Source organism: Lygodium microphyllum, chromosome 14 (assembly GCF_053477565.2).
Source record: "Lygodium microphyllum isolate KBCC chromosome 14, Lygodium_microphyllum_v1.1.10, whole genome shotgun sequence".
NCBI classification, from domain to species: domain Eukaryota; kingdom Viridiplantae; phylum Streptophyta; class Polypodiopsida; order Schizaeales; family Lygodiaceae; genus Lygodium; species Lygodium microphyllum.
This window is the reverse complement of record NC_141148.1, coordinates 22,609,743-22,681,831: the sequence shown is the minus strand read 5'-3', so window position 1 is coordinate 22,681,831 and position 72,089 is coordinate 22,609,743. Positions and strand designations below refer to the sequence as shown.

The window sequence follows — 72,089 nt, the reverse complement described above, 5'->3', positions numbered from 1 at the left end:
ATTACGGATCGGGCGGCAGAGAGTCGTGGGAGGCAGAGTTTATAAGTATATTTTGATTTCTAGTTTTTTTAAATTTATATTTCTTTCAATTCTTTATATATTTTAGTCTAATATATTGTGACTCATAATTTTTTGTATATCTCTAGATGTTTTGCAGACTACCATCGTTGGTAGGACACCTACTCCTAGAGAGGTAGGTTACCATCGAGACCATAACCGCGCAGTGACATGGCTTCACTTTTATGAGGAGGGTCTCATCACTGAGAGGACCAATACAACCGAGCCATGAGGATTCGACAGCCAGAGGAGGTATGTTTTTCTTACTTTTCTATTCAAAGTATAGCTAATTATAACTTTTTCTCCACCTTGTCTATGTAATCAACCCTGATCTTTTGTGTCTGTAGGCGAACCCGGATGTGGAGCATAGCGAGGAGGGGGATAGCGACGCTAGTAGCCATGGTGGTACTAGCGAAGATGTTTCCTCTTCAGATTCGTAGAGGAGCACCATACCTCCCCATGAGGCCTTCTTTTCTTGTATATGTATGATATCTCTTTGAGCCTACTGCTTGCGGCCACGCTTTAGGTCACAAGCACTTAAACTTCCCTTGTAAATGCTTTTGATATATAATGAACACATGGACTTTTATTTTCAATTCTCATGCCCGTAAGATACATTGTCTTTTTCCCAAATACACAATCTGATGTATGGGAGGGGGGAAAAAAAACCAGAGAGCATGTGGTTTTTTTCTCCAGTTCTGTTTTGCGCGTCTATCAGCGCGTCTAAATTGCAGATAATTCGCGTTTATATGCACGTCTATAATGCAGACTACACGCGCTTCATAATTCAAATTTAAAAAAGAAATTAAATATCTTTTTTTTAAATGACATTTTTTGTTTTCCGTTCGCGTCTATCAGTGCTTGTAAAAGCGCGTCTACCAGTGTGTCTATATGCGCGTATATATGTGCGTCTATTTGTGCGTGTAAATTCTTTGATACATGCGATTATAGACGTGAAATGGTAAACGCGCAAATAGACGGGCGAATAGACGCGCCCGTAAGTTTTTCTCTATATTCAAAAATCACGTCTAAATGTGCGTCTATGAGGCCTTTTTGTTGTAGTGCTATACAATGGTCGTGTAAATAAAGGCAAAGTATACTTGAATCATAACACTGATACATGAAATAAATACATGATCTTATAATGAAAGCGATTGGTACAATCATGGCAAGATACTACTACTACATAGAAAATGTCTACACATATCACGTGACCAAAAAAGAAGAGTATGTGAGCTCCAGGGATCCAAGGGCGAGCTATAGATCCTCGCCATCCAAAACCTCGTCCCGCCACAAAGGAGCATCAGACAGACTTTGTAAAAAAAAAGAAACAACTACACATCAATCCATCATACAATATGCATTTTAATTAAACTTAGTAACTACAAACAAGAAAGATGAGTGACTTACAGGGCTGTTGCGTCCATACAATCGGTTGATCAATGCAGTGAGACCGTGCCTCTCTGTTGGTGCACATATTAGATATTGTATGCGCACGTAGTGAGCGCCGGAAGGTCCCTAAGAACAAAAGAACTCTACTTTTGCACAAAAAACAAGAGAGAAGACTTGCACGATATGAAGCAAAATACTAATTGGGTACAATAATCTCCCCCCATGCCTTGTGTGAGCGCTCCACAAAGCATGTATTTGATATATTATTCATCTCCAAGCTCAAAAAATAGCTCAATTTACAATTAGCACGCTTTAGCTTTTGTATTTGCTTTTGTCCCACTAAAGAATTAAAGCTATTGGGCGCCCAAAGAGTCGGGCGATGCCCAAATACAATGTCCAATAACAAATATTTAAATCGTGCGCCCATGCACATACAAAATAATAAATAAATATCATGTGCTTCAATAAATAAGCGCATCAAAATAAATATTAGCACCATGCCTAAGATGTGTGCCCATAAAAAATGATAATTTTTTCTAAATAACTTGAATACACACTATCGCCCAGTGCTTCCCAACACCACCGCTGCCTGCTCTACACATCAACTGAAGCATTCACAATTGTTAGAAAATAATAAGATTAAACCGATAAAAGTGAATACCTAGCAGTCTTCAGTTACAAAATAAATAAATTGGCTAGAACTCAATCCTAACCTTAATTTATTACGAGTGCGCACTCTAAACTCATAAACGTCTATTAATTTAAATATGTATTTTGTGGAATCACCCACTTGCACATTAAATTAACAAGACGCCTGAAAAGGACAGGCGTCCCCATCGACTTTTCACACAAGGAATCCACATTGTGTATGAGCCTCGGTAATAAATAAAATTTTACGGAATCCATCGCAAAACCTCACGGAATCCATCGTGGAATATGCCTCATGGCATCATACCCTCGGGGTGGGATAGCAATTGTCCTCAATTGCTATTAGCTCAATGTGGAGCCAGCAGTGAGGGGTAAGCACTTAGGTCTCGAGCGTGCATCCATTGGGCCTCTTCAACAGGATGATTTTTAAACTTAACCAGATATCTAGAATATCTACGACCAATTCTAGTGGTCAGTATCTAGAATAGTTTTAGGCTCAAGGATTTCAGTTTCTTCTTCTAGTAAAGGAGGGTTTTCATAGACAGGGTGTACAGGTAATTGGCCTCTAAAAGGTTGTAATAAACTGATATGAAAAGTGTTATGGATTTTCTAGTGTTGTGGTAATTCTAGTGTAAATGCATTGTCATTGATTTTGTGAATGATCTTGAAAGGTCCATAAAATCTAGGGGCTAACTTTACAATAGGGTGTTTGTCAACACTTTGTAATCTTCGCTTTTCAATTCGTAACCAAACATAATCATCAACTTTGAAACTCATAGCTTTTCTTTTCTTGTTGGCTTGTTTTGTGTATGATTGCTGGGCTTTGGCAATCATAACTTTAACTTCATAAAAAATAGTAGCATACATGTTAGCAATATCATCAGCAGCTTGAACTTTGTTTGACAATGATGTAATAGGTGCAGGCAATCTATATCCATAAATAATTTCAAATAGTGCTTTCTGTATAGCTGTATGTGGTGTGTTATTGCATGCAAACTGAAGTAAATTAAATGTGTATCCCATGTTTGTGGTTTTGAAATTGTGTATGCATGCAAAAGATCTAAAATGGTACTGCTAGTAGCTTTTGTTTGTCCATTTGTTTCAGGATGAAATGTAGATAAAAAATCAATCTTTGTTCTTAAATTAGCAAATAAATTAATCCAACAATTATTGCAGAATCTAGAATCACGGTCAGAAATAATAACTTTTGGCAAACTATGATTAGTGAAAACAGTTTTCAAGAACAATTGAGCAGCTTGAGATGTAGTTAACGTTTTCTTCCATGGAATGAAATATGCTTGTTTGCTAAATCTATCAATAATAGTCCGAATCATGTCATGATTAGCTTTAGTGTTAGGCAAACAAGTGATAAAATCCATTGAGATCTGTTCCCATGGTTGCTCTGGAATTGGCAAAGGCATTAATAAACCATATTGTTTACCATGGTGTCGTTTAACTCTTTGGCAAATTAAACATTCAGATACAAAGTTAGATACATCAGATTCCATGTGTGGCCAATAAAAATCTTCAATCAGTGTACGCAAAGTAGAAATAATTCCTCTATGGCCTTGGTATGGGAGACAATGAATTTCATGTAAAACAGATAATCGAAATGGAACAGTTACACATAATCTTTTTTCATAAAATATATATCCATCAGTGTAAGACAATGAATCAATGGGAATCTAAGACAATGAATCAATGGGAATCCAATTATTTGCAACTAATTTATTCCAACCAGCTTGAAAACTAGGGTCTTGGTCATAAGTATCTTTCATAGGGAGAAGAGAGTCAAAAGATATCACCAAGATATTATGAATAGTCAGTCTTCTACTTAAAGCATCGGCAACAACATTTTCTTTTTCAGGTTGATATTATATGAGTAGATGAAAACTTTGAATAAAAGCAGCCCATTTAATGTGTCGATTGGATATTTGTGGTTGACTAAGGAGATGTTTAATGCTTTGTTAGTCTGTTTTGATCATGAATTCAAATCCCATTAAATAGTGTTTCCATTGATGTAAAACTTGTACTACAGCTAGCAATTCCTTATCATAGGTAGAATACTTAAGTTCAGAGGGTTTAAGTTTGTAGATAGAGTAGGCTATGGGATGAGAATCTTGCATAAGGACTGCTCCTATTCCAGATCTACTAGCATCAGTGACTACTAGGAAAAATGGTCTATTGAAGTCAGCAGGTAATTGCAATACAAGAGCATGAGTTAAAGCATGTTTCAATTAATCAAAGGACTTTTGTTGATTGTCAGACCAATGATACACAATGCCTTTTTTTAATAATTTTGTCAAAGGTAATGCAAGCATGAAAAATTTCTCACAAATTTTCTATAAAAGGTAGCAAGACCTAAGAAAGAACGTAATTCATGCACATTTTTAGGTATCAGCCAATTTAAAATTGCTTCTATCTTTTTGGGGTCAACTTTAATACCTTCAGATGAAACAATATGTCCTAGGTATTCAATTTGTGTTTGAAAAAATTTACTCTTTTCTGAATTAGCATATTATTGATTCTTTTTCAATAATTTTAAAACCAAAGATAAATGTTCATAATGCTCGTTCTCATTTTTACTAAAAACCAATATGTCATCAAAGAAAATAATGACACAATGCTGATGCTTCAAAAATATGTGATTCATCATACGACTAAATGTAGTTGGTGCATTAGTTAAACCAAAAGGCATAACAAGGAATTCATAGTGTCTAAATTGTGTTCTAAATGCAGTTTTGAATATATCAAATGTGTCCAATCTTACTTGATAGTATCTAGATTTAAGATCTATCTTGCTAAATATTGCAGATCCTTGTAGCTTGTCCATAAGATTATCTATCCTAGGAATCGGATATCTATTCTTAATAGTGATTTTATTTAGGGCATGATAATCAATGCACATGCAATAGGTATTGTTTTTTTTCTTTACTAATAGTATAGGTGCACCAAATGGAGAACTACTAGGTCTAATGAGTCCTCGAGTTAACAATTCTTCAACTTGGGCTTGAATTTCTTTCTGTTCAATTTGGTTATGTCTATATGGTGCTTTACATGGTGGTTGTGATCCAAGAATTAGGTCTATTTTGTGATCTTCGGGATATATAGGTGGTAAGCCAGGTGGTAAGTCAGCAGCAAAACAATCTTGAAATTGTGAAAGAAATTGTGCGTGCCTAGGATGCATTTGATTTTCTTTAGCTTCGATTTCATTCACCCATATTAAATAGGATTTTCTACCTTTTCGTAATACATGTTTAGCCTGTGTATGACTAAGCAATGCAAAATTATCAAAAGTGTGTATACCATGCAATGTGATTTGTTTCCCATTAGAATGAATCTTCATTGAATGCATGGAATAATCTATATCAAGATTGTACGGATGACGCCAAGGCATTCCTAAGATAATGTCACTAGATTGCAAAGATACAACTAAGAAATTTCTACGTTCGACATAATCACCAATTTTAATTTCTAAGTCATGCACTTCTTGTGTTCCATTGTATCTAGTGCCTAAGAATGCAGCCTTGATGCGATAATGTGTAGAAACGGTATGTAAATTCAATTCTTTGACCAATTTTGCAAAAATAAAGTCGTATGTGCTCCCATCATCATGTAAAACAGTCTTTTCTTTACCATGCACAAGACATTTCATTGTTAATAAAGAATGGGGATTTGGCACACCTGGTAAAGTATCTGAAGTAGTATCAATATCGTCATCGTCTTCCGTGAAATCTGGTATTTTTTTCATATTCTTCATCTTTTGTCGCTCCCAAATAATTGATATGTACAATTGGCTTTTTGGTTTGACAATTCGCCGCTAGATGTCTAGGTTGATGACATTTGTAAAACAGACAATGGGTTTGGCTTTAGATACATTATTGGTAATAGCGGGGAGTTTAGGAATGTTGGGATTTGGCTGGAAAGATGGCTTAGGGTTTGGATTTGTGTTTGATGGTAAAGCAGGTAGTCATGTCCAAGATTTATGGAATGAAGATGGAAGGAAACGATTTTGATTGAAACTTCGAAAATTTGAATTAAATTGTTTTGAACCAAAGTTACCATTAGTTTGAAATTGTTGTGGTCGCTTCTCTCGTCCTCGAATTTTGTCTTCAGTGTCATGGGCCAAGGAAATTGCATCTTCGAGAGTCGTTGGCTTGAACATGTTGACCTTCTCATAAAAATGTCCAAGTAAACCAGACATAAACTTGCGTTTATGGGTTGCTTCAAGTACATCTTCGAGCATTCGAAGTTGCAATAAAGCATTCCAAAAACATTCGGTATATTGTGAAATAGGCTCACGATCCCTTTGTTGCAGAAGATCCCATTGTTTGATTGCTTTTTCATGGAATTGGAGTGGAACGAAATTTTGCAAAAATTTATTTTGAAAAGTCTCCCAAGTAGTAGGACAATCAATGCTCTTGCGGACAATAGTCCACCATAGGGATGCTTGGTCCACTAGATGATTAGTGACATACTTAATTTTATCTTTCTCAACATACTGTTCTTCATGGAAATAATAATCAAATTGAGTGATAAAAGCAAGTACAATCTTTCCATCGCGTGACCCATTGAAAGTACGAATTTTGAAATTTCTTTTACTTATCTTTGTTTCTTTCCGAATAGATTGCGCTTCAAGTGTTGCATTGATCGTACGTCGTATAAGATCTTCAAATTGCGGTCCATCTTGATCGATGGTAGATCATTGCAGATTGGCCAATTGAGCTTGCAAAGTTTGACATGCTCTTTGTTCCTCTTGAAGCTGCATCATAATCAAATCCAGTTTTTGCTTCATCGTTGGTTTGCGTAGGTCACCTTTAGCCATAAAATCTTCCATGGTTTGATCGGACATCCTGCAAAATTTCAAAAGACCTCACACACTCGAAATCTTGTTAGCAGGATGAGCATAGCCCAAAGTCAGGTTTACAAGGCTTATTTCTCTCTTTTTTAAAGAAAAAGTGGCTTTTTGTAGTATTTCTTCTTTGCAAATGCGGAATTTGATATCACGGTCATTTTTCAAGAAGATAATTCATGTGTGCAGACTGCGTGTTGCAAACTGTTTGCTGGAATTTGGCTTTGTCAGTCCACAGGTGTGAACAGGGGCTTGCAGAAGGTTGAAGATGAGTTCGTTGTTAATCCAGTGGGAACTGCTGCTATGGAAGAGAGTTGAAATTGAAACTTGTGACTTAGTAGAATTGGAACTTAATAAGCTTAAAGCTTTAAGCTTTAAATTAGTCTTTTTTTTTAAAAATGACATGTAAAGAGGGCCGTTTGTTGACGCCGCCGCCTGACACGACGTCCTCTCGCTATAAAACGTCAAATTTCAAGAGCTTTAAGCTCTTATAAGCTTTTAAATCTTATCTCTAACTTAAATAATGACAACCAACTTCTTCTCTTATCTGTGAATAGGCAAGTTGATGTAGGAGCTTGTCTGCTGGTCCTTCGCCTGTAGAGGTTGGTCCTTCGCGATCCAACAACGTAGCAGGGGGTTCTTCACTGCTAGGAACACACTGGTATTGCCACAAGACTAACTGTAGAGCTCGATTGTTCCAGCAGCTCTACCTTCGTGAGAGATGGTAAGCGATTGAAAGCTCTCGATCTCAGCTTCGCTCTGATACCACTGACGCACAGATCGGATGTTGTATGTGTGGGTAGTGAGCACCGAAAGGTCCCCAAGAATAAAAGAACTCTACTTTTGCACAAAAAAACAAGAGAGAAGACTTGCACAACATGAAGCAAAAGACTAATTCGGTACAATCTCCCCATGCCTTGTGTGAGCGCTCCATAAAGCATGTATTTGATATATTATTCATCTCCAAGCTCAAAAAATAGCCCAATTTACAATTAGCACGCTTTAGCTTTTGTGTTTGCTTTTGTCCCACTAAATAATTAAAGCTATTGGACGCTCAAAGAGTCGGGCAGTGCCCAAATACAATGTCCAATAATAAATATTTAAATTGTGTGCCCATGCGCATATAAAATAATAAATAAATATCAAGCACTTCAATAAATAAGCGCGTCAAAATAATATTGGCGTCATACCTAAGATGTACGCCCATAAAAAATGATAATTTCTTCCAAATAACTTGAATACACGCTATCGCCCAGTGCTTCCCAACACTACTGCTGCTTGCTCTACACATCAACTTTAGCATTCACAATTGCTAGAAAACAATAAAATTAAACCTGAAGAAACATTCAGTCCGGTTGCAAGGATGGCAACCGTAAGAGCAGTCATTGCTATGGATGCATCAAAGGAATGGTCTTTACATCAGATGGACGTAAAGAATGCCTTCTTGCATGGTGATTTGCAAGAAGAGGTCTATATGGAGCAGCCACCAGGTTATGTGCATGCTGTTCATCCTGAGTTTGTTTGCAGGTTGAAGAAAGCCTTGTATGGCTTGAAGCAAGCACCTAGAGCATGGTCTGACAAGATAGGACAATATCTTGTCACTATTGGCTTTCAGATTTCCAAGGCAGATTTCTCACTTTATGTGAGAAAAACAGCGAAATGTATTATGCTACTTGTCATTTATGTTGATGATTTGATTATGACAGGTGACAGTGATGAAGATATCCTTCATGTGAAAATGCTATTGAAGCAGAAGTTTGAGATGAAGGATTTGGAAGAGCTGCGTTATTTCTTGGGCATTGAGGTGATTAGATCACCAAGTGGGATATGGCTCTTGCAGAGGCAGTATGGATTGGACATGCTATCCAAATATGGGATGACAAGCTGTAAGCCTATTTCAGTTCCTTTGGAGCAGAATGTGAAGCTGAGCGCGCAGATGCAGGTGAGCTTCTCGAAGACCCTACTATGTACAGACGCATAGTAGGAAGTTTGATTTATATGACTATTACCAGGCCAGATTTGAGCTATGATGTTGGATTGGTAAGTCAGTTTATGCAGGCTCCAAGGAAACCCCATTTGGATGCGGCTAGACGCATACTCAGATATGTGAAGTCCACATTGCAGTATGGACTATTTTATGAGACTGGGGTTCAGATACAGTTGCATGGATACACTGATATTGACTGGGCTGGTAGTATTTCTGATAGACGATCTACCAGTGGATATGTGTTCTCTTTTGGGAGTGCTGCAGTCACTTGGAGCAACAAGAAACAGCCTACAGTTGCCTTGTCGAGCACAGAGGCTGAGTACAGGGGTGCAGCAATGGCTGCATGTAAGGTAGCTTGGTTGCATAAGCTACTTTATGATATGCATCAGCCTACAGATGGGCCAGTTGTCGTTTATTGTGACAACATGAGTAGTATACACTTGGCAAATAACCCAGTATATCATGCTAGAACAAAGCACATTGAGGTGCATTATCACTATGTGCGGGAGAGGGTTTTACTAGGTCTTATTGATCTAGTTTATGTCAGCACAGAGGATCAGGTAGTTGACATATTCACGAAGGCATTGGGGGTAGAGAAGTTGCGCAAGTTCAGAGACCTGCTTGGTGTGCAGGAATTGGGATTGAGCTCGAGGGGGAGTGTTGAGATATCGAGCTCCACTCGTGATATACCAGGGTGACCGTTGTGCATTTATGTCACCGACTTGTCCGTTGCAGATGCGGTTGGTACACTGCCCATGAATAATAGTTAGATGACAGCTATCCTTATCTACTCTAGTTCGTGGCTTAGTTAGTATGCCACCTTAGTTAGTTAAGTTTGGTTTGAGACCCATATATAGGGTTCTTCTATTTCTATGTACTTGACTTCTTTTTGGCTTACACAACTAAGAAGAGGAAAAGTGTTTTCAGCCTCCACCTTTGTGTGTATTCTCCTATTGTGCAAGCAAGAAAGCTACAAGTGAGACTCCTTCCTTCTCTCCCACAATCTTGACACTTTCTTCCTCTTTCTCTCTTTCTCTCCCTCTTAGCAAGATGCTCGCTCTCCCTCTCGCTCTCCCTTTCGCTCTCTCTTTCGTGAATGCACAAAAAATGACGCGCTCGGGTTTCGGCCTGCGTTTTTTTCGTCTCGGTACCATCGCTATTAGCGACGCCGCTATTTCTCATCGCTAATGGGTGTTGCTATACCCTCATATTCTTGTAGTGTATTAGTGTCGCAAAATGCGTCGCAAAGTGTCGTTATCAGCGTTACTATTTGCAACATTGATATACCGATGCAAATAGCAATGCTGACAACGATGCTAGTATCGACTGTTCTATGGTGTCGCCAATAACGACATTTTTTGCTGACGTGGGCAAATTTCTTTATAAACATTTTCGTCGCTTTGAACGTCGGTATAAGGCTTGTATCTTGTAGTGTATGGTAGTATAACAAAACTAATAATAACAACAATAATAAAATAACAATAATATCTATCTATATTCTATAATATAGATTTATCAATTATCAATATTTGTATTTGTATCTATATTTATAATAATCTATACTTTATAGATATATAATAATAAATAATATATTAATAATCTCTATATATTATATAATATAATGTAATAAAATAATAATATGATATAATATAATATAATATGTAATCATTAACTATTATATAAATATTAATCGTAATATCATATCATATTATATTATATTTATAATTGTTACAATATAATGTAATAAAATAATAATTATATAGTATAGATTAATCTATAATATATCTATCTATATTCTACAATCTATATATATCAATATCTGTATCTATATCTATATTTATAATCATTTAGTTATCTATATCTATAAAGTATACATTAGTAATTAGTAATAATTAATAATCTATATACAATATATATATTAATATTAATGTACGGAATATACACACACACACACATTAATAATTTGTATATTATTCTTATAAACTATAAATATAATAACTAATTCATTCATTCATAATTCATAATTCATAATTAAAATCAATGACAATGATACATTAATAATAATATAATAATATATAAATCACCATTAACTAAACTATTAATTAACATAAACATAACATTAACAGCAACAGTAACATGAATATTAACATTAACAATAACAACAACATTAATATTAATGTTAACACTAATATTAATATCTACATTAACTTCAAATATTAATGTCAGAGAGAGAGAGAGAGGTTCATTGGGGAGATGCCCACCTGGCCCCCGCATGCATCCGCATCTGCCTCCGCCACGCCACCCCACGTCCACATTGGAGAGAGAGAGAGAGAGAGAGAGAGAGAGAGAGAGAGAGAGAGAGAGAGAGAGAGAGAGAGAGAGAGAGAGAGAGAGAGAGAGAGAGAGAGAGAGAGAGAGAGAGTCATGCATGTGGCCCGTGCCTGGCCCTCGCCCAACTCACCTCGTCCCCCGCCTAGCCCTCACCCAACCCGCGTCGTCCCCCACCTAGCCCCCGCTCGCATTCGCCTCCACCACGCCATGCCTGGCCCGCATCACACAGAGAGAGAGAGAGAGAGAGAGAGAGAGAGAGAGAGAGGGAGAGAGAGAGAGAGAGAGAGAGAGAGAGAGAGAGAGAGAGAGAGAGAGAGAGAGAGAGAGAGAGAGAGAGAGAGAGATGTGTCGAGGGAGCAGAGAGAGAGACGTGTGGGGGGATGCCGAGAGAGAGAGACGTGTTGGGGGGTAGAGAGAGAGAGAGACGTTTGGGGGGGCAGAGAGAGAGACGTGTGGGGGGTGGAGAGAGAGAGAGAGAGGACCTGCACCCTATGCCCATGCGATGTGTTGAGAGAGAGAGAGAGAGAGAGAGCTACACCTTAGTGAGAGAGAGGGAGATCTCAAAGCTTCCACCAACGTGCTCCTTCTCCAAGCTTCCATCTACGTGCCCCGAGCTTCCACTAGTGTGCACCTTGCTCCAAATTTCCACCTGCGTGCCCCAACCTCCTTGATAAAAAATGAGATCAAAAGTAAAAAATTGTAACATGTCCATATATTCCCTTTCAGGACACGTCTTAGTAGTCCATCGGAAAGAGAGTCTAAAAAGCTCCGCCCGGCACTTCCATGGAATGTTACGGGGTTTGTGATCTAGGACTTCCTGCGTCTGCCATGTAGCAGAAGTATTCCAGCCGTTCCCACTTAGGACCGACCTGAATCAAGGTTTCCCCTAATGGTCACTTTCCTAAACGGCAGCTAACGTCGATCCCCAAGCGAACAACTTTACGCAGAAACACCAAGGACGAAGCGAATTTATGCTGCACTTGGTTCAAGGAGAATGGAAAACAAGAGGGATGCAAGGCTCGACCTCTCTGCCCATAAGGCATAGTCCCATTCCGTTCCCCTAAAACAGCATAAATCGGGATTCTAGTAACCTAAACTCTAGGTCAGCGCCCTTGCTGTTTATTTCCTTCGAGAAGAGCTCATTGCTGTCCATTTCGATTGAGAAAAGTTCCCGGCTAACCGGGACCACCCATCCGTAGGACGGACCCATGGCCACATCCACCGCGCTTTCCTCAAGGTTGCTTTAGTTGTCTAATTACCTACTACATATAGTTGGACATGCATCAAGCAGCTTCATTAATTAGCCAGTTAGACACTGATTCCTTCATGTAATCTTAGCACTTGACATAGAAAAACAAAGTCAAACAAGTTCCTTTTCAACAGGTTATCTTATTTATCTTTGGAATACATCCATAAAATCCAGTCCGCAAACTAATCCATAATCTGCCCGAAGGCTATCCATAATCCATCCGAAGGCTATCCAGCAATCCACAGGGATTACTAATCCAAGATTCCGTCCGTAGACTAGTATGCAGGCCTCGAGATCCAATCCTGAGTCACGTTGGCCTCTTGTGCAGGGCCTGAAAGGTAAGGGATTTACGGCCAGAGCCCCCCTAGCACCTAAGCGTCCTCCTGCTCCAAGTAGCACCCAATGGAGAGACCTCATGCGACGGGTTCGGTCCATGTTCCCGGCACAGTTAACAACCCCCTTGGTTAGGGTCAGGTAGACAGTCGGGGGTAACTGAAGTTGCCTCTCCCTTCAGGCCTTCAACCTGAAACATTTATTACTTTCCATTATTTAGTTCCTTGAGCAAACAATGCAAACAGTGCTCCTAAACTATTACAAGCACAATCAAACCAGTGGTCGTTTATTTTTTGCCAGCTGCTAAGGAGTGAATCCTGCTCTCCGAATGCATCCATCATTCGGTCCGGGATCAATTGTGACTTGGCAAGATCCCCCAAGGGTTTGTTTGTTCACCCTTTTGTCCTTGGGTTAGGGCCATATCCTGTTAACCCAACTTAACCAATACCTTAGGTTTCATAAACTCATAGTAAATCCTGGCGACCATGTCGCTCTAACTTGATTGATCCTTTGCTTCCAAGCAAAATACCTAACTTTCCTTAACTCGGTAATTTTTCCCAAGAAAGGTGATGTAATAGGATGATTGCTCATCCTCTTGCAAGTTAAACTTGCGCAAGAACCTGCCAACCTTATTCCAAGGAATGGCAAAACTCTCTTGTGATCAAACTACAAGACCATGCGACGTTGCAACTTATTGCGCAAGTGTCGCATCTATTCCAAGGGATCATTTCACCCATTGAACGGTGTTTCCTAGTTAAAGAATTATGTTTAGACAAGAAGCACGGTTTAGGGTGTCTTCTTACCCAACCCAATCCTAATTGCACTAGGCCGACAACGGTCCTAGGGATTCCAACTCAATCCGAGTTTTAGCATTTGAACGAATGATCCTTAGGGTAGAAACCCTAGATCGTTATTTGCATGAGCATCCAATTGACCCAACATTCCGTGAATGTGGGTAGGACCTTTGGGTATGAGGGTTTCAACTTGGCAACAAGTGCGAAACTAAGCTGAATCTTTAACGTGCTAAACCCTAGTTAGCACTTGGGCTATTTATCGTATCAACTGAACCATGACTATACAAACCCCTTACGGGTTAGGAGATTTAGATAATTCGATTTACTTGTCTTGCGACAAGGACGAGCCATTGCTAGAGATGATAAACTTGATCTAAAGAAGAAAACTAGTTGCAACATGTCACAATACACGTAACACGCGATTCATTGCTTCTACGTACCACTAGATTTGCAACAACCCTATCCTTTATTGTTAAAATCAAAACACATGTAATTTGCATAATATCTTTCATAGAACCTACTAGGACTTACATTCAAGAATCATGCCTACAACTCTTTTTCTAAGCTTTAGAATTTCATGCTTTAATAAACCGTGCAACCTTCCCCTAAATGTAACTCTTGATGAATGAATTTTACGCACGACGAATGTGCAACATGCAACCCTTTCCTAACTACAACGTAGTTAAATGAAGTTCATGCCAATTAAAGCTAGAGTTAACCTATTCCATTTTACAAGCGCATGCCACATGCAAGTTCATAGAATCATTTCTGTGCTCTGCTATTTCCTACGGTGTTAACGACTTTCCCTAATGAATCATTGCAATGAAGATATTGCCTAAAAATGCGACATACGCTTAATCTTTCCATGTCTAGTCAAAGGCACACTTAATAATTTCAACCTTATAATGATAGGCAATAGGTGTTCTAGGCTCGTCACTTTGACATGCACGACAAGGCAACATACTATTAAGGTCGTAAGATGGATAGACAATTTTACGTCTCGTTTTTGCGCGTGCGGGTTACGGATTAAACTACCGGCAATTACAATGCGGAAGATAACCTTGCACAGGTTTTACGCGATGTGCGGGGAGTCAAGTTTGGTAATATTTTCGAGCGGGAATATTACAAAAATGATCTTACTCTAATCATGAGAGAGAGAGGACGTTGGGCATTAGAGCCACCTCAACCTCCCTCAACCATGCATGCATGAGTTCAAATTTAAAATGGAGTTTTGGGAAGAACAATAGGCTCAGGGGAAAAATGGAGGTTCGGGAGATAATCGAACCTCCAACCAAAATAAAGAAAGAATGATTCAAAATGGAGGTTCGGGAGATAACCAAACCTCTAGCCAAAATAAGAAAGATCATGAGAGAGAGAACGTCGGGTAGCCACCTCAAACCCCCTCAACCATGCATGCATGAATTCGAATTCAAAATGGAGGTTTGGGAAGAACAATAGGCTCGGGGGAAAAATGGAGGTTCGGGAGATAGCTGAACCTCCAACCAAAATAAGAAAGAATAGATAGAATAGATGCCCCTTTTCTTTTCGCCTTGAACTATCCGTCCAAGCTTGTGTGGAACTAGCCTAACTCCGATGCAACGCACCGGCCATTCTCCCGTGATGAGCACCTAGTATTTCTAATGGCAATATCAATTATTTTTTGCTTTTAAAAAAAATATTGACTTGACCACGAGATTGGGGGGCCGGGGGGTTATTTTCACCTAGGGTAAGGCTGCCTTCCAAAAAGGTTCCCGATTCGAAATAGCCGAAAGGACTGTCGCATTTAAGAAGTTCTAATATTAAACGTTTTCCGCACACCCAATTTCCAAAGCTTAAGACAAGGTAGAAAGATAACTGTCTAAATATCGATAGATAGCCGCCAAATAAAAAGCAAGTAATCAAGCGAAGAATCACCGTTTAGTGGGTTTTGACGATCCTGTCGTCGTCTTCTGCGAAACTCGCTTATAGTTTAGCGTGAAGTCGAGCTCCTTCTCTTCTGCCTCGACCCTGGCCTCTCTCTCTCTCCCTCTTTCTCTCTCTCTCTCTCTCTCTCTCTGTGTCTGTGCATGCCTAGAATCCTCCCTGTCCATCTCTGTGGCAGATTACGAATCTTCTCGCTCAGAAGTTCCCGACTTTGCTTAGTCTCGTCCGTGGCCGCTACCGTCAGCACGCTGCAGACCAGCCCTATCGATGCTTCCTCACAGTAAAACGGTAGCAGGCAGCCGCACAGGATTTGGCTATGGCCGCGCAGGCAGACAATTCTGAACCTCCCTGGAATCCTTAAAGAAGGCTAAAGTCTCGAACTTGAGCACCACCATGGTTAGTGCTAGGAGGAGAGACAATCAACGCAAAATCGCCTTGCGAAGTAAAAGGAACAAGCTCAAAAACAGCGATTTGTCAGCGCAGGACAGTAATTTGGATGCAGTCACAGATTGACCAGCGCCATGGTTAGGGCTAAGGAGGGAGACATTCAACGCATAATTGCCTTGCGAAGCAGACGAAGTAAGCTCAAAAATCGTGATTCGTCAGTGCAGGACAGTATTTCGGACGAAGCCAGAGATTGAACAGCACCATGGTTAGGGCTAAGGAGAGAGACATTCAACGCAAGATCGCCTTGCGAAGCAGGAGGAAGCTCAAAAATCGTGATTCGTCGGTGCGGGACAGTAATTTGGATGAAGCCAGAGACATGCTGCGTACACTTACAAGGCTTCGAAACAGAGCCCTGCTTGATGGAGGTGACGGGAGGAGCAACCAGAAACAGCAGGAAGGTAAAGAAAACGTGCAGCCTAAGAAGCGCAGAAAACGGCACAAAGAAGTAGATTTGAGTAGCAGGAGGCTGACAAGGTCCATGGATGGGGAGACTCTGCAAAATTCTACTGAAGGAAGTGGGAGAAAAATACCGACTCGATTGTCATTGTTCAAGGCTAAGTCTGTAGAGGGCAGTGGATCCTCTGAATTTCTTTCTGAAGATGTCAGAAAGAGGAAGAGGATCAAGAAAGAGGATATGTTTGGAAAACGAGCTGGCATGCGACTCGGCATTGCTGCATCTGCCAACAGGAGGGGCTTAGCAATGAACAACCGAGGTGCCAGACTTAAGATGGCCAGAAGGTCTCTGAGAAGTGCATATTCTTTTCGTTCCTCTCGAAGTTTCTCCAGTTCTAGGGGTAGGAGTGGCAAAAATGCTCATCATGTCCCGACCAAGCAAGGATTGATGAAGGATAAAGAAAGGCAGGCAAGTCTGACAGGTTTGGAACCATCCAATATTGAGGGAGTGCAACATCCGACCATTCAGGTAAATAGAGACAGGAGGAGAAAAGGTCATGAATTCCAAGAGTGCAGATCAAGAAAGAGGATTGCATGTATTACAGATGGGGCTTCAGCCAGTCTAAACGCAGAAGACTTTCAGAGTACGGAGAATGGTGGTATCACTAGGCAACTAGCTACTACTGAATCTCCCACCACTGTGATTCCATCTGCAAATCAGACAGGACCTCGCAAGCGAAAACGTAAGCGTCCTCTTGAGTCTAGAGATGCAAAGGGTCCTATGACAAGAGGTCGAATGTACAGAGACTTGCATGATTCGGGCCAAAAAGATAAAGAGGAACATATAGGCAAGGCCGACAATGCCTCAGATGGTGAAGGTGCAGGCACAAATTTATGCGGCCCTTCAACAGGCAAGAGTAACAGAGAGCATAAACAGAAGAAGAGAAGTGGGAATGTTGAATTGGTGCCGATACTTACCAGAAGTAAGAGGAAGGTTGAATCCAATGGTTTGCATAATGGTGAAGCAGGACAGGACACTGGACACCAGGAGAAGGACCTTTTATTGCATGAAATCAGGTCTGCCAAGAACGAGAATGATGCAGATGCTTCTAGGGTACGGAGAAAGAGCAAGAGGAAGAACACTGCAGATGGCTCAGGTGCAGGTGATCAAGAAATAGCTCAAGAGATTCATGTACCTAAATCAACCAAGGGTACAGAAGCTACAAGTGTCCAGGATGATCCCCACAAACCTGTGCTTAAGGGTGGCCATGCTACTGTACCTGTGATGAGGTGTACAGAGGGTAATCTCGAAGCAGAATGCCTTGCTTCGGCTCCAAAGCTAGCATTGGGGCATGATGGGGCGGCATCAAGGGATGAGGCTTGTAAAGTTGATTTGATAAGAAATTGCTGTCTTGTTGCAACAGTTCCTAAGGAAATAGGTGGAAGACAGATGCGGCCTCGACCTCTTGACTTGGAACAGCCTATGCCCATTGTCATTGAAGGCTATGATCAGGTTTTTAGTTTTTCTGATGTTTATGTTGTATGCTTATGGATTTTTATGTTTTACTCTTTCATTTAAACAAGTAGTAACACAATGTGTTTTTTTGGTACAATTTAGGGCGATGAAGATAATGATGGAGGCTCATTTGATTTATCATTGCAAGAGCCCAAAGATATGGAAAAAGAGCACAGGGTTGTGAAAGCCAGCAGTTGGGGTACTTCACAGGACCTGGCAGCAGTGGGGGGAAAGGGAAAGCCTATTGTGATACCTTCATTTCGAGTTGTGTCTGAATATGAACAGGAGGAGAGCTCAAGGCCAGTGTATACTATGCCTAAATCTTACATAAAAGCATCTACCTGGGCAGCTAAGGACCATAAACATCAGGCAAGTTATTGTTCTGTTCAACAATACTTGAAATTTTGTGATGCTAGATTAAATTATGTTCTGTAAAGCCATGCCACATGTATCATAAAAAATACGTTTCATCCAAGCAAATGACCCCCAACTCATTGTAGTTGCATGTGAGCTCTTTTTGTTGCTGTTTTCCGGGGATCAAGTTTAGGACTGTTATTTAAACAGGTAGTTTGGCCTTGTGCTTTATGCCTGCAGATTGACATGGCCAGGATTTTGGATTTTGATAAATGTTACCAAGAAAATGAGTAAGTTAATTTAGGAGGAGAGACCCTTTTCTTACCATTTGAGATATAGACAACTTCTTCCATCTAGAATTACAAATTGTTTGGCATTACAGACAGCTTGAGCCACTGCTGTTCACCAGCCCTTGTATTAGAGTTCTTTTATTAAATTTTTGGTATGATTGTAGTCTTTTATAGGGCCATTTTGTGGATGTATCTTACCTCAGAACTTTTTTTGGAGGCACTTATTAAAAGATTTCTCTTTTCTCTGAAAACAAAAGTTACTCAGAGTAATGGAGTGAAAAGCGTTGAATGGCAGAAGATTGCTGCATGATGGTGGTCTGCTACGTACTTGGCAGTTGATGCTGAGAATAAGTGGAGCATTTATTTTTCCCTTTCGATACTTTTGTTTCCTGGATCCAGTTTGCAGATTCTGAATTGCTGTTCTTAAACATTTCTACTGATGTAGGATGATCAACTCTAGACATAAAAAATTAACAGGTCAAGCTCATTCCTCATAGGTGCCAACACAAGATCCTTTTCCCAGCCAACGAAAACTAGGTAAAGCACATAGACAAGATGTGTAAGGAGAATGAGGATGGGGTAGCGGGTTACTAGTTCTAGAGCAGATGAAGAATGAAGATATGATTAAGTATGATGCCAGATGTCAATACACATGCTTAACTCGATATATAGAGTAAAGTTTGAACTCTGCCTAGTGCATACCTGCTTAGCCAAAATCACACTCTTATGATAATTATCAAACTACCTTGTTGGGTCTGAAATAGAATAGGAAATTGTCAACATAAGAGAAGCGTGCGACATAGAAGAAGCGTTTTCTGTTGATAGTTTCCTATTCTATGTGACAAATGGTTGGACCCTTGAAAGCTTGTGTGATAGGTATCCATCCTGACATTTTTCTCTTCTCTATGCCCTCCTAAAATTTAGGGACCCCTAAAATCTAGAGACTCCTCAATATGGGTGTTATATGAAAGTTCTTTATGAGTACATTAGAGAAAGAATGCCAAAATCTTCATACAAGTTTCTTTTGTAAATATATGTGTATTTTAAGCTTTTAGTCAAGACATATACATTGTACAAACATTTTATTATCATGTCATCTTACTATTTGTAATTGTCTGTTCTGGTGGATCTAGCCCACACTTCAAGACATTAATCCTTTTTATGTGCGAGCTTGATCCTGATATACACGAGTTCTAGTCCAAGACACTTGATTGAATCATATATGTGAAAGTGCGTATCATCTTTTCTTTAACCCATTGTGTGAATCCACCATAACCATTGATTTCTAGTCAATGGCCAACTCTAATGCACTTTCTTTATATCTAGAAAGTACAAAGGAATCAAATGTAATAAATCGTTAAATGTGCAAAATAATAAAAAGGGTACAGATTATTTTCTTGTTGTGTTATGATAGTCTTTTGGCTTTTATTTAGTTATCCTTGGCTAAAAAGATTTTTCATATGGCTAAAGAATGTATGGGTAATGCTTCATAAAAATTTCATCTACAGACTGTGCATTTGTTGTGGGTAAAAGATTGCATGTTACAAGGAGACTTTGTGTGGTTTGATGCTCGTGGAACAAAATTTGTTTAGATTTTAAGAGTTGTGCAGAAGTGTTTCAAGAGTTCTTTTGTTTTTTCAACTTCTAGGGGATCTTTAATAATGGGTTCCTTTGGTTTTGATCGTGTGTAAGGCTTTAGCAAACTTATATGGAAAACCTTGTGTATTTTTCAATGCGCAAGGAGCTCAAGTTGACAGGAAATATCAGTCCAATTGAGTAGGTCTTTGATTTACTTTTTAATTTCTTCTTGCTAAGTTTGGTTTCCACAGTATGTCACTATATTAGGAGAAAAATTGTCCAGACTAATATCAATATGATGGTCTTTTGACCTTTCTAGGGGAAGTTGATAAGGAAAATCTTCCAAAAACTGATCTTAGTATCCAAAGTCTGTCTATATAAATCAATGGCATGCATTTGGATTTATATTTTTCCAAGAGTCTAAGTTGATGTTAATTTTTAGTATTCATATTATCTTTCACATCTTTGACATAAAGCAAACAACAACACAATCCTTAACATAGAAACCCTAAACACACAATTTAAAATGCAAAACTTAAAAATGCAAAAACACAAATACAAATAGAGGAAGAAAGAGAACTTTGAAATGAATGATTCAGTGCTATAAATGAAGGAAAGAGTGTACAGAATTTTGAAAGGTAGAGCAATGAATGTAGTTGGAGTGTGATGTCCATTGAAGATGGATTCTAAGTGCTGTAACCATAGTTACCAGGAACGGGGAACGGGACCCCCTGGAACGGGGGGAACGCCCAAAGCGAGGGAACGGGAACGGAGGGAACGGTATATATATCCTCTAGAGAGAGAGAGTCAACACTAGTCTTAGAATCTAGAGAGACAGATCATATCTATTATCATCCATGAATTATAATTCATGAAATTAGACTCTAGAGACATAATAATCAAGTTTCAACTTTCAACAATAATAAAGATTCAAAACATTGTAACCAGCAATGGATTGTCGCATTCATAATTCAACACTGTAATCAACAATGTTGCATAAGTCCAACTGGCAACAAGTGTGCATTGCAAAAACACAAAATACGCACTAAACAGTAAACTTTAAAGCCTAAATAGTAAAGATCCAAGTTACAAGAGCTCCAATTTCCAAGTCAATACTCTAAAGTTCCAAAAGGCTAGCTACTAAGTGCTCTGATTCATGGAAGATGGCTCCACTGTGCCTGAATGCTCATCCTGCTGAACATCCTGCCCATCATCATCACCATCATCATCATCGTCATCTTTTTCCCAACATATAAAAGAATCAGCCTTTGCAACTGATGTACGAGCTAGCAAGCGAAGATTGGAGCTCACATAAACTAGGTCATTCGTCTTCATTGTACCAAGACGATTTCTCTTCTTTGAGTGAATGTGATTGAAGGAGCTCCACAGTTGCTCTAAACAAGAAGAGCTAATTGTTTGGCTAAGAATACGAATAGCCAAACTCTGCAACTCTGGAGCTTCTGCCCTGTAGTCCTCCCACCATAAAGCAGCCCCAATATTTGTCCTGTCCTCTAGTGCATCCTCTGTACTAAACATCCCTAATGTTTGTCGATATACAGAGAGCTGATTTTTAATTTTGCGTTGCATTTCACGGCTAGGATAAAGCCTTGCAAGCAATGTGTTCCAAGCCTTGACCACCTCAAGGTCTCTTTCTTACATCTTTCCTTGAAACTCAGGATCAAGCACATATGCTGCAGCATGCATAGGAGAGTCATACTCATTCCATCTGCTGATGCATAACTCCTTGATTTGCTCACACCTATCTGCATTTGGTTCCAAACTCTCCAACCTCTCAATCATGCGATCCATACCTTCATAGATCTTCCCAATGCATGGATCCATGCCATCTGCAAGCCTCAACATGTGCATAATAGGATCAACCATTTGGTTGGTGCGATTAACCTCATCCCAAAAATCTCTATCAGAAACCTATGCATTACATAACACAGCAGTAGCAGTGACAGCCCCAGTCCAATTTTCATACTCATCACTAGCAAATAGCTCCCTAATTGCACCTTTGCAATAGTGAAATCGACCAAGCATAAGAAAGTTATATGCAAATCGTATATCCGAGTATTTAAGAAGTTCTTTGTCACTTCTCTTGCGAAACTCAGCATGCAAGTACTGATGATTACATATAAATGTGATAATCTTGTTGCCTTTCGCAACAAGAGATGCAATCCATGGCAAGTCCCCAATATCCTTCAACAAGTTATTCAAGCAATGCGCCATGCATGGACTAAAGGTGATATGTGGATACATTGCCATTAAAATGTTTCCTGCTGCCCTGTTTGTAGGTTCACCATCTGCCACAAACTGCACTACATTTTCTGCCCCAACAGCCTGCACTGCCTCGCACCACTCGGATGCCAATACATCTGCACTCTTTCCAGTCTCTGAAGCATCATGACTACCAATGAAGTATACATCTCCACGAGAATATGCAACAATACCATGTATGGACCTATGGCGTGTGTCACTCCATCCATCTGCTATCAATGTCACTCCATTTCTTACCCATTGATTGCGAATATTTGCTGTTGCAATCTCTATGGCTACTTTCTCCTTTTGAAGCAATGTAGTCCTGATAGTTTCTGATGAAGGGGGCTTATATGTGGGTCCATACTTTGCAATCTTTGTCACCATATTTAAAAAATAAGGTGACCTGGCTGATTTGAATGCAATATGGTCATGGTAAAAAAAGCGTGCCATTGCTGCATCTGTTTCCTCTTTTTTCTTTGGTTCCCATGAAGTGTGCAATGAACTCTGTTTAGCACCACGACCTGTTGCCATTGATGGCCCACGAGAAGGCTGCGTAGCCACTAATCCTGGTGGTCTTCTGCATGAAGCACCATGCCCTGCTGGTCTTGGAGTCCATGTTGTTGGATCCACTGCTATATTTGGCGTCCTCCTGGCATGTGAATTCCCCATAGATGTGGCTATGCGGTCAAGTAACTCCTGCCTTTTCTCAATTGATACATTGGTGCAAAAACGCACCTCTTTCCCCTCATGTAGAAGATGGGCTCTCACTTTATCAGCCCCACTAGTGCGAGCATAAGGGCAAAGTTTGCATTTCCAAGGGCGAGCCCCTCCACCTCTCAATGGCACCCCTGCATCTACCTCATCCCATCATGACCAAGTAGTGCTTCGACTTCGTCCAGTTGTTGACGAAGTACCTGCTGAGGATGATGAAGATCCCATAGATGTCAATGCTGCCATCTATATAAAAGTGACAAATAATCAGTAAAGTTCAATAAAATTGCAAAAATTTGCAGCCAAAATTTCAACATGTGTGTGTTAAATTTTAATTTCAACATGTGTGTGTTAAATTTTTAGCAATGCTAAAAATGCCAGAACTTTGGTGCTATTTCAGCCTGCATTCCTTTTACTGAAAATGCCACAAATTTGGGGCATTCTAGCCTGCATTGAACATTCCCTTGCTGAAAATGCCCCAAAATTTGGAGTATTTTCAGCTCCCAAACTTGGGGCAATGACAGACTCAAAATGCCCCAATTTTGGGGCATTCCAGCCTGCAATTCCTTGCTGAAAATGCCCCAAAAATTGGCGCATTTTCAGCTCCCAAATTTGGGACAATGTCAAATTTGAGAATCGAGATAATGATCCTCGGACCTTGAGACTTCACCTGATCCCGGGGAGAAGTCACGCCAGGCAAGAGAGGCGGGCCAGGCAGGCGGGAGAGGTAGACGAGTCCCGAGAGCAGGTGGGAGTAGGGCCTAGGCAGTGGGGGCAGGCGGGGCAAGCGAGATAGTCGGCGGGACAGTCGGAAGGGCAGACGGAGCAGGCGAAGTGGGCGGGGACAGTCGGCAGGGCAGGCGGAGCAGGCAGAGTGGGCGGGGACAGTCGGCAGGCGGACTGGGCGGACGAGGTACTCGGCGGACTGGGCGGACAGGCGCAGGTGACGTAGGCGAAACAGGCGCAGGCGAAACGGGCGCAGGCGACGGACAGACGGGAGTGCAGCGACGTAGGCGAGCCTCGAGGACAGACGGGCGCGAAACGGGAGTGCAGCGACGTAGGCGAGGTGAAACGGGCGACAGAGTCCAGACAGACGGGCGCGAAACGGGCGACACGCGGGCAGTTCGAGGCAGCGCGGGCAACGACAACAAAAAAAAAAAACTTAAAAGTTAAAAATTAAAAAAACCAAAAAACTCTTGAGCTGGAACGGCCGCTCCAGACAGGGAACAGACCTGGAACGGCCAGGGAACGGACCTGGAACGGGAGGGAACGGGCCAGGAAACGGGCTGGAATGTTTCGCCAGCGTTTCCTTGGCCTGAACCCCTCGGAACGTGTTAATCCGTTCCTATTTGCCGGAACGGGCGTTCCCTGTCTCTATGGCTGTAACCACCAGTTGGAGTTGAAAGAGTATTAAATGTGGAAGGGCAGCAGACCAGTCACCAAAACATATAGTCTAGAGATTGGAATTTGGTAAACGCAGCAATATATCATCTGAACAAGGCCGAAAATTGATCAGGAAGGCTCTAAACTGTAGAGCGCCAGCTTAGAAGGGTTGGTCGGAGGATGTATGGGTCTGCACTGTCATAAATGTAAGCTGACTGAAGCAAATGATGATGCTGATCAGCAAGGCGGCCAGCTGGGACAGCAAATGCAGCAGTTCTGGGGTAGTAAACGTAGTTGCCAGTAGCTGGAAATTGTTGCCAATAGCAATGGATAGGTGCCAAGGAGGGGCTGCCATCAATGATGGTTGGCATAGAAACATGAAACAGAGAACGGGGATGGGGACACCAAATTGAGGGAACGGGACGTGAGAATGAGAATGACATCATAAAATTAAAATTAATTAAAAAAAATATTTAATTCATAATTCTTATGTAGTACTAAAGCCAAGATATATAATCCACAATGACAAAGTAATATTTCAATCAATTCATGTTGTGCCGTGGGCAGAACCAAGACAAGCACAGGAGTGAGAGACAGACAGGCCGTAGGCAATGTTGGCGGGAGACAGACATGTGATTCGGCAAGCGGTAAACTCAGGCAGTCGACCGGTCACTCTGCAGGTAAGTTTTGTGTCACGAGGCGTTCCACATTTGTAACAACGAATACTGCAAGAAGGTGTGCTAAGAAATGCACTTAGCCACTTAAACAACCCCAAAACATGCTTATTTTAGGCTTATTTTAGCCAAAACCCCTGAAATGGGAAGCGGATCGAGAGAGTTAAGTGGGAGAGGATCTAGAACTCTAATTTTCTATAAATAGATAGTCAACCCTCCACTCTTCTCAAATCTCGTTTTTGCAGATTTCAGGTACCCACACCCCTTCACGGAGGACATCTCAGCCGAAGCTGTCCATTGCTGTCTCCATCAATTGGCGCTTGATTTCCAGCTCTCTTCACGCAGTTTGGAGCTGATTCCAGCCAAGCGACTGCTATTCTTGTGGAGGCCTGCTGCCATACAGCCTGCCACATCATCACTGTCTTGCAGTCTGCATTTTTAGTCTCTCTCTCTCCTACAGACTATCTTGCCTACGTTTTTAGTTTTTCTCCTGCAAGCTGTCCTGCTTGCGATTTTAGTCTCTCTCTCACCTATTGCCTACGTTTTTAGTCTTTCTCCTGCAAGCTGTCTTGCTTGCGTTTTTAGTCTTTCTCTCACTTGTTGCTTGCGTTTTTAGTCTTTCTCTCTCTCCTCATTGCTGTCTGCATCAGATCCAGCTTCTTATTGCTGCGTTTGCTGGTGTTCGACATTCGGAGGCTACCTTGCTGCGATTCGGGATCCGTTCAAAGTACGACACACTCTCCAGCTCATTACCCCTACCCTAATCCCTGAGATACAGGAGTTCGAGGTTCAGTATTCATTTATTGCATAGTGTGTTTGTTGCATGATCCGTTCAAAGTACGATACACTCTCCAGCTCATTACCCCTACCCTAATCACTGAGATACAGGAGTTCGAGGTTCAGTATTCATTTATTGCATAGTGTGTTTGCTGCATGAGCATCGTATTATTGAGTAGTTATATCACTTCATTTATTTACTGTGTTCATTGTCTCTGAGTTACCCTAACCCTAATTATGTTATTTTATCAGTCTGTGCTTTGCCGTACGGTTTCCGTTTATGTTTTTGTGTTAGGGCATTTTTTTACACAAAGAAGGCGTTTCTTGCTACGTTTTCCTGTTAGGAACGTGACATGGAAAGTTCCACCCAACATGGATGTGGTTTGAAACAGATTTCAGTTCAAAATGACTTTACTGTTTCGACCGTTCCTTGTCACTATGATGGTTGGATAGCAGATGGTGATGGGTTACAGGCTAGAAATAGGGTGCTAATAGTAGGAAAGAGAGTGAGGATTGACGTAACTTGCAGAACAAGAATGGGCTGAATGTGTTAGCAGTCATGTTTGTCATGCCTTGTCATCTCCTGCGTGTGAGACGAGGACATTAGGAGCTCTGACATGTCTGTCATGTGTTATGATGGGGGAGGCTAGTCACTCTTGACTGGCTATCTTAGTATGTGTATTTCTTTTTGGCCTCTTTTAGTGGGCAACCACTGGCTGCCCGGCCACTTTTTTGGTCACTGATATGGGGCGCCCATTTTAGGGCATTTTTAGGGTTTGCACCCATTTTAGGGTTAGGGTTAGGGTTTGTCCTTTGCTTATTTATAGGCAGCCCCCCTCCCCACTTTGTCACTTGTCTTCTTGCAGATTCCGATACTCCTTCTCCCCCGTGGTGGTGCTGCCATCATCATCAGCCTGATCTGGTGCCCTCACTGACGCTGTGGGCTGCGTGTAGGGACTGATCAGTCTCCTTCTGCCTTCCCGTTTGTATTCAGCATTCATTTCAGTCAGTGCAGATTTCTCTTCCTTATTTTCTGCTTTCTCTCTTTCTCTCCCTCCGTGTTCGTATTCCCTCTTCCGCAGCGCACTCTCACATGGTATCAGAGCTGAAGGAGAGTACACAGAGCTGAGTTTTACGCGGGAGAATACCCACAACTTTGCGTTTGCTGGTCAAGACGTCTCCAACAGCTGAGGCGTCACCTTCTGTACCATCTTCTTGATCAAGGCGGCCTGTTTTGGTGTCCATCTATTTGCGTTTGCTGCTGGTGTCATCCCCAACAGCCAAGGCGGCCCTTCCAGGAGGTCCCAAATATTTGCGTTTGCTGCTGGCGCCTTCTCCAGTGGCTGCTACGTCATCAACAACCTCTTCCTGCTTGCGTTTTCAGCCAGGCGGCCTCCCCAACAGCTGGGCGACGTCTTCCTTACTGGCGTTTTGAGGCAGGAGGCTGTTTTTCTGTGGTGACTGCATCGTTAGCATTTGCGTTTGACATCATCCTTGCGTTCTATTTAAGGCGGCCAGTTCAGGAGCTTCTGGTGTTTGTGTTTCGGTACCGGCAACCTTCCCTTGTTGTGTTTTGGTGTTTGCAGATATCGAAGATGTCTTCTCATCAGCTTACGGGCTTTGATGACTCAGATGACGAGCTTTTGTCTCGACACTCATCTGAACGGAGGCGCGATTTCTATCACGAGGACCGTCGTCCGGAGTCTATTCCTCTTTCCCGTCCCCCTTCTATTCATGTATCTCGGCGAGCCTCTTCCGGTGGGCCGAAGATGCAGCCTTTGGTACCCCCTGTACAGGTACCCGTACTTTCTCAGCTGCCCAAAGAGGACCGGTTGGATGGCTCCAACTTTTCTCTATGGTCTTGCAAGGTGGAGTGTATCTTGGACTCCTTTGATCTTTGGGAGCTTATTTCTGTTCCTATTCCCCGGCCTCAGGTGGATCCCGCAGATGGGACATCTATGGATCGTGCAGCCTTATGGGATCGGCTCAACTCTAGAGCCAGATCTTTCCTCTTTCTGAGTTTGCAGGATTCTGTCCTTGTTCATGTTCACAGGTTGAAGACTGCAGCAGACATGTGGAGAAAGCTCGCGTCTCTCTATCACCAGAAGACGTTTGCCCACCGGATATCTCTCGAAAAGAAGTTGCGGATGCTTGCTATTGATGATAGTCCTTCCATGAAGGACCACATCAACAGATTACAGGATATGAGGGATGAGCTTGCATCCCTCGGTCGGACGATATCTTCTGAAGACATGGCTATGATTCTTTTGACTCAGCTGCCATCGCCTCGGTTTGATGTCTTCTACACCAGCCTTCTTACATCGAGGACCTGTGAGAAGCTTCTATGGGAGGAGCTATCCCCGCTTGTCTTGGAGCATGACGAGCGACTCAGAGAGGTCAGTGCTAGTGGATCCGACTCCACTAGAGCCTTTGTTGCAGGTTCGGGAGGATAGAAGAAGAAGAAGAAGTCAAAGGCTAAGAAGAAGGACAGTTCTTCAGGCTCTGACTCAGATTCAGAGAGACCGAAGTGCCCACACTGTGGGAAAGGGACACATCCCGAGGAGAAATGCTGGAAGAAGTACCCTCACCTTCGTCGAGGAGCGAAGGATGGATCTACATCGGAGCCTTCTTCTACCTCTACACCAGCTGTTACCCATGAGTTAATGTTCCTTCATATCCATGCTTTGGAGGAGGATCCTTCTTCCGTGGCTGCAGTGTCTTCTATGCAGCCTTGGTTAGTGGCAAGTGGTGCTTCGAGTCATATGACTCCCCGAGGTGATTTGTTACAGGATCTCCGTCCATCAGAGGGTTCAGTCACTGTTGGTGACATTTTATCGGTGCCTATTAGTGGTGCTGGCACATTGCCTTTGTTTACCAACCGACCTTCGAGCTCCTTTTCACAGGCCCTACATGTTCCGGATTTGGGCCTTCCCCTCCTCTCAGTTTATGGCCTTACGAGGCTTGGCATACGAGTGATCTTCACCGAGCATGCCGTTGTTATTAAGGATTCTCTTACAGGAGCTATCTTATCTACAGGTTGGCAGGAGAGCGGGCTTTACAGGCTCCATTCCCCTTCTTTGATGCAGGGTCCTCCGAGGCAGTCTATTGCTACACCCGTTCCCGCTTGTGCACCCTCTTTTCCACAGGTTCCTTCCCATCCCCCACCCTCTCCTCCGGTGGTTCCCTTGTACCCCCCATCCCTTTCAAAGGGAGACGATCTCGGTGATGCGGCTGTGGATTCCCTGGCCCCTAGTGTTTTAGAGGGGGATTCCCAGGATCGTGAGGAGCTCCTTCAACGGCAGTCTACATCGACGGACTTCATCGACCTTGGCATTCCTCTTGCCACCCCAGGATCCGTTTCTCCCTTGGCCTTCAGCCACATCCAGGATCTGAGAGGGGGTGTTAGCAGTCATGTTTGTCATGCCTTGTCATCTCTTGCCTGTGAGTCTCAGTCTGAGTCAGACGAGGACATTAGGAGCTCTGACATGTCTGTCATGTGTTATGATGGGGGAGGCTAGTCACTCTTGACTGGCTATTTTAGGATGTGTATTTCTTTTTGGCCTCTTTTAGTGGGCAGCCACTGGCTGCCCGGCCACTTTTTTGGTCACTGATATGGGGCGTCCATTTTAGGGCATTTTTAGGGTTTGCACCCATTTTAGGGTTAGGGTTAGGGTTTGTCCTTTGCCTATTTATAGGCAGCCCCCCTCCACACTTTGTCACTTGTCTTCTTGCAGATTCCGACACTCCTTCTCCCCCGTGGTGGTGCTGCCATCATCATCAGCCTGATCTGGTGCCCTCATTGACGCTGTGGGCTGCGTGCAGGGACTGATTAGTCTCCTTCTGCCTTCCCGTTTGTATTCAGCATTCATTTCAGTCAGTGCAGATTTCTCTTCCTTATTTTCTGCTTTCTCTCTTTCTCTCCCTCCCTGTTCGTATTCCCTCTTCCGTAGCGCACTCTCACAGAATGGTGGGCAGTGAGGGAATCAATTTTAATGTATTTTTAGCTCAACACTCCTTCTCAAGATCAAAATTGGAATCAAGAAGGGACTGGAAGACAAGCTCAAGCCCATTTTTACCCCAAGGTGTTTAATCTCAAAGTATCTAGGGCATCGAGCAAACTTCAAAGGGTGCATATGTGGACTGTCTAGTAGCCTACCAAGACTATAGATGTGATGGTTGTCTTACCAAGGAAGCCCAAATGATCACCCCAGCAAGGCCAAGGTATCAGAGAAAGAGTGCTCGCTAGTTGCCCACTTGCCTATAGGACTTGTAAAGGCGGATGAAATTGCAATGGATTTTTTTTTGTTCATTGAAAAAAAAAGGTATTGTTTGAGAGGATATGATTTGCGCCCCATCAAGTAATTGTGTCCTAGGGGGGAAATGAAAGTCCATTTTTACCCCAAGGTGTTCCATCTCAAAGTATCTAGGGCATCGAGCAAACTTCAAAGGGTGCATATGTGGACTGTCTAGTAGCCTACCAAGACTATAGATGTGATGGTTGTCTTACCAAGGAAGCCCAAATGATCACCCCAACAAGACCAAGGTATCAGAGAAAGAGTGCTCGTTGGTTGCCCACTTGCCCATAGGACTTGCAAAGGTGGATGAAATTGCAATGGATTTTTTTTTTGTTCATTGAAAAAAAAGGTATTGTTTGAGAGGATATGATTTGCGCCCCATCAGGTAATTGTGTCTTGGGGGGGAATGAAAAGGAATAGTTATATCCAACACACCACAAAATTTACAAGCTATCCTAATCACTTGTAGATGTCGATGATGAAGATAAGCGTGAAGAAGTATGTGGATATGGTGATGAGCTGATATAAGAATTACTGGTGGAAATAGCTTAGGATTTCCTTAGGGGTGCTCTACACAATGAGATGTATAGAATAATGCTACAAGATGAGAATGCATATGTAATAGGTGCCACTTGGATAGTGTCCTTGTGCAAAAATTGTTTACTTGCCAAAGTACCTTTTTACAAAGATGACGATGATCATGCAATGCAAAGGGGAGGTACAATAGGGAAGGGAGGCCAATATCAAAGATAAATGCCAAAACATGTAGAGGGGAACCGGCTCCTCCCTCTTTACAGGAATTTATTAAAATAAAACCACAGGCACCAAGTGCTTGAACCATATACAAAAGGACCGATTTGTTGGAATTTTGAAAATTAGGGTTTTGAAACTCTATTTTTTGCAAACTTTGAGCAGCAAGTTGACTCTTTTCTTTAGTGCTTGGATCTGATACCAAGTGTGATGGTTGGGCCCTCGAAATTCCGCGCGGGGAACTTTCATGACCTTGTCTAAGTTTCCAACGAGTACTAGACCTGCCATGCTGTATCATGATGTCACCAACTCAACACGACAGGTCACAAACTCAACATGACACAGAACGCACAACGGAACTCAAAGAATGCTTACAAGTTTGCAGAATGGCCCATCTTGAGGGTAGAAGCTCATATTGATATCAAGGAAGCATTTACAAGGTAAGCTAGAGGCACAACAAGGGACCATATCATGGGTGAAGGTAGAGCTATCAATGCGCATCCAACACGACTCCACACCACGGGATGAGGGAGCTAGAAAGTGCTCCTTGGATGAGAGATAGATGGGAGAGTACAAAGCATGTTGTTGAAATTTCAGCATGAGAGCTTATTGACAATTGAAGAGAGTGACCTCCAATATATAGGTGTCGGGCTTATGTGCTTAAAAGTGAAAAGTAGAGGTTACAAATGAGAAATGTTTGTTGAAAATAACAAGTGTAGGGATACTTGTCTCTTTAAAATGACACATGTCCTATTTTAGATGCCACATGTCACTTTTCTAGAGAAAGAAGTTTTCAAACCTTGTACGCTAAAAATCTCTCAAATGGTTAAGAACTTGAAATAGTTATTGAAAACAAAATTGTTCCTTGCGAAATTCTAAAGCCTTCGATGCGAATAGAATTTTCATTTGAGCAACTTCCCAAAATAGTAACCTCCTAAATTTTAGGTGTCGCCAAATTTTGGCTTCTAGAGAGCTTCATTATATAGGTTCACTAGTTTAAGTTTCTTTGATCATGAGTATTTGGTTTCACTTTTTGAAACCACTTATTATATGGGCTTCTAGTCAATGTGGCTATGTAAGTGTGTAAAAGTCTTATTCATTTGAACTGTTAGGTTAATCTGACTGCTCGACTAAACTTTTAATTTCTCTTGGGCATCTGGTCAATGACGACCCAAGTATAATGACAAGGTGTTTTGGCCATTGACCACCCTTGAATAGAAATATTAACATTTAATCATATTTTGAAACACTTAAATAATACAAATTGCTTTTCAATGTATATGAGCATAAAATTAATTTGGAATCATTGAGCCAATATGTCTTCATAACAATTAATATACAAAAGGTTTATTACGAACCCTCTCTTAACCATGGATGTTGATGCTGAAAGAGGAAGAGGAGCTCAATGTCGGTCTTTGTGTAGTGTTTTGAACCATGAAGAGGATGTGGATAAAGTATCCCAATTGAAGGAGCTAGGGAGAAGCTATCCATATGATAAGTGTCAAGAGATATCGCAAGATTCGCCTTCAGGGGCGAAGTCTCTATGTTGGTAGAAGAGTAAGTTTCCAAGGAAGATGGCACCACATTGGAGCGGCAAACTTTCCATGTCTCCAGTTTAAGTAGGACAGGTGCAAACTGTTACACATATCGTGTTGCTCCTAAGTTCTAGTGTGAACGCTCTCTTATCTCATTCGTACTATTTACCTTCTAGTTGGGGAAGGGTGACCTTTCAACACTCTTCCTCTTGTTGTTCACTTGTTCATTGTGTGTGTATGTGAACGTGTTGCTAAACCCTAACCTAATAGTGGTATCAGAGCCATATCTTTTAGCTGTTGCCATCAACACCATTGAACCTTGCGCTTGGTTGCTCTTCTCCTTGCTCGCCATTATCGACTGCTTATTGCATGCTTTGACTTGCGCTAGAAGCCTCAAAGTTAGGCTGCTGCCCTAAAGATTCATGTGGCATGCTTTTGTGTTAGGTTGCCCATTAGGAACGTGACAACGTGTGTTCTTTCTCTGCCACATTTAGGTCACTTCCTTGTATATGTTCACATCATTCACTTGAGGGAAGTTTGTAGGGTTTCCTGAGTCCGCTTCGCAACGGAAAGTCAGCAAGTAAATTCAAGAGATTAAAAAGGCGGAATAGATTCGAGATGGGAGAGTGTAAGAGAAGATGGTTAAGTCGAGGATCGAGATAGAGGGAATTGTGCAGCCTCTCGGGGTAACTCTTCTCTTTTTTTTTTCTCTCTCTCTCTCACTCTCTCAAGCTCTCTCTCTCAATCTCTTGGAGGAGTATTCTTTTCTCTATCTTTCTCTTGCAGCCTCTCGGGGTCTCCTTATCCTCCCTTGTGCCTCCCCATGCCATATATTTATAATGAATTAGAGAGGAGGGAATGAGGCTGAGAATAAGAGTTCTTGGTGGAGGGACTCTTGGAAAACTCAGTGATCTGATACTTGCATTGACTCCAAAAGGGGAATAAAATGCCAAGACATTTGGTTAGAAAGCTCTTAGTTCACTCTTTCTTCTTTTCTCTGTTCGAAGTGTTGTCTATTGCTTGTAGATTGCGATCGCGGCGCGCGCGATTTCACCAATCACTTTTCTTTATTTTTTCATTTTTATAAAATCTCCAAAACTAACTAAAACATCATTTGTTTTTTCTTTTAAATGACATTCAGTTCTATCTTTTTAGGATAATATATAAAATATGCTAGTTTTTTTTTGGGTTTTTAAATCTAATACTTTTTTGACCATCCATACTATACATATTAACACTAGTGATTAATATGGCTCATAAGTCTCGTTCAAGTTGTAACTTCCGTGAAGGGTGGCTACGGTCCTTATCCGAGAAAAATATTAGATTTACGACTCGGTTTTTTTTAAACATATACATTTTTAAAAATAAAAATAATTAATTATTAACGTTAGTTACTTTCTACCTTAGTTAGTCTTTAGTTGGTAAACTTACTAGCTTATTAATTGACTAACTAACTTTCGAACTAACAAACTAACTTTTATTGCGTGGAAATATTACTTGACTCCATTTCATTTTTACATCTCTTTTGAAATGGTAGAAAGGAAGTGAGTCGTGACATTGTATCATGTGAATGAAGGACTGTTAGGATTATGGTGAGATAATATGATTGTATTTGAAACCCGTTCACCAAGTGTGGACCAAGTCAGTTAAACTTTTTTTTAAATTAAAAAAAAAAGACTTATCATGACTATATAAGATTTGAAATTAATGAATAAACTTATAAGAAGATCAAGATTTTGGGAACCATCATACATACTGAATTTGATATTCTTTTCAAGTTGAGATAATGACTTAGTCTTCTTCTTTTTATGCCTCTATCCATGACCAAATCTTGAGGTTAAAGATAATGAAGTGGTTGATGGGGATGAAGATGGAGACGAGGTTGAAGAATGTTGACACCTTTGTTGATGGCGAGGTCTTCCATAGGATGGGTATGACTCTTCGTCACTTGATGAGGGTCTATCAGAAAAAGCACTAGATGACTTTGAAAAAAGGATGGGCTTCGACACTACTTTCTTTTCTTGAAGTAGAATGAGACTTTTCACTTATTCCACTATGTCTCATGGAAGTAGTTGGGCTTTCTGATTGGCTCCTTTCATTGGTATTCTTTGTTTACTTGAAGTAGATGGGCTTCTTTCCTTGAATTCTTTGGGCTTCTTAACTCTTTCTAGTTTGAGAAGCTGCTCATGAATATGTTGATTTTCCTCTTTAAGACTTTGAATGGCTTGAAGGATAGTACTCGACTCTATGGAGTGCTCAACAGAAAAGAATGGAAACACAGAGACAAAGGAACATAGAGAGACTGCAAGAAAAGAAGAATGAAATCTACATTGAATACTAAAGAATGCTGATACAAATGAGAAAGTGGAAGAAGATTGATTAGTCTTTGTATGTAGCCCACAACATCAGTGAGGTCGCTAGATCTGGCTGATGATGATGGCAACACCAAGCAGAGGAGAGAGAGTGTCGGAGTGTGCACTGCCAAGGAGGACAAAAAATTGAAGAGGATGGATACCAAGTGTGGGAGGGGTCGGCTATATATAGCCAAGGATCTTTAAATTAGGCCGATTGGTCCTTGCAAGTGCCAAAAAATTGACCGATCAATATTTAATGTTGACCATGGCACTATGCCAGAAAAATACTAGATGGCCATAAAAAAATCTTGACTAACAAGAACAATGTCCGGCAAGTGGAGGCCGACTGGGAAATGTAGAAACTGACCTAGAAATGTACACAGGATGCCGACAATTGAAAAAAATGCACAAAAAGACTTGCTCAAATAGAGTTGTCTTCCCCATCAAAACACTTGATAGACATGTTAGAGCTTCTAATGTCCTCATCTGACTCAAACTGAGGTTCATAGGTAGGAGATGGCAAGGCATGTCAAATATGAGTGCTAACACCCCCTCTTAGATCCTGGATGTGGCGAAAGGCCAATGAAGAAACAGATCCTGGGGTGGCAGGAGGAATACCAATATTGATGAAGTTCGTCGATGTAGACTGTTGATGAAGAACTCATGATGATCCTAGGAAATCCCCTCTAAAGTACTAGGGGCCAGGAAATCCACAGCTGGGATCATTGAGATTATTCCCCTTTGAAAGGGATGGGGGGTATGAGGGAATCATTGGAGGAGAGGGTGGGGGATGGAAAGGAACCTGTGGAATAGATGGTGCAAAAGCGAGAATGGATGTATTAGTGGGTTCGGATTCACTAACACTGGCCTCTTTGACTTGCTTGTCGTGCTCCACTAGCACTGATCTCTTTGTCATTCGTCATGCTCCAAGATAAGCAAGGATAACCCCTCCCATAGAAGTGTCTCATAGGTCCTCGATGCGATAAGGTTGGTATAGAAGACATTGAACCAAGGAGATGGTAGTTGAGTCAAAAGGATCATAGCCATGTCTTTAGAAGATATCATCCGATCAAGAGAGAGAAGCTCACCCATCATGTCCTTCATCTTAGTGATGTGCTCCTTCATGGAAGAGAAGCCATCAATATTGAGCATTTGTAACTTCTTCTCAAGAGAAATGTTATGGGCAAATGTCTTCTGCTGATAGAGAGATACAAGCTTGCTCCACACTTTTGTTGCGGTCTTCAACTTGTGAACATGAATAAGGATAGAATCTTCTAAACTCATAAAGAGGAAGGATCGGGCCTTAGAATTGAGCCAATCCCATAAGGTTGTGCGATCCATAGATGTTCCATTGGTGGGATTCTCCTCAGGACGGGGGATAGGTTCCAAAACAAGCTTCCAAAGCTCAAAGGAGTCTAAAACACACTTCATTTTATTGGGCTATAGGGAATAGTTCCATCCAACTAGTCCTCTTTGTGAAGCGGAGGAAGTACGGGTACCTAAATAGTGGGTACCAATGGATTCATTTTCACTGCGGACGGAGCCTCTTGTGAAAGATAGATATAAGGAGGATGGGTGCGAACAAGAGTGTCCTTCCTCCTCTAACAATCGCGATAATAATCATGCCTTCGCTCAGAAGAGAGTCAAGAACTATGATCCTCATCTAAGTTATTAGAGCTTGAAAAAGGAAAATATATCTTGTAAAATCTGCAATTACTCATAAAAGAAAACATGCGTTTGGCTATAGATAGCCCCAAAACAAAAGGAATCAACCACAGGATACCAAGATCTTGATGTAGAAGGTCCATCTAAGGAGAGTAGATTGTTGAGTGCACACTGAAAGATACAAAAGTACAAAACATTAATCAAGATGTGGTCATTTGATGTAGAAGGGTGTATTTAACTGTAGAAAGCTGTCGCCTTGATTAGGCAAGTGTTGCCACTATGTAAAAGGTTGTGTTTTGATCAAAATGCTGATGGAAAATAGTTGCCTTTGATTGTAGAAAATTGTCGTCTTGATTAGGCAAGTGTTGCCACTATGCAAAAGGTTACGTTTTGATCAAAATGGTGATGGAAAATAGTTGCCTGATGCTTGGAAGCAGTCACCTAGGCTTTTGATGATGTTGCCAACCTTCAAATGTTGACACCTGATTACCAGATGTTGTCGCAATCACACTAGTAACATGCAACAAATGCAAATGTGGATGGCCTTTGCAAGAATTAGATACTATGTGTCTCTCTCAGACAATGATACCATGCTCTGATATTGTGTGAGTGAGCGCAATGGAAAGGACTGGAAACACAAAGACAAAGGAACAGAGAGAGATTACTAGAAAAGAAGAATGATTTCATTGAATAAGCAGATACAAATAGAAAAGTAAGAGACTGATTAGTCGTTGCATGTAGCTCACAATGTCACTGAGGGCATTAGATTAGGCTGATGACGATGCTAGCACCAAGCATGTAGGAGACGGAGTGCCGGAGTGTGCACTTGCTAAGAAAGACAAAAAAATTGGAGAGGATGGATGCCAAGTGTGGGAGGGGCAAACTTTATATAGCCAAGGATTCTCAAATTTGGTTGACTGCTCCCTGTAGCTACCAAAAAATTGGCGACCAGTATTTAATGCTGGTCATAGCACAGTAAATGTGAGAAAAATACTAGATGACTACCAAAAAATCCTGATTGGCAAGGACAATGTCTGGCAAGTGGAGCCAGATTGGGAAATGTAGAAACTGAGCTAGAAATGTACATATGATGCCAACAACTGAAGAAAATGCATAGAAAGGCATGCTCAAATAGAGTAGCTCCTCCATCAAAACACTTGATAGACATGTCAGAGCTCCTAATATCCTCGTTTGACTTAGACTGAGGCTCACAAGCAAGAGATGATAAGACATGACAAATATGAGTGCTAACATACTCTTCCACTGGGATTCTAAGCAAAATATGTCTAAGCACTCAATGCAAGGGTTGAAAATAAACAAACTTATAATTATGAGCAAAAAATGTTGGGTGAGGAGCGAGCTAAAGCTCTTATATTGTTGTAAATACCTCAAACAACGTAGTATGCTCAACAATTATAATATTCATTTGTTTTCGAGACTTAATATTTGAAGAAATGGAAAGAGCAAACTCTTAGAGCTGAATATAATAATTATTTAGTAAATTATAGCCATAGAGACATAAAAGTAACGGAGACAAGATTGAGGGCGGAAGATGGGCAATCCCTCCCTTCCCCCATCCGCCACCCCCCACAAAACAAAAACCACAAGAACTCAGAAAGGAATGTATTTTTGCTTAGTCCAAGTCCTTTCGGGGAGAGCTTAGTTACAATCAACTTGAGAGTGAGAAGTGGCTCTCGCTCTCATAGGATCGTATAAAGATGGCATCACTTGTTTTGCAATAAAAACAATTGATTTCTTTACAAGATGAGACTAGAAAGAGAGAAAATAATTGATTTTACACATGCATAACTTACTTTGCAATAAATACAACTGATTTCTTTACAAGATGAGATCAAGAGGGGAGAAAGTCAACCTTTCTCTATTGATGAATAACGATATATCGATAGGGCTTTCTTCTTGTTTTGAAATGGAAGAAGAGCTTGAGAAGGAAATGTGGCAATGAACTTACTTGTCTGTTGTCTTGTTAAACAGTAGTGAAAGAAGAGGGAATATAAAGGTATCCAATGGGTGGAGTGGAGGATGATGATGGAGATGGATGGGGCCAACTAGGCCATCTTCAACTACTGTACAAGAGTTTACAACTAAGAAAATTGATGGAGAATAATGAGGAGAAATGAGCTCCCTTTCTAGGAGAAAGGGGAGAGCTAGTGCAAACAATGAAAGTTGAGTAGCTAAAGATAAGTGTCTAGTTACATGTTATGAGATGTGACATGTGGTAGGACACTTGGAAGTTCGTGTGACAAGTGTTTGGACACTTGACTCTTCTGTATGGTCTTCCTTTTTGGACTGAGTACTGTCAAGAATTGAAATAACCAAATTTAGTAAGCATTGTTGGAATACAAAACTTATTATAAAATTTAGGAACCCCCCAATATAGATGTCACGTGAAAGCTCGTTTTGAGTTCATTACAAAAACAATATTGAAGTCTTCATATGAGTCTTCTGTACAAAGATATACGCATTTTAAGCTTTCAACCTACACACACACATTGTATATTTCACTGATTGTGACTGTTTGCTGTTCTAGTGGATCTAGTCCACACTTTAAGGCATTAATCCTTTTTGTGTGTGAGCTTGATCCTAATACGCTTGAGTTCCGGTCACAAGCGCCCAATTGGATCATATAGGTGGAATTGTGTAGTATATTTTCTTTAGCCCATTGCATTGGTCCACCATAACTTGTGACCACTCATTAGTGACTAGCTCTTTTGCACTTTTCTTTATATCTAGCAAGTGCAAAGGAAACAAATTTAATAATTAAATATGCAAAATAATAAAAAGGATATAAACTATTTTTTTTGTTGCGTTATGAGATCTAATACATTCCTCCAAGTTGTATTAGAGTCACTCCAATTCTTTCCTACATAGATGCAGCTATAGAATATTGATATCAGCTCGCACTCGAGTGTAATTCAAGGTTGGGGATTGTGTCAAGGTATTTTAAAATGTGGTAAAGACATCAAGCTCATGAGTAGTCATGCACACTTTAGTTGGACTAGGTGTATTAAGCTCATGAGTATCATGCATTCAATGCATCTTCTATACCTTAATTATTTGTGAGACATTGTACCCCTTTGTACTTCTCAAATCAAAGCTTGTTGAAATTTTGTTCTTGTGAGAGTGCGCAATGAAAGAGGAAACTTGGACAAGGGGAGAGAGAGGCTACAATGTGTGACATTAATGTGACATTAAAAGTGATATTTAATGTCACATTAAGGTCATAAGTGTGGAATGTGACATTAAAAGGAATATCTAATGTCACATTAAGGTAAATTTAGGGGAACATGCACGAGAATGACCGTCCGGGCTCTTGGGCGCCCGAACGGGGTTAAGGGGAGCCTAGAGAGTAAGGGAGTCCAGGAATAGTAGGACTCCAGGAAGTTGACGGCTGGCAAAGAGATCAGGTTTGAGGGCCAGCACTTATCTAGGCGTGGCTGGGAGGATAGACACACTCGTGCTTCCATCATTTTCAAGAAATCTGGCTCCGTCATCTAACATTGGTATCAGAGCCTATGTTTCTGATCATTAATCGAACAGAAATCCGTCAGGTTGTCAATCGCTAATCAAGCCGTCAGTTTTTGGAACGCCGTGTGAGCGTCAGTTGACGGAAGTCAAAAGCGCCCCGTCCCGTCGCGTGAGAAAACGGGCCGTCAAAGAAAATTTAAAAGAATTTCAGCGCCACGTCACATTAATGTGACCTTCAACGTCACGGCAGAAAAGTTACGGGCAGAAATGTTTCGTTACGGGCAGGGAAAAAGAAAAAAAGAAAAAACGTGGAGCCGCCAGCATCCGCGAGGACCAACCACATCAGACGTGAAGCTGCCAGCATCCGCGAGAATTAGATCAGAAGTGGAGCCGCCAGTATCAGATTGCTGTTGACAGGTAAATCCGACTGCTCCTGAGACGGATAGGACTGCTCCTGAGACGGATAGGATTGCGACTGCTGTGAGACAGGCAGAAAAATATCATATACAACTGAAGTCACAGCCTGCCATTAAAAATCAGGGAAGTATTTTATCTTGTATGCAAATTTCTTATTTTTGCTTTCCAATTCCAGTGTATTAATGGCAGAAAAAGGGAAAGAAAGGGTAATAGAAAGTTCTAGTTCTGGGGATCAACCTATGGTAGACCCTCATGAACTAGACATACAAGAAGAACAATGGGAAGAATTTTTTGCCACGCGAGAGCAATTTGATGATCTTTCTGCTCGTGTGCAAACTCAGGGGGTTCAAATGGAATTTTTAACTCAAACACTTACTGAAATAAAATCTCAGTTAACTTTATTGTTGGAAAAAGATAAAAATAAGATAGAAATCTCAGATGTCCCATCTTCATCGAAAGATTTAGATGTGACCATTCGAGATTCTAAAGAACCCCAAACCTATCATAAATTGAGGGATAATCTGGTTTTAAAGGATATGAAACCACCTCAATTTTACGGGGAGGAAAAAGATAGGAATAAAGATACAATCTTTAATTTTCTCCAAAAATGGGAAGATTTACATAAATTAAAAAATACCCCACCACATCTCCAAGCACTGGAGGCCAGTTTAACTTTGGGGCCCAAAGCATATAAGTGGTGGCGAACTTTAAAGGAGGCGAATAAAATACCTGAAACTTGGGCTCAATTTGAATTCGTCTTTTTAAAAGAATTTCTTGCTGAAAATGAAATGGAAAGAAATTGGGAAGATTGGGTTTATGTCAGACAAAAGGGACGGCCCCTACTGACATATCTGGAGGAATATCGTGAGATAATCCTCAAACTGGAAGGAATTGATGAATTCCCAAAAACAAGAGGATTCATTAGGGGACTGGATAAAGCCTGTAAAAAGGAAGTAAAACGGAGTTTGCCTAAGACGCTTGAAGAGGCAATTAAATTTGCATTAATTTATGAAGATAGTACGCGTCCAGGTACACTCACCAGTCTCACTGATATGGAGCCCAAGTCTAAGGAATTAGAAACCTCAAAATTTGTGGGCAAATTTAAAAGGAAAATACCATTTTTCAAGGGTAAAAAACAACCTTTTGAAAAGAAACCATATATGAGGCCAAAGTTAAGTCCTGATGACTTTGATAAGGCCAAAAAAGAAAAATTGTGTTTTAATTGCCTATCCCCTAACCATGCTGCTTGGAATTGCCCTCAAAAGAAAAAGGGGGAAGACAAAGGAAAGGACAAGGGCAAGGGAAAAGAAAAACAAATCCATGTAGTGCAGACCTTAGAATTAAAGAGCCATGAAAAGTATAAATCTTTAGAGGTCTTGCACATGGATGTACAACATAAGTGTTGTATGTCAACTTCTTTGTGGCAGTCTACTTTTGGGCCACATGATTTACTTAGAGTACATGGATTGATAGCTGGAAAACGGGTTAGAGTCATGATTGATGACTTTGCCACACATAATTTTATAAATTATGCACTTGTCAAAAAATTGAAACTTCCCCAACAAAACAATGAGCATCAATATGTTGTGCGTATGATGCAAGGCCAAGACAATAAAATATGGGATACAATGGTATCCAATTTGAAATCCGAGATTCAAGGATATAAAGATAAGCTTGATTTCCAAATAATGAATATGGAAAGAGCTGATATTGCCCTAGGGAGGGAGTGGCTATGGGGATTGGAACCATCCTTAAAACGTAGTTATCACCATAATACACTGGAATTTGAAAGGGATGGTAAGACTTTTGTCATTCAAGGTGAACATGAAGTATCTGATAATCCTTTGCTGTGTTCTACTGAAGTTCAGAAGTTGATAAAGAAGGAAGTTTGTGAGGTATATATGCTATGGTCTCTTCCTGTACAGAATACTTTTACTTTCTGTAATATAAAGCAACAATTTTCTTATGTTTGCGAATTGAATGTAAATAATGAATTGAACAGTTTGTTAGATGATTTTAAAGATGTGTTTCCTTCTGATTTACCAAGTGGCCTTCCACCTAATAGGGGTGAAATAAATCACCCAATTGATATAAATAAGGATACACACCCAATTTCAAAACCACCGTATAGGTTAAGTGAAACACAGCATCAAGAAGTTGAGAGACAAATTAAGGATTACCTGGATAAAGGATTTATTCAACCTAGTAATTCACCTTGGGCTTCACCAATTTTATTGGTAAAGAAAAAAGATGGTTCTATGCGACTTTGTGTTGACTATAGAGCACTTAATAAAATAACGGTGAAGAATAAATTTCCTATGCCCAAAATGGAAGATCTTTTTGATCAATTGCAAGGGGCAAAATTCTTCACAAAGATAGACTTAAGATCAGGTTATCACCAAATAAGAATTAAGGCACAAGATGTTTCCAAGACGGCATTTCGTACTAGATACGGGCATTATGATTTTTTGGTGATGCCTTTTGGCCTCACTAATGCACCAGCTACCTTTATGAAGCTGATGAATAGTGTTTTACGGCTCTATCTAGGACATTTTGTAGTAGTCTTTTTGGATGATATCTTGATCTTTAGTAAATCAAGAGAAGAACATTTGGAACACTTACAATTAGTATTCCAACTGTTAAGAACACATTCCCTTTATGCGAAGAAAACTAAATGTGAATTCTTTGCACAAGAGGTCAAATATCTAGGGCATATAATCTCGAAAGAGGGAATCAACATGGATCCAGAAAAAGTAAGGGCAATTATTGAATGGCCACCTCCACGGAACCTGGAAGAGCTGCAGATCTTCCTAGGTTTATTTGGATTTTATCGTAGATTCATTCGAGATTATGCCAAAATAGCTGTTCCAATGACAGACCAACTTAAAGGGAAAGGGAAAAGTTTTAATTGGGGAACAGACCAAAATGAAAGTTTTCAAAAACTTAAGGTAGCTATTGCTACAGCTCCAGTATTATTAATAGTGGATCCCAATAAACCATTTGTGGTTGAAGCTGATGCTAGTGATAAGGCAATAGGCGTGGTCTTATTACAAGAAGGTCGACTAGTTGCTTTTGAAAGCAAGAAATTAGATCGTGCAAAACAGAATTATTCTGTTTATGAGAGGGAGCTGTATGCAATAGTACATGCAATGAAGAAATGGAGGCACTATTTGTATGGTGCCAAACTTTTGATTTTATCGGATCATGAAAGCATTAAGTGGCTTAATGATCAACCAGATTTACACGGGCGTAAAGCCAGATGGGCCGAACTCCTCCAAGAGTTCGACTATGAGATCAGATATAGAAAAGGAAAGTATAATATAGTAGCTGATGCACTCAACAGAATGCCCATTATTAATGAATTGAGTTTTACTCAGTTCACTTCCAACTTACTTGAATCTTTAAAAGGGAAATGCCAGGTTGATCCGGCATATTCCAACATATGGGAAGCAATAAAAAATGGGGATCCAATTGAAAGTGCTTCTATTGAGGAAGGAATATCTGAGGATGTTCAACAAGGAAATGGAGCATCAGGGGTTGCTCAAACTGGATTCAAGTGGAAGAATTTTACCATTGATAATGGTTATTTACTCTACAAGGGTAGGGTATATGTCCCGAAAGATATAGAAGTAAGGCGCCAGATACTCTTTGAGTGTCATGATACCCCTAGTGCGGGACATCCAGGAGTTAATAAGACTTATAGTCTTATTAAAAGGCAGTTCTATTGGCCTGGAATGAATAAGGACGTCCTTGACTATGTGGTCAAATGTAATAAATGCCAGGTTAATAAAGCTGAAAAATTAAAAATGGGAGGACTTCTCCATCCATTAGAAATTCCTTCGGGAAAATGGGAGAGTATCTCCATGGATTTTATTGTTGCTCTACCTAGAACATAGAGGGGGCACGACTCTGTGTGGGTAATTGTGGATAGGTTAACCAAAATGGCTAGGTTTATTCCAACTTCAACTGATGTTAAAACACCAGAATTGGCTAGATTGTTCGTAGAGAACATATACCGATTGTATGGCCTTCCGGCAAATATAATTTCTGATCGGGATAGAAAATTTGATAGCCATTTTTGGCGTGCGGTATTTAGGAAATTGGATACTAAACTTAGCATGAGTATGGCGGATCATCCGCAAACAGATGGGCAAACTGAAAGGGTTAACCAAATTCTTGAAGATATGCTTAGGGCATATGTAAGTAAAAGGCAAACTAATTGGGAAGAGTATTTACCGATAGCAGAGTTTGCATATAACAGTGCCAAACACTCTTCCACTGGATATAGTCCATTTATGTTGATGTATGGGTTTCAGCCCAGAGCTCCTTTTGCAGTAGGACTGCATAAGGAAAAGGTTCAGGCAGCTAAAGACTTTTTGGAGGATATGAATAGTATGTTAAAATTTGCTCAAGAAAATATTAAAAAAGCTCAAAATTGAGCTAGAGCATATGCAGATCATCACCGAAGAGACATCTCCTTTGAAGAAGGAGAATTGGTCTATCTTAAGGTGTCTGAACAAACTAAAACTATGAAAAAGGGACATTGTCCAAAGCTTTCACCAAGGTATTGTGGTCCTTTCATAATACTTAAAAAGGGTGGGAGAATTGGCTTACAAGCTCCAACTACCTATTGGTAGTAAAATACATCCAGTTTTTCATGTAAGCAAATTAAGGAAGAAACTGGGTGATTTGGATAATCTAATCTTAAATGATGATATTGAGGAGTTATTCTATGACCAATCTAATCCACATGAACCAGAAAAAATATTAAATGTTCGTAATAGACGAACGAGGAATACTATTTATCAAGAATGTTTGGTTAAGTGGAAAGATTGTTCAGAAGAAAGCTCAACATGGGAGCGAGTAAGTACTTTAAAGAAAAGGTTTCCCGATTTACAGTTAGACCTTCCAAATATCGTTTTCGAGGACGAAACTGATTCTTAAGGGGAAGGAAATGTGACATTAATGTGACATTAAAAGTGATATTTAATGTCACATTAAGGTCATAAGTGTGGAATGTGACATTAAAAGGAATATCTAATGTCACATTAAGGTAAATTTAGGGGAACATGCACGAGAATGACCGTCCGGGCTCTTGGGCGCCCGAACGGGGTTAAGGGGAGCCTAGAGAGTAAGGGAGTCCAGGAATAGTAGGACTCCAGGAAGTTGACGGCTGGCAAAGAGATCAGGTTTGAGGGCCAGCACTTATCTAGGCGTGGCTGGGAGGATAGACACACTTGTGCTTCCATCATTTTCAAGAAATCTGGCTCCGTCATCTAACACAATGGAAGAAGAAAACCTGCACTAGACTTTGAAAAAATGTTGAATGTAAGGACTGATCAGTCCCTGCACGTAGCCCTAGGTGTAAATGAGGGCACTGGATCAGGCTGATGACAGAAGGCAGCTTCAGAAGACGGAGGAGTGTCTCAAATGGCGGAGTGTGATGAAACCTGCAAGACAAAATGGTCAGCCAACTGAGGACATCCTGTATATATAGCCAAATCTGCAAAAAAGTGGCTGACTAGTAACCCGCCAAGCATTTGCTGCTGGCTGACCTGAAATAATGCAGGAAATGTTGGTGCAAAAATGCAGATCGCCCCATTTGGCCAGCGTGAACGTAGTCCAAACCACTAGAAAAGAAACACATAGGTTTGAAAATAACTTGACCAATGTGAACACACCTAAAATTTGATTGAAAAAGAAATGCATTTGGCTAGTGTGAACGTAGTCCAAACCATTAGAAAAGAGATGCATAGGTTGGAAAATAACTTGGACCAATGTGAACACACCTAAAATTTGATTGAAAAAGAAATGCATGCTCTAGAAAGAGCTGCTTGCTCCATCAAAGCACATGATAGATTGAATGTTAGAGCTCCTAATGTCTCTGTGTGACTCAGATTAAGGCTCACAGGTAGGAGATGACTATGTATGACAAACATGACTGCTAACAGTTCTTTGCCCTTTTGCATGTTACTGGAATCACCAAAGTCTTTAGAGTAAATGTTTTCTAATTAGACAAACATTTATAATTAGACAATTGATGTAGGGATTCTCCATATCCATTTCAAACAGCAATGAAACTACATTTGTTGTTAGAAAGTATGAATACCCTTATTGGTCAAGTAGAGAATTCCTTTTAGGGTTTCATATCCCTAGTGAGAAAGTTGCCAATTGAAGCTGGGTTGACCTACTATTCATCCAAGAGATTGTTAATCGAAAAAAGATACATTACACATTAAATCTTCCTTCATTAGCTTATTAAACAACCCCAAAACTCAAACACACTTGGTGTGTTTCAATGTCCCATAAGCAAACTCCCTCTTTTTTGGTTGGTTCCTTATTTATAAATAGAGTGTATGCTAGATCACTTGCACCCTAGTCTACCCTAGTTTCATCCATTGTCTACATCAATTGTACTTCTCTAGTTGTGGCCGAGGTGTTTCTTATTTGGTACCCTCCATCCATGAGGCACCTATAGCTTACATTTTGCTCCAATTTGCTATCACCATCAGCTCCAACTCTTGCAATGGTCATCCTAAATTGTTATATTCATCTTGGTGACTTCTTTAGGCTGCATTTTGCCCCACTTGTCGTCTCCATTCAAACTGTGGCATGGTCATCTACAGCTATCACTCTTTAGCTCGGTGACCTCTATAGGGTGCATTTTAATCCCATCATCATTATTTGCAGAAGGTTGTTTTTGTGTTTTTATCACTCTTCTTTACTTGCCTTTGCTCTTATTGGTGGTTACTATACTCAAGGATCCTGTTGGGTATGGAGCTCGTGTGAGTAAGCAGTGGGCTATAGCGAATGGAACTTCATGGAAGAGAGAGAGAGAGAGAGCTTGTAAGTACACATGAACTAAAAGATAGATTGATAATGATAGGTGAGATATGTATGATGAAAGTATAAGTGATAGGGCTTGAATATATAGGCTAAGGTATCCACTTACACCTTTGACCCTTATTTAATGCTAAGTAGTGAAAAATGTTTTCACACCTTAACATGTTTACAAAATATAATGTATGGTCACATATGAGGATAAATAAAACAATCTCCACCTTAAATTTAAAAATGATACATGAGCCATGAAACTTTGAAAGGCACTCTTTTTACACATTTTCTTAAAGTACCCAGACTTTGTTGCATTACATGCAATATGATCATGGTAAAAGAATCTTGCCACTACCATGTATACATCCTCCTTTTTCCTAGCATCCACATGTGCATCAAGAGTGGTCTACCTAAAACGTTTCACTGTAGGTGTTGCAAGTGTTGAAGAGCTAGGTATCTCAAAATCACCACCACCTATGTTGCCAGTAGTGGGAGCTATAGTGGATGATGACCTAGCTGAACTTGGCTTGCTAGATACAACATCAGTGTGAGTGGCAGTGCCAAATGAATGTGGATCTACTATCATTGGTCGAGATCCTCTTCTTTATGCTGAAATAACATCCTGCTCTATAGCCTTTTGTTGAAGAAATTGCTTCTTCTCTTGGCTGAGATTCTCACAAAAGAGCACTTGATGGCTTGACTCTCTCAAGAAATGGGCTTTAACTTTGTTTGCTCCATGTGTTCCTTCATAGCCACAAAAGGTGCATTTCGAGTGGCTTGATCCCTCACATGATATTGGCCTTTTGGTCTCAACCCCACACCACCATGAACAATTATCGAATCACCTACCCTTGCCATCGGTACAAGGGATAGGAGCTCGAGAAGATGTTGCCAAGGAAACGCGGGAAGATGATGCCATGGTGAATAGGTCTAGAAAAAGAGCGAATTGGTTAGAGCCTTAGCCTATAGGGCATATGCAGAGGTAGCATAGGACAGGCAGGGGCTTATACTACACAATCGTGGCAGTGACTAATCATTGCAGTTGTGAAGCCTAAAGGGTGATGGGTAGATGCCTAAGGGTGACAAATAGATGGGTGGCATGTGAGTTGACCCATGGGCAGTTCGGTGATGGCTAATACTTCGTGTCATGGCATACACAAGGTCATGAGTCGTAGACGACAGGGCATCACGAGAGTCACTATCCATGTAGGTATGCACGGCCGATACGAGGTACAACGCCTCATTTTTTCCCCAAGCACCATGTGGTGTCTTGCTTGTATGTTCCGCACGTCCCTTGTGTCCCTGTTCGTCTCGAGATGTGTCCCCTCCTGACGGGACCCTTCATGGGAATTGCCTCCTTTGGGGATGCATTGGGGACGTATCTTGTGTTTTGGGAAGACATTCCTACATTTCAGGACCGCATCCCCTGCGTCCTTTGTGACTATGTTGTCTCCACCTTACCTTCATATTCTTCTTCACAATTTCTTCATAATTGACATCTTGTGGTTGACTCTACCCATGCTCTTTGTTTTGTGATTTGTGAAGCAACCATCCCTCTTTTGCTTGCAAGCTTTGTTACATCGCAAAAAGAAAAGGAAAAAACCAAAGTTAAAGTGGTTAAACATTGTCTTTGCAAGTCCTAATAGGCCATTGGGTAGCCAACGAGCACTGTTTGTCCAATACCTTGGCCTCTTTGGGATGGCTCTTTGGACTTGCGAGGTAAGATAACCATCGCCTTTGTAGTCTTGGTAGGTCCTTGGGCAGCCGATATCCATCCATTGATTGATGCCTTGGTTGCTTTGGGGTGGTCTTGGGATACACTCGGGGTGAGATATGCTTGTAGTTCCTTTCTAGTTTCTGTTCTAGGCATGAGAGGGGTTGTTAAGCTAAAAAAGGTGCATTACACATTAAACCTTCATTAGGTAGTTAAGTAGCCCCAAAACTCAAATGTACTTGGTGTGTTTTAGTGTCTCAGTGTCCCGTAAGCATACTCCCCACCTTTCGGTCGGTCCCCCATCAATAAATATTGTGTGCGCTAGGTTACTTGTACGCAAGTTTTACCTAGTTTCACCCACTGTTGTGTTCCAATTTCCCATAAGCAAACTCCCCACCTTTTGGTTGGTCCCCTATCGATAAATAGTGTGTGCTAGGTTACTTGCACTTAAGGTTACCCCAGTTCCGTCCATTGTTTACACCAGCTCCACTCTTCCAACTGCTGCTCTGGTGTTCCCCATGTGGTGTTTGTGCTCTCCATCTATCAAGTGTCTACAGCCTGCGTTGCATCCAGCTTGCTATCGCCATCAACTCCAGCTCCCACAATGGCTATCCGCAGCTATTGTCTTCATCTTGGTGATTTCTTTAGGCTATGTCCCTAGTTGCTGTTGTCTCCATTCAACTTGCTTTTATGGTCATCTTTAGCTATTGCTCTTCAACTTGGCAACTCCTACCGGCTGTGTTTTACCCCAGCTTATTGACATCATCATCATTTGTAGAAGGCCATTTTTGCGTTTTTATCACTTTTCTTCATCAGCCTTTGCTCCAACTGGTGGTTATTGCACTCGTGATCCATCTCTAGTGGACGATGCACATCAACACCGTCCTTAGCTTGCTCCCACGAGAGCTAGCAGCTGTTGGACAGCTCTCCCCTTGGGCATTTTGTACATTTTCATTCATTTATTCGTTCACTATTCAATCACCTTCCTTGCGTTTTAATGTTTTTGCATTAGTGTTTGAGTTCACTATGCTTTGCATTAGTGTTTGAGTTCACTATGTTTTAGTTATGGCCATACATTGTTTTCTTTTGCAAATCCTAGGGTATCTTCACTTATATGACCTACATTTATATGGCAGCCATGTGGATCTGCCCATGTTCTTACTGCATCACATAGCCATGCCATTGAAAAAAAGCATTGCAGAAAGGGACAAAACTAGTGGATTGTAAGTTCAAACAAAAAAGAAAGCGGGAACAATTTTGGTATACCAAAACTAAATGTATAACCGATGACTACCTATGTGCTGTAAGAGAAGAGTTGCAATGGCAAACTGAGTAGACATTGAAAGAAAACATGGAGCTCAAAGGTGTGGGTGACTGATTGAGATGTGACATGAGCCAATCAAACTACTTAATCACAATTTAAGGTTTATGAATCCTCCGTAATTAGGATTTTTCTTGGTATATGTAGGTAAGAAAGTTTGGCGATGTCCAATATTTACACGACAAAAAAGCGTACGAGCATGTATACGAATGCACAACACATTTGAGAATCTCTTGATTCTATGGTTTAGGTCCAATATTTGGACCATAGCAGCTAGAAATGTCAAAAACGTTTAGAAACGAAACATTAGAAACGTGTTTTGTAAGTTTCTTTTGAGAAGGGGTAAAATAAGAAATGTAGGTTTTTTTATATAGAGATTTTAAATAGTTTTGACTAGGGAAAGAGGTTCTAAACCTCTACGGAACTCTCTCTTAAACAAAAAATGGCCAATTGAGCTTGAGTGATAATAGAGTCAATTGAGAATAATACAGTACATATCCATGATACATTATTGACTTGCCATTTATGTCAAAGTTAGTCTTTGGACAAGCTATACTATGGTTTAGAACTCAAATATTATGATTCATATATATCATACAAAGAAAATTGAAATAAACATGTAAACAGTCTATCTACAATATGGACCGAGTCAAGTTGCAACATCATGACTCTCATTTTAAAACAAACTGACAAAATGTCAAAATCGAGAATGAATAATAATATATCATAAATAACTCATAAATAAGTCATATAATAATCAACTCTCAAGACGAAAATAGATACTAGATTAACAAAGTCCAATAACTAAACAAAATCACAAAAAAATCAGTCTCACATTCAAAATCTTGAGCCCTCATGAGTGATTACACATCATCGTCATCATCATGTTTAACATTGCCCAACAGTTTTTGTCAAAAAAAACATGTTTTGGGTTCCAACTCACCCAAAAAAAAAACCCACGTTTTTTACTCTAAAAAATGTGTCTTAATTTAAGAAACATTTCGTAAGTTTCAAACTAAAAGAAATGCATTTCTTAGCTGCTATGATTTGGACTTGTGATGATTATGTTCCATAACTGGGCCCTGATCTTTGAATCTATGGTTTGATGCTTTTAGGTCTAAATTAGTGAATATAGAATATTGCTAAGTATCAAATGTGACTAACTATTAGATGCTCACGCCTAGTCACTAAACATAGATCCCTAGGTCCTTGAGAATCATTCATCCTTTTCAGGAATGTAGGTCTCATAACCCATCATACAAGAATATGGTTGATGTCATTTACCATTACACAAGGATATTATCTCATATTCCATCATCCCCTCTAGGGCTGTGTTCATAACATGCAACACAGGATTATGCTATCATACCCATCCAAGGATTTGTGTCCAAAATTACCATAGAAGTATCCTTAATCAAAATCAGAGAAGTTGTCCAAGGATTCGTGCCCAAAATTACCATAGAAGTATCCTTAATCAAAATCAGAGAAGTTGTACATGGATCAATGTTTCCATGTTTTGTACATTGTGGTGATGAGTCCTTTTTTAGATAGGCTAGAGGTACATGGCTTTTTATTCATGGTCCAGTTAATGTGTTTTCCATCGAAAGCCGATATTTCATGGTTCTGTAGATATGCAGCTGGGTGACAATTTTATTTGAGAACCAATAAGGGTTCAATCCATCCTGATAAATTTTTCTACCAAAATACTACAGTATTCCCATGACCAGAGATGCCTTCAACAGCCATAGACCAAACATAATATAGAGGAGAGAACATGTGGAAACTTGGATACATTGTAACCTGCCGTTCTATGAAGCTTCGGAAGAAGGTTTCGAGTCGTAGAATATGAAGGCTTGTGTATATAATAGAGAATGGACAACTTTCAAAAGTTCTAAAAGGATATGCATTTTGCATGTAAGTTAGTTACTTTATGAAGGTTATCAGTTATGATGATTGCATTGAAAGAAGCTGTAGGTATTGTTCTGACAGATTATACATCATGTGTATATGCAATTTCTAAATTCTCAGGCAGAATATGATGTGGATGGGGAAGATGTGGACTGGATAAACAACCACAATAAAACATCTCATCCAGGCCGCTTACTATCTCTAGACCGGTTTGAAAAAATTATTGATCTCTTGGAAAACAAGGCTGCAGACTTGGATAAGTTGAATTTGCTATCAACTGATTTTGGTCAGGATAATGAATCAGAGGATTGCTGCATCTGCAACGGAGGGGAGAACTCTTCTAATAATCTGGTTCTCGTCTATGGCCCTTTGCAAGCAAAGTGATTGCCAAGCAGTTATAAATTTATTTTGGCTCATTTTTCTACGGGCAAACTTACTAATAATCCAGTATCTTAATGTATGCAGCTTTTCAGATGTGCCATGTGTCATATTAATGTCCATCAGTCCTGTTATGGCATTCAAGTCTCAGGAGTTCATGCCCAAGACAGAAAGTGGTACTGCAGGAAATGTGAGGCTGTTGCAGAAGGCACAATTGATTCCGAGGTCAGGTATGGATGCATATAAAAAGTATGCGATATTTATATTCTACTTTAGGTACTTTGCTAGGAAAAGTAACACTGTCCAAGGATTAGGTTTTGCAGAAAATGATATAGTTTTCGTACTTCCACAGATGTGCGCTTTGCTGTAAGCAAGGTGGGGCCTTGAAACCTGCAACAGAACCCCAACAGTGGGTGCATGTTGTCTGTGCCCTTTACACCAATGAAACCTTTTTTGTCAATCCAGATGCTATGGAGCCAATTGATGGCGTTAGTGCTGCAGATGCACGTGCTAAGAAGCAGCGACGACGATGTTGGCTATGTGGTATGAAAGAAGGTTCTTCAGAAAGGTGTTCAGTACCGACATGCAGAGCAGTTTTTCATGTCTCATGTGGTGTTCGTCAAGGAGCATCATTTGAGGTTTGTTATTGCTTTGCTAACTTTGCAGAAGGATAAAATTCCTCCCACTGCAGTATTAAAACAACTCTTTGTTAGGATAATTTACGAAGAAAGTGAATGAACAGGTGCAACATTTCAATCAGCAAATTGTTTACGTGCGGCCGTTTTGCCCAAAACATGCAACTACTGCGCCAGTTTCAAGTGCGCTTGTGCAGGAGTCCACATCAATAGATGAGGCAAGTTTCTCATAAGTACACATGTTTCAATAAAACTCCAGGAAGGCCTTTTCAAATGTTTTGACTGTTAAAATGTGCAGACCAGTATAGAAGATAGTCGAAAGAATGTCATGCGAAGAAAGGGTCGAAGGAAATCTTTGAGAAGGAGAAGAGCTGCCAGAAAAGGTGCTTCTATTCTTGAGAATGTAACCAAAGGCAGAGCTAGTGCTGAAGATAGAGCTAGCAATGAAGCTGATGAAAAGGGCACGGGCATATCAGGTGGCACAGAACCACCACTTCCGAATGGGATTTCCAACACCAAGTTAAACTTGTCTGAAAAGGTACTACAGAAAAGTATCAACGAACCTTATGCAATCTTGAGCCTTGAAGATCTGCCGGAAACAAATATGGCATCCCGAGATCTTGTTCAAGAGGTCTACTGGTATTGGCTGTCTAAGAGAGAGAAATTTGGAGGTCCACTGCTACATCATATCCAGCAGGTTCAGCCCTCCTCCAACTTTTGAAAGCTGTTTGATAGTAATCTTGGTCAAGAGGTTCGAGGCTAATAAGAGTATTCCTTCAGTAAAAACTCTCTCAAATTTTGCTCAACAGGAGTTGGCAGCAGAATATTTTGGTATTTTTAATCCGAGTGGTGGTGATGGGGATGCAACATCTTCAATGTTTCATGGGCGTGGCTTTAGGCACAGCTTTTCAATGGTCAGTAGTCGGTACTTGTGTAGGATATAGTTACCGGAAAACTGTGTTAAGAACAGAATGTTAAGATTGTTATACATGTTCCTTTCGCCTGTGTAAGTTGTTTATCTGGATGGCTATTCACAGAAACAGAAGCTGCTTGCAATGAGGCTACAGTTGCAAAGATTACATGAACTCAATGATCTGGTCATTAAGCGAGAGAGACTGAAATTAGACCTATATATTCTTAACCAGGATATTGCAAAACTCGGCCTCAAGGCTTTGGTGGGAAGGGATAAAGATAATGTTGGACCTAGAGGCCGGAGATGTTTTGTTTGCAAGGAAGCATATCGTTTAGTACAATGTGCCTTGTGCAGTAAAGGCTTCTGTTTCCGATGCTTTAAGAGCATGACAGGGGCAGGTATGCATAACTGGTTGACCACTTTGAAGCTTCCAGAATTTGCATGTTCTGAATGCCAAAAGGAGAAGTATGAAGCTACAGAGAAACCTCCTCCTGATAGTGGTGATGATTGTATAAATTGTGAGGATGATCCGTTACATCATGTTGACCACACAGATGGTGGACACTCAAATGGATGCATTACTCGAGGTACATTTGTGAAGGAAGATGAAGGCCTTGAAAATGACGTTGAAAATGGTGCTAGTCCATCTAGTAAGGTTTCAGAGAGACAAGTCAATATTGTGGCAAGTGACCTTGAGAATGGTGCTAGTCCATCTACTGAGGTTTCAGAGAGAAAAGTCAATATTCTCTTGCCACATTCAGGCTTACAACAAGATAAAGCAGCAACACAGGCTTTCTGGGAGAGCTTTGAACAACAGTCTAATCCAAAGACCGTCTTAGTCTCACAGCTTCTCAAGAACATGTTTCACAAGTTGCGTGAAGATGTTCCCAAAAAGCTTGCGAAGATTCATAGAAGAACTTGATTTTTTTGGTATTATCACACTGGCATTCAATGTTCAGTCTGCATCTTATCTAATGATGCATCACATCAGATTCTCTGTAAAAAATTGTAAAATGTCCCTCGAGCTTAGGGTTCTATGAAGGAAGAGGTCTTCAAATATCTTTCAAAGGTTTTTTGAAGTTGATGATCTCTTCCAATTGTAATTCAAAATGCATTTTTTGTAAACCGCATTTACAACAATAGGAAAAGAAGTATTCACAACCCGGATACCTACAGTGGTATACTACTGCTTTCATGTGATGACTTGAGCATCCATTGAGTCTCCTTAAGTCTTTGGCCTGCCCCTCAAGGCCTTAGTGGTGAGGTGGGCAGGGGATTTTGCCTTTGAACACAAAACAGGGAGGACCAAACTTTATTCTTAAATACAAACTCAAAACTTTGAAGAACAATTAAGTTTCTACATATATAATAAAGTAACCACTTCCTTTTTAGTTCAATTAAAAGGGGTAAAAAGAAGATACAATCTAGAAAAACTATTTACCCCTTTGGTGTGTGGCACCTCATTGTTTCTTTTGCAGCAGACCCCGAATTCAAGTCATGATACACACATGCAGGCAACAAAAACAACCCTACCCAGGAAATGAAAGAACATGGTGTTTTCCTTCCTTACTAGGAAACATGTGTGCACATTTTCTTTCCCTTTGAAGCCCCAATGAGCATTTTTTAGCATAATCAAGATTTGGTTCTATATGGATATTGTCCACAAGTAATTTAGCCATGTACTCTACTTTATTTGGTGCAATAAACTGCGAATGGATTTTGGGCCTTGGCAATGCAATAAATCGAGTTGTTTGAGGTTGATGCTTCTAAAAAAACACAACCAGAAAAAAAAAAAGAATGTCCACATAGCGATGCCTTCCATTCAAATATTTAGTTAGAGTGAGTAGTCAAGGGCCACAATGGATTCGTTCCTATACATAAGTGGGATTGCTTGAAGTGAATCTCCTAAGCATGATTGAATTGGGATTAGTGTCCTTGATGACTCTATAGAGCATGACCAATTGAGTAATCATGCAAGAGCATGGACTTTCATAGAATATACCATGGGAATATGGGTGTTGAACCAAGTGATGCACCCCCAACAAGATACGATCCCAATCTCAACCACTAGTTCATCCCTTTTGGGACATTTAATTGCACATCTTTTAGATGTTGGTAGTGTAAAGATTCTTAAGCTTAATGTTGCAAGCTTCTCCCATATCGAATGTTTCTTTATATATGTAACTTTCATTATTACATGCAATGCTATAGGGAAGAAATATGTACACCTATGGCTTTGGTGGGGTTTTGTTGGGCCTGTGGGGGGTGTTTTGAGAGAGAGAGAGAGAGAGTAATACCTATCCTCTCAATGCAAAGTGTTACACAACATGAATGCATTTGTAAGTTAGTTATAGGGAAAGGGAAGGGCACACTTTTAGGGTAGGGTGGCTGCAAAGGGCTACCCAACTTGGGGTGTCATGTACTACACCTATGGCTTCATCAACCTACCGTTGCTTTTTTTTTTTGGTGGGGTTTTGAGAGAGAGAGAGAGCGCAATACCTATCCTCTTAATGCAATTGAAAAGTGTCACACAACATGAATGCATTGGTAAATTAGTTATAGGGAAAGGGAAGGGCACACTTGCGGGGTAGGGTGCATGGAAAGGGCTACCCAACTTGGGGTGTCATGTACTTAGATGTTTAGTGTGAATAGATTTGTTTGTTTGTTAGAAGTACTTGCTTGTAGTGAATTGATTTAAAAAGTAGTAGCAATATGCTCTCTAACTTGAAATCCAATAGGCTACACTCATTTTTTTCAAGCCTTGGCCAAATAATCACTAATTTTACTCTCCTAGAAAAAATTGAATTCACAACATCTCTTTTCAAAGTATCATATGGTATGGAAAATATCACCAATTGTGGATGATGATAAGCAACAAAGAAGATTGGGGGCCAATGCTTTTGTTTAGTGTGGCAGGCAATAGCTCAAGATGTTCTTGACTCATTCAACTATGCTGTTAATAAGAACATGAAAGGAAGGTTAGAGTTGTGATACAAGTGGGATATCTTAAAATCCTTACGAGACACGGTTTATGACTTGGATCAAAATGTCTTAAGTGCAATATTATCTCCCACTTAGATGTATAAACTTTGATTTGATTTGATCTTATTTTGCTTATAAATTGAGATACACCCAATGAAGCCTAATTCATGTGTGTGGATTAGTCTTTGAAGGAATAATGAATCTATGCAAAACAAAATGATGAATTGGATAAAAGTACTCACATCGACCTCATAAGATAATACCACAATGAAGAAAGTACACAGGAGTGATTAGTCTCTTCGAAAGCTTTTGAGGGTCTAATCTTGTTGTCATATAACCTTATAAAGGCCCGAAGTCAATGGAGAAAGTATGCAAGGGTGATTGGTTTCTTTGTAAAGCTTATGACGACCTCATCATGCTTTCATATACCATTCTAAAGAGAAATACCACATTAGAGTTTGCAATATATAAAGCATCAAATATGACTAAGGATATATGTGCACATTTGGAATGCTATGAATATCTATTGGAAGATGAGGTTTTGAAAGTCTTTGTTAGGAAATACAAAATAATAACTTTTTCATGTAACTTTCCTTTTTAGGGTATTTGGACTTTTTTCTTGTGTTTACTTCTTACCCTTTTCCTTTGTAGTTCCATCATTTCTAGATTTCTTTTTTCATTTGTCAATTTTATTTTCTTATTTGGTGTGCCCTCTATGCTCTCATTGACTCCTCTTGACCTCTTGTTGGTATTCTTAGGGGCCTTTCATGTCTTTGAAGTTCCCTTTCCCTTCTCAAGGTTAGGTGGTAGAGAATCTAGATCTTCAATAGTAATTGCATGCTTGTTAACATGAATCTTGATTGCTCTCCCTCTCACAAGTAAAATATAGTCATCTTTGTGGAAATATGATGTGAATCACAGAGATGAGACCCTGGATGTTAAAAATAATAAAAATTATTTTTCTAATGTCAACAAACAATAAGGGTAATGGTGGAGAATCTATACCTTCAACAATGTTGTATGCTATCTTTGAAGTTTCCTTTTCCTCCTTAAGATCAATTAGTGGATAATCTAGATCTTCAACAATGTTGGCATGCTTGTCAATAAAAATCTTGATTGTTTTGACTCTCATAGGCTAGACATAGTCATCTTTGTAGCAATATGACATTCATAGCAAAGATGAGACCATAGATGTTAGGGAAAGCAAAAAAATGTTTTCCTAATGTACAAGAAACATCACTTATAGTCATCCTCTTATTTGTAAGCATAAATTTTGCTTTTGAAAGCCTCCAAGAATTTGCTATTACTCTCCACCCACAAGTGGAACTATGTAGCTGATAAGGAACTTGAAGAGTTTGCAAAGTTATTTCTTTATCCCTCTTTGTGTGGGGGATACTTCTCCTCTAGTGCAACATATACTCTTCTAGAAAATCAATTTAGAAATATACTAGGATCCATCAAATTGTGCAGATACCTTATTATACAAAAAAAAAGCACAAAGACAAAAAGCCATTGAGGGAATTCATCATGCAAATTTTTTTGTGCATGGAAAAAAAACACAAGATTAGGATTCCAAAACAATTCACATAATTTAACGGCTAACATTTTTTGGCATATACTTATTGGAAACCTTAATTTGCCCCGCCCCTCATGGGTGTGAAAGTATGATATAATTAACTTCAACCCTATCTCTTATAGAAAAATTTTATGCTACTTGCATTGGCTCTTGGTAAGATGGGGATCCACAATAGACACCTTGGTTTGCCCCCATCAACCGCACATTCTAGAATTTGCATGAGCTTGTGATGAGTTTCCCTATTAATTTCCATTAGCTCATTAAACATTTGTTGCTCTTCTTTCTCCTCTCATCCTTCATCTTCGAATCTTATTTTTCATTTTGTTTTTCTTGCTTTTTCTTTTCATTGCTTTGTCTCTTTCTGTTCCCATTTGTTTCTATTACTATCATGTTAATGACTTCCTCTATCTGAATAGTGATTTCCTTTGGCTTTCTTGTGGCAAGAATATTCAAGATGAAAATGTCTTTTTGTTCGTTAAGTGTCTTAGCACAAGTAGCTTATCAAGCCTATACTTGAGAAGCTAGAATGTGTGCATATCCTTATCCATTAGATAGACTTGTGAGCATGGGAAGCATACACATAGCCATCTTGCATGATATCTATCAAGAAGTTTTCTGTAGCCTCTTGAAGGAAAGCCAAGGCCTTGCTTTGCCAACTTACAAGGACAAAATATTTGTTTACTTTACTAACCTAATACATGGAGCACTTGGTGTTAGCATGCGAATAGATCTTTGTGCCTTATAATTTCTTCAAGGGCATTCAACTCTATTGCTTCACCCTTCTTTTTATGGACTATCAAGACTTTGAAAATATTTTATTGAAGCTAGTCTTTTGCTTGAATGGACTTTTGGACCTTGCCATCTTTTGGGATTTAGCTCTTAGACAAGAGAAAGCACCCAATTTACCTTTCCTAAAATTGGCATTTTAAGGCTCTTTATGTTGTACTTGAGGGGATATGATTATAGGTGTTATGCATGGCAGTGAGGTTGCTATTTCATGAGTGGGTTTTTGGCGTGGGAAAAAGATCCTTGTGGCAACCATGCCCAATCTCTAATTAGATCAAGATCACAACAAGTCAAATTGTTGGAGCAAAAGATCTAGATCATCTCCAATTAAAAGTAATGAAAGAAAGAGCACAAACGACGGTTTTTGTAATACAATTTTATAGAAGGAGAGTAATGGTTGTAGAGTACAACCTTGTTTAATACCCAAACTTCATAAATAATAAGAAAAATTCTTAATAACTTGCGAATTATAAAATGCCTTATTGGGGTGGAGTGTTCTTAAAGATGGATGTACCCTAAGATACTTTAAGCGGGAGATACTTGAAGTTGGAGAGTCAAAGTGGACGAATACAGATGTGTTGGGGTAAAAGGCCTCTGGGCCTACCCATGTATACTGTGACCACCCATTCTTTATTCATATATAATATGATAGCGCAATAAGGCTGTCAGTTCAGTTGGATAGCACCTACATTGTGTGTGCTCTTCTCTCCCGCATCTTCCTCTTCTCCTTCTCCACTGTCATTGCATCCCCTTCAACTGGTATCAGAGCGGGTCTTCAAGAGCTCATCCCGGCCTTCCACACGAGGTATGAGATCTTCATTCTCACTCAATTTTCAGCTCAACAGGGTTTTCACAGGTTGTGGGCAGCCATAGCTCACACCTCTTGGAGCTTCCTTCACCTGGATCTTGCTTCCAGCCTATCAAGGCTTGCTGAGGCTTGGTGTAGGCCTTCTTTGGCCCCCATTTGTGCCCCATTGTTGACATGTGGGACGGCAGACCCCCCAGCCAGCTCACGTTTTTTTTGCGCCTGTTTCAAAATCTAACCCAAAAATCACTCTTTTTGTCATATCTCGGGCATTTGGATCTCGATTCAAGCAAGGTAAGAGTCTAAGTTGGGGTTTTGGAATGCTTTGGACGCGATGGTGATGCCGGATTTACCAAATTTTGATGACAGAATATTCTATAACAGATTTCAGGTCTGAGACATCATGTATTTATATACCTATGGCTTATGTGATACTTCTACTGATGTCTATTGATATCGGATCACTTGTGGATGTTATGCCTCTTATGTGAGACGCATTTGGAGCTGATTTAGCTCAGCCATTGACTGTCTTGAACAATCCCAGGTCTGTCCAAAACAGGGCAGCCACCTGTTACTTCAATTTTATGCTTACAGGTCTTGGCATTTGATGCCCGATTATGCCCGGTTGGTGCCTATACATACGGGAATGTATGCCTATGGTTTGCCTATGGATTTGAGCTTGGATTGAGCACTGATTTGCTCAGTTTACAAAGGTTATATGCTGCTGGAAACTTCAAGGCTGAAGCTATTTATGCTATAGTTGGGTTATGCCTATTGGTTACGAGGTGCTCTCGGCTACTCGGTATGATGTCATGATGTATTTCGACTATGCCACATGCCTTGTTTATGCTCCGGAATGCTTTTGAGCTGAGATTAGAGCTCGATTTGGGTTTGACTGTCACTTCTTTGCAGCTAGCATTTCATCTATGACATGGTTTATGCCTAGGCTACCCAGTACGGGTTATGATGTCTTGGTGAATGCTTCATGCTTTGGCTGTGGATGGTAGTTGTTTGAGCTCGTCTCGACATTCTTTTGAGTATTCCCTTGAGCAGGACATTGACTTGGCTTTTTCTGTTACGACCTTGGATGCTATATGGGATTTGATGCTCCGATTATGGATCTTGGCTATTACTTGGATGCACTTATAGGTATTGAGCAGTGAACTGCTCCCTTGTTTTGGTAGTTGCCTATTGAGTTGTGATTGCTCATTTGCATTTGATATGCGGGATACTTACTGATCTGTGGACTTGGATAGTGCTTGGGATTTATAGTTATGGCTTTCTTGCTCCTCTGTTGTCTAGCTTCTATGCTAGTTAGGCTCTTGTTGCCCGTCCATGTTAGAGAGCAGATGTTATGTATGCTTACCCGTCTATGCACATGGTCTACTGTTGTATACCTTACAGAGCCACTTATTTGGATGTTGTTGTATAGATGTTTGGGCTTCACCTAGAGCTTGACTCTTGCAGGATGCTTGTCGGTCTTTACTTGACTTGGATGTTCCTTGGTGGCATGATGTACTGCAGAGCTATGCGTATGCATATGGTTATGGGCTGATTTCATGGCTGAATATCATATGCTCTTATGACAGATGTCTTATGCTTTACTGTACTATGGTTGGTTATGTCATGCAGTTGGCTACGACTCTTCTTCATGTGGGAGCTTTTGCATCCTTGATTGATGCCTTTATGTCCTCCCATCCATTGAGGTTTCATGAGCATTTGCAGCATGCTTCTACCACTGATGCACTAGCAAATGATTGTCTTTATGAGCAGGTTCCCTATGTTGGGACAGCCCTCGACTGCTTGAGCTCCGTGGATGCTATGGATAGCTCTATTCATGATGACTTGGATTCCTTGTCATCTTCTACAGGTTCTTCTACTTCAAATGTTGTTTGCTTCCATTGTGGGAAGATTGGGCATGTTCAAAGAAAATGCTTTAGACGGATTAGAAAGCAGTAGGGAGAGAGACGGACTCGACATGAGCAGAGAGTCAGCGATGCAGCAGATATTCCCACTCTTTGTAGTCGTGAGGTGCATGTAGTTATCCATGATGATGCAGTTGAGCATGTCCTCCTGTCATCTAGTTTCCCTACAGCTTACTTGCTCAATGATCCGGCCCATGCCTTTGATTGGCTTTTCGACTCTATGGCATCTTGTCATGTTACCCCTCATAGAGTATGGTTCTCTTCTTACAAGGAGGTTGATGGATGTATTGATTTGGGCCTTGAGCACACTTATGTTATTGTTGGTACAGGGAACATACACCTAGCTGTTGGGGGTAAAGGCGCCTCCGCCTAGCTGCCCGTGTATTACTACATTGATAGTCACCGCCACTGCACACTGCAGGTGGTGGGCGCCCATCACCGTCACTTTATTCTTTATTCTTTTAGTGACAGTTTGAATAAAGAAAGGCCCGGTCACACATTGTGACTGTTGGAGTTCCCGTTTCTTGTCTCTCTCTTTCTTGTCTCTCTCTTTCTTGCTCTTGCTCTCTCGCCATAGCTCTCGAGTGCAAGCTTCGATCCTTCTCACCTTTCAACTGGTATCAGAGCTCGGCTTCCCGACTCTTGAGCTTGGTTCATGGCATTCTCAGCTTCCCATCGACTCCCCACTCGCATTGGGTCTCCTTCCTGGCAGCCATATTCGACTCCTTCGAGCCCTTGTCACTCCCCGGCTTCTCGAGCACCTTTCCGGCCCCTTTGGGCATCCTCAAGGCATTCACACAGAGGTATTGCTTCACTCTTTACAAGGTTTACCTCAGTTTTCAGCCCTCTTAAAATAGGGCAGCCATTACACTCCCAGCTCTCTTTTCATATGTGGGATGCTCTCCCCTTGCTGGAGCTTGTTTGAGGACTTCCTTGGCTTTAACTGGACCCCTCCGAAGCTTGGCAACCATTTTTTGCAGCCCCAAGACCAACATTTACAGTTGGCGGAATCATGCAACCCTCCCATATGTGTCTTCAGCATTGACAGTCACAACAGTAGCTCTCCCCCTCCATTAGCACTTGAAAAGGCTCCATTTCGGGCATATGAACATGCTTTGATGCTTGGTTTTGATGGTTGATGTGTTGGCATAGCATTTGGACTGATTTAACACTGTTTTGGGACTGTCATAGTAGTCCACAGGCAGTTTATAACAGTATTACACTAACATTTGATGCTACAGCTTGTTTGGCATTGTCATTTGATGCCCGGTTGGTCCCGTTTGATGCCTGGATGTTAGGGGAATGTATACCTATTGTTTGGCAACCATTTGGAGCTGATTTTGGTGCTGAAATTCTCAGTTTTGAACAGTAAATCACTGCTGTACACAGTTGGGCTGAAGTCATTTTACTCATGTATGCTTATGCCTATGCTTTTCGGGCTATGTTTCGGGCATATATGGTGATGTATTGACACTTGGGGCTCAACATAGAGCTTGGTTTTGATTCGGGATCATTGGTTGAGCTTGAGCTCGCTTTGCAAAGCATTTGGATGCTCCGTTTTAGATGTACTTATGGCATGTATGTTGCTTATGTCTGACCGGTCTTCATATACTTAGCCTATGCCATTACTACATGCTAGTTACATTGTTTGGAGCCTATTGCTATTGGAGCTCGGTCTTGGCTTGACCTTGGATTTCCGAAGCTTAATTGAGCTATTTATTGGCTTGCCAGAGTTGTATCTTGGGATGTACTTGATGTCTTACATGCTTATGGATGCTACATACACATGCTCTACCGCCTACATGTTCGGGATGTACCATTGATGCTTGATATTGGACACTTGTCACTGGTGCTTGTACATGCTTTGTTCGAGCTTTGCTGCTTGATATTTACGGCTTTGTGCCAGTGGGAGCATTTTTGGATGCTTGACAGCCATTGAGCAGGCGGTCTATGCTCTTTGAGCTTTTGAGACTATTTGGGATCTTTTACCCTTCAGGATGATGCATGGTTTACATGTCTTGGTTCCTCTGATGCTTATGAGCTGACTCTTTGCTTTGGGTCCCTCTCTTTGTGAGCTGACACCTACTTGTGTCAATTCTTGGTAGTGGCAGGAACACTTTGCCCCGTTGACTGGGGGGTATGCCTACTCACTGGCAGATGTTTGTATGACATGTTTGGGTGTTGGATTCATGCTTATCGACTGTCATATGCCTATGTTATGCCCACATGATGCTGGCTTTGGTCTTGGCAATATCTGATTGACTTGGGATCCGATTTTGGCACTGTTAGCTCTCATTTACTGAAATCTGTAATTTATTACAACAAGCATATATGTATGGACTGACATGGATTTTTCATGTTGAAATATTATGAAATGATGTACTTTCACTAGTACTTGGTGGGCAGCAGCTTTGGTTACACTTTTCTCGCCATTTTCTCTATTTTGGTGACTTTTTGGTCATTTTCTGCAGTAAATAGTAAGCAATTTTGAACTGTTTACAGTCTTCCAGCCTGCATTATGGCGAGTTCGTTCACTGAACATGCTATTTTCAACATCACTAAGCTTGATGGTACGAAATACTCTTATTGGAAGAGCCAGATTTGGCACGTGTTGGTGCAGAAATCGCAAATCAAACCTTTGAGGTTGAGCGGGCATCCGCCTGCAACTATGCCAGATGAGGAATGGCTTGAGCTTGAAGAACAGAGTGCATGGCAGTTGTGGGATAAAATCAAGAATCTCTATGACAAGAAAAGTCCAACGAGTCAGATGTATTGGCTGAAGCAGCTTATGGATCTGCACATGAAGGAGAATGTGACTATGTCTGCTCGCTTGAGCCAGTTCCATGCTATACTCTAGAACTTGACTTCGTAGGACATCACTTTTGCAGAGGATGTCACTCATCTTTTCTTGCTTGGTACTCTTAATGAGTCATGGGATGTATTTCACACTGCATTATGTGCCTCTATTGCTACCTTGAAATTATCTGATGTTGAGAGTGCTCTTCTGCAGGAAGAGGTTAACCGTAAGAATTTGGATGCCTCTCGTATGTCGCATGCTATGACAGTTAGAGGTAGGAATGATGGATATGGAAAGCATGGCAGTGGCAGTGGCAGTGGCCGTGGACAGGATTCTCAGAAATCTCGGTCCAAGTCTCGTGGGAAGTCACGTAGCAAATCCCGTGGCAGGAATGCAGATGTTACTTGTCACCATTGTGGGAAAAAGGGCCATATTAGGCTACAATGCCATGAACTGCGCAATGAAAGACACAAAGATAAGGGGAAAGACAAAGTGTAGGATAAGTCTTTTGATCGCAGCATAGTGCCTGCAAAGTCTAGTGTTAAAATTGAAGAGATCAATGTTATGCAGCCTGAGGATGTTGATGATGATGATTATATCCTTGCAGCTTCTTCTAGTGCTTCGCAGATAATAGATATACACTCTATATATGTGCAGTGTTGGCTCTTGGAATCAGGTGCGTTCTTTCATGTGACACCTTGCCGAGAGTGGTTTCATTCATACCGTACTGTTTCGGGTTCTGTGTGCTTGGGTGATGACAGCTCTCTTGATATTGTGGGCATTGGTGATGTTAGGCTGCAGTTTCCTTCTAGCAGCAGTTTTGTTATGCAGGATGTACGTCATGGGTATAGACTAAAATGCCTAAGGATAGATAATGGGGGTGAGTATGTCTCACGTGCTTTTGAGCAGTTATGTGATGAGAGGGGTATTAAGCGTCAGTTGACCGCCCCCTACACCCCCCCAGAATGGTTTGGCTGAGCGGATGAATAGAACCATCCAGGAGCGTGTATGTAGTATGCTTAGCCACGCAGGCCTATAACAAAGCTTTTGGGCTGAGGCAGTTAGTACAGCTGTGTATGTCATAAACAGATCACCTTCTAGTGGTTTGGATTTCCCGGTTGCAGAGGAGGTATGGACTAGAAAACCTCCCTCTTATGCGCATCTTCGTGTCTTTGGATGTGAGGCATTTTGCCATGTGCCCAAGGACAATAGAAGTAAGCTATATCCTAAGATTGTCAAATGATTTTCCTTGGTTATGGGGATGCAGGTGAGATCGGTTACTGTCTCTGGGATCCGTAGGCGCGGAAAGTCATCCGCAGTCACGATGTAGTCTTCCATGAAGACAAGATGCATAGGCAGCCTGAGAGAGTTGTTGAGATCCGCAGGGTCATGTTTCAGGAGGAGCTGAGAGCTCCCGTGCAGCCAGTTGGACAGCCTATAGCTGCAGCAGATGCTCATGGTCAGGGTGTTGGACAGGTAACTGGGCAGGTAGCAGAGCCTGCCGTGAGAAGGTCTACTAGAGACAGATGTCCACCTGATAGATTTCAGCCCTTGATGCATTATGTCTTGGTTACAGATGCAGGAGAGCCTTTCATCTATGATGAGGCTATGCGCAGGGGTGATAGTCACTCCTGGGAGAGGGCTATGCAGTCTGAGATAGACTCCCTGCATAAGAATGACACTTGGAATTTGGTTTCCTTGCCTACGGGCAAGAAGGCTTTGCCATGCAAGTGGGTATACAAGCTAAAAAGTACCCCTGGACACCCCAAGCCGGCATATAAGGCTAGATTGGTAGCAAAGGGTTTTAAGTAGGAGCATGGTGTGGACTTTGACGAAGTCTTTTCTCCTGTGGTTAAGATAACCACCTTGCGCTTAGTCTTGGCTTTGGTTGCTCAGCTTGACTTGGATTTATACTAGATGGATGCCAAGACGGCTTTCTTACATGGGGACTTGCATGATGAGATTTATATGGAGTAGCCTAAGGGCTTTGCAGAACTTGGCAGGCAGCACCTAGTGTGCAAATTGAAGAAAAGTCTTTATGGCTTGAAACAGGCACCTAGGGAGTGGTATCATAAGTTTGATGCCTTTATGCAGTCATACGGCTACAGCCGGAGTGCTATGGATCTGTGTCTTTACACGAAGAAAGCCCATGATGGTTCTTTATTGATTTTGGTACTCTATGTGGATGATATGCTGATAGTAGCAGGAAAAGCTCATGATGAGCTAGATGCTCTTAAGGCTCAGCTCAAGAAGAGCTTTGAGATAAAAGATCTGGGACAGGCCGCTCACATACTTCGTATGCGCATTAGACACGATAGGCATCAGGGACTCCTCTACTTGTCACAGAGGAAGTACACTCATAAAGTCCTTGAGCGCTTTCGCATGCAGGACGTAAAGCCTATTGGCTGTCCATTGCCTTCTTATGTGAAGGTATCACAGGCTGATTGTTCGTAGACAGATGAGCAGAGGGCCTTTGCAGTTGGTGTTGTGGCACGCTATATGGCTACACCTGGCAAGAAGCATTGGGATGCCGTGAAGGGTATCATGAGGTACCTGAAGGGCATTGCAGATATGTGCACATGCTATGGCAGCCAGGATACAGGAGTCGTGGGGTACACTGACTCTGATTATGCAGGACATGCAGATAATAGGAAGTCCACTTCCGGCTATGTATTCACATATGCTGGAGGTGCTGTTTCTTGGATATCCAGGGTGTAGAAATGCAGGCCCTTTCTACTACAAAGGCCGAGTATGTTGCAGCCACTGAGGCTTGCAAGGAGGCCATTTGGTTGTGTCGTTTGGTTGCTGACCTTGGTATTGATGCTCTCCCTACACTGCATTCAGATTCTATGAGTGCTATTCAGTTAGCAGATTCTATGAGTGCTATTCAGTTAGCCAAGAGTCTGGTCTTCCATGCGAAGACGAAACACATTGAGGTGAGGTATCACTTTATACGTGGGGTCTTTGAGGACAAGTCTGTTGATCTTGTTAAGATCTCGACTGACCAGAATCCTGCAGATATGCTCACGAAAAGCCACTCTACAGAGCGCTTTGCCTTTCTCAGGAGGTTGATGGGCGTGGGATGAGATGACGTCTTTCCTCATTCCATTGTACATGTGTACATGTTATACTGTCTTTTTTTTCTTTTTCTTTTCACTCCTCACTAGGGAAAATTCACCTTTAAGTGGGAGGTTGTTGGGGGTAAAGGCGCCTCCGCCTAGCTGCCCGTGTATTACTACACTGACAGTCATCGCCATTGCACACTGCAGGTGGTGGACGCCCATCACCGTCACTTTATTCTTTATTCTTTTAGTGACAGTTTGAATAAAGGAAGGCCCGGTCACACATTGTGATTGTTGGAGTTCCCATTTCTTGTCTCTCTCTTTCTTGCTCTTGCTCTTCCGTCATAGCTCTTGAGTGTAAGCTTCGATCCTTCTCAACTTTCACTAGCTTTGCCTAATGGGACTTCTCTTATGCTCAGGGACGTTCTATATGTACCCATGCTCAGTAAGAGTCAGTTGCATGATGTAGGTTACTCTGTTTCTCTTCAGGATAGATCATGGAAGATCTGTCATGGTTGCTTGGTTTTGGCCAAAGGTTCTCGAGTTGGTTCTCATTACCCAGTGTATGTCTCTCATGTGGGAGATTCTATGGTTGTAGTTATTCGGATACCACATGTATTGTTATGGCATTATTGCCTAGGCCATATGCACCACAGAGAGATGGAGATCTTGTCTCGTTCAGACTCATTGTTGTCTCCTATGTCACTTACAGATCTTGATGCTTGCCCTGATTGTACTCTTGGTCCTTGTAGAGCCCCCTTGGCTTATGGCGATCGTATGAGGCATGCTCCTCTAGATCTTGTCGATTGTGTAGTATATGGACCTATGCCTTCCCAATCACTTGGTGGAGCGTCGTACTTTGTTACCTTTGTTGATCATGCTACCCATCGTGTTTGGGCTTTTCCCTTAGTGCAGATTGAGGATGTTGCAGTTATGCTTGACAGGTTTATGGATTTTGTTGGTAGCAAGCCTAGGTGCTTGCAGATGGATTATAAGAGTCATGCTCTCTCTCCCAGCTTTCGGACCTCTTATCAACAGTATGGCATTGATTTCTTGTGCCCACGGTATTATGGGATTGCTCATGGCATGTGTCTGACCTTATAGGCAAAGGTTGCTTCTATGGTTACCACAGTTGGGTTGTCTTATGGCTTTTGGGTTGAGGCCCTTATGACAACAGTCTATTTGGTTAATAGGATGCCGTGCTTGACCTTGGATGGTATTACACCCCATGAGGCATGGAGTGGCATGCAACCCTCCTATGATTACTTGAGGATGTTTGGCTGCCAAGCATTTGTACATATGCCACATGAGCCCATGTCACGTAGATGTATCCTCCTTGGTTATGGAGATGGTGACTTTAAGGCCTACAAATTATGGGATTTGGATGCCCAGCAGGTTGTACGCAATCGTCATGTTGTCTTCTATGAGATGCACACACCTCTTAGCCCTCTTGATGAGCATCCAGTATGCTTTATGACTGATTTTACAGCAGCTACAGTGCCATTACAATAAGCTGTTTATGCTGAAAATGAGGCACTTATTGGACCAAATGACATAGCTATGCATAACAGTCAGGATCAGGATGTTGGTGGTCAGTTGCTAGATCCCTTGCAGGCTCATGAGAGCCATTTCCTTGTAGTTTTGTAGGCTAGACAGCCAACCATATGTCAGTCTTCCGCCTCGCTAAGGCCACAGTAGTCTTGAGACCCCGTTGGACGAGTGTCCGAGTGTCCGAGATGTTGGCCCTCTTTCAGTGATTGACTCTGGAGAGTTTGACTGCTCTCCGTTGTCTTATATGTACCACGCTGATGCTATGCGCGACTTTGATGCTTTACAGCCGTGCACTAATGAGTTGTGCTTGCTTCATGAGAAGCATTCTTGGATTACTCCATTGTATGGAGCTGCGAGATCGCTTATCTCTTGGATGTCATGGACTCGGGGATGCTTGACTCTTCTTCTGTAGAGGTTCCCGACACTTCTTGCACAACTCGCTTTCTGATTGGGCGTTGGGTGAGATGCTATGATTCCTCACCTTGTTTTTTTTTTTCTTATTTTCTTTGTTTTCACTCCCCAACCACATTGGCCTTTTAGTGGGAGGTTGTTGGGGTAAAAGGCCTCTGGGCCTACCCGTGTATACTGTGACCGCCCATTCTTTATTCATATATAATATGATAGTGCAATAAGGCTTTCAGTTCAGTTAGACAGCACCTACATTGTGTGTGCTCTTCTCTCCTGCATCTTTCTCTTCTCCTTCTCCACTGCCATTGCATCCCCTTCAAGATGGAGATATCATGAGACACTTTGAGATGAGGATTGAACACTATGAAGAGCTTGAAGACACAAGATGCATGTGAAAGGTGAAAAATTCAAAGTATACTTTTCTTTTGCACTTTTGACTTCCATGCATACAACTAATGTCATCCCACTACCATGTGGCATTTATGCATTGGGCCCAAGGACCAAGATGACATGGAGGTAAACATTACCTAGAATACAAGGAAAATTTGCCAATCTTTGTCACTCTAAAAAGAGATCCCACCATTCATCAGACAAGAAATCATGTTATGCACTCAATCTTTCCTTAGACAAGGTTGCAAACAAATCTTTAATTCGAATCCGCTTTGATAGCACATGTAATATGCGTGTGAATAGTCCCCTTGATAGCACAATTTGGTATCCCATCAAGAGATTGTTCTAGGCAATGTTGTTCGGAGCTCCCTTGGAATGTCACAAACTTTGCTTTCTAGAATTGCTTCAATCTGCTTTGCAAAGGAATGTTTGCCCTATTCCCACAAGGATTGACCTAAATATAAGATTCCTAAAATAGTATTATAGTCCCCTAATGGATCCCCTAGTGTCTAAGCAACTACTTTCATAATTCATCCCAAACTAAAGCAGACCTGTGTTGCACTTGGTTCAAATAGAGTGAGAAATGAGGGGAATTTGACGCATCAACCCCGCTACTCATAAGGCAAAGTGTCATCTCTGCCCCCTAAAATGACATAAGCTTGATTCTAAAATTGATCTTCCTAGGATGATTAGATTTTGGCTCATCCTAATCTATTTGACCTAGCATTTTGTGGGAAACCTCTCGGCTTATTGAGACCACCCTACCATAGAATGGATCCATTGGGGATCCGTGCTCTTGCTTTCCATTTAGGATGTAGTTTCTTAATCATCTAATTACCTAAAACAATCAATTCAACATATAAAAGTAGCTTCTTTAATTAGCCCATTAGCACGAGGTTTGTTCATGTAATCTTAGTAAGCACGAACACAAAGACAAGTTGAAAAACAATCTTTCCAAAAACAAAATAATCCTTAATTCTAATTGGATAGCATTACTATATTTACATCAATTTTAGCCTTCCATATAGGACCCTACCCGAAGGCGACACCACCAATTCTACCCTTAGCTAGCATTAGGGCCTTTTGGGAAAGCCATCCCGGGCTTGCAGGGATTAGACTAGTCCTTGATGATTGATTGATTTATGGCTAGGACTTCCTTGGCACCCTCATCACTGCCTACTAGCTAACTATGCTCCCTATAGAGAGACCTCTTGCTTTTAGAGCCGGTCCTAACATCCAGTGTGGTAACTATAGCCCCTTGGTGAAGGGCTCATGTAGCTACCTTTGGGGGAGGCGTAGCACGTCTTTGGATTTAACCATATTTAATACAATGCCTAAATTAGAATAATTCAATCACAAACAATATTTCTAGTGCATCATAATTACTATGCATCAAACAATCCTTTACGTGCAATCCAAACAATTTGGGACTTGCTCTAGTTCCAATATAATGTTCCACTTACTTTTTGAGTTTTCATGAATTTGACCAAAGGGTTTGTTTTGACCCTTAAGGGGAATTCAACTTCTAGATTATATTCAATGTTTATAACTCTAGGGTCCCTAATTTCAATGATTTTCGAGTGAGTTTGATCTCTTCAATTAATGAACCTTGGTCCTTTGAGTTGAAAAGCTAGGGTTGAAAATGATCAAA

At 41.0% G+C, this 72,089-nt stretch overlaps 1 protein-coding gene across 1 annotated transcript; it reads left to right on the top strand.

Moving 5' to 3' along the window:
• Positions 1-15,573: 15,573 nt before the first annotated feature.
• Positions 15,574-55,444, top strand: LOC148025412 (uncharacterized). Its single transcript, XM_087692536.1, has 9 exons — positions 15,574-17,919; positions 18,025-18,295; positions 52,355-52,581; positions 52,696-52,838; positions 52,961-53,246; positions 53,351-53,461; positions 53,542-53,940; positions 54,053-54,157; positions 54,281-55,444. Exons 1-9 carry the CDS (start codon positions 16,216-16,218, stop codon positions 55,076-55,078), a joined length of 4,044 nt encoding a protein of 1,347 aa, XP_087548662.1. The 5' UTR covers positions 15,574-16,215; the 3' UTR covers positions 55,079-55,444.
• The last annotated feature ends 16,645 nt before the right edge of the window (positions 55,445-72,089 follow it).

What these genes read in the sequence shown, in the direction of transcription:
- LOC148025412 (XM_087692536.1), top strand. Translation starts at nt 16,216, where the DNA reads ATGGTTAGGGCTAAGGAGAGAGACATTCAACGCAAGATCGCCTTGCGA. An exon ending in AGTCCACATCAATAGATGAG is followed by an intron (nt 53,462 to 53,541) that starts GCAAGTTTCTCA and finishes TAAAATGTGCAG; the next exon opens with ACCAGTATAGAAGATAGTCG. An exon ending in TGCTACATCATATCCAGCAG is followed by an intron (nt 53,941 to 54,052) that starts GTTCAGCCCTCC and finishes TTTGCTCAACAG; the next exon opens with GAGTTGGCAGCAGAATATTT.